The sequence below is a fragment of the Argiope bruennichi genome, chromosome 10 (genome assembly GCF_947563725.1).
Source record: "Argiope bruennichi chromosome 10, qqArgBrue1.1, whole genome shotgun sequence".
NCBI classification, from domain to species: Eukaryota; Metazoa; Arthropoda; class Arachnida; order Araneae; family Araneidae; genus Argiope; species Argiope bruennichi.
The window spans coordinates 93671847-93736281 of NC_079160.1; the positions used below are offsets into that span (position 1 = coordinate 93671847).

Sequence of the window (64435 nt, forward strand, 5' to 3'; positions counted from 1 at the left end):
CAAAAATTTATGATTAATTATATTTATTTCATTGTCACTTTACTGAACAATCGGTGTTGGAAGTAAACATATTATTATCGAAACACAAAATTAAAATATACTTTTTATTTTTTATGAAACTCTGTACAACCACCGAAAAATAATTTCAATCTAAGATGGACTTGCACCACTTTCAAAATAAACAGATTTTCAATACTGCTAAGAGCTAAAACTTCCATCTCCAAAATACTAGAATCTTTTTTTTACTCTAAATTGTTAACGTATAAAAAAGACCATAACAAGTTTTATCTATACTACCATTATATCCATTTTTTTCAAAAATGGGCTTGCCCCACTTTCAAAATAAACGGCGCATACGCTGAATCAGATTTACAAGGAATGCACAATACAAAATGTTCTACAAAACACCTGTTCTGTCTTAGACGCCTTTCCCCTATTCCAGCTGTAGTCATTAGGAAACCGGCGCATCCGCAGTTTCTGCTGAACTTTGATACGCTTCTTTTTTATTACTTTGTGATTCAGAATTTTGTACTGCATAATTAGAGATGTAACGTAGAACGATGTAGCTTTGTGTTCGTGTTCGTCAATAAATGTTATTCTGTGTTTTATGATATCTTCGATTCATTGAAAGCTAGAAATAGATTTTTGATGTAGATTTAATTTATTTAATTTAATTGAAACCACATAATAGAGTTAGAATGGCGCGATTACATTTAGATTTATTTGATGAAAGTTCTGGCGCCATATACATCAATCATTTTTTTTAAACACAGATATGTGTATATTTATATTTATATATATTATAAAAATATATATTATAAAATATATATATTTAAAACACACAAGGATGCACCATACAAAATGTTCTGCAAAACACCGATAGAACAAGATGCTGAATTTTAAATTATCGATTTGCCACCACAACGAGGAAGACCAAGTAATTTCAGAAATATAAAATTATTTTTTATGTATGAAAAAAAGGAGATATATTACATCTGAAAAATTCAAGGAAAAGATATATTTATTACCATATATAACTCTGGCTCATCATGGACATTTTAAAATGTTAAATCCTGAATAAAATTCAATTTAATTATACCAACGTATAAACTAAAAATGTATAATTTCATTGAAATTCTTTATTAAATTTAATTGTTTTTTGTTATGTAATATTTCTTACAATAATATTCTTTGTTTTGTTTTACTTTTTATCAAATGAATAAATAATTGTAAGCTTTTTAATAGTATTTTGTTTTTATTATTAAAAAAACAGACTGATGTAACTGAAATATTTACAAATTAAATGAACGTTTACAATATAATTCATTAATTTTGAAAGTGAGGCAAGTCCATTTAATTATAATATAACTCTTAATTTTCAGCACTGTAAAGATTATTCGGATTATAAACTTACATTATCTACTACCACAAAATACAAACAATATATCTATTAATACTTACAAATATTTTTAAACTTATTGAAAAATGCAAACCTTTAAATATCTCTCAATAACAAAAAATGGACTTGCCGCATTTTCAAAATAAACGGCTCATATAACTTGATCTAATTAGGTCTGCATCTAATTAGGCCCCCATCAGATCTACATCTAATTAGATCCATATCTAAATCTACATCAGGTTTGCATCTAATTAGGTCAGCATCAGTCCTACATCTATTTAAGCGCGCATGAGATTCACATCTAAATAGAACTGCTACTTATTAGGCCCGCATCTAATTATATCTCAATCAGGTCTGCATCTAATTAGGTCAGCATCAGTCTTACATCTATTTAAGTGCGCATGAGATCCACATCTAAATAGAACTGCTATTTATTAGGTCCACATCTAAATAGATCTGCATCTAATTATATCTGAATCAGGTCTGCATCTTATTAGGCACACATCAGAACTGCATCTTATTAGGCACACATCAGAACTGCATCTTATTAGGCACACATCAGAACTGCATCTTATTAGGCACACATCAGAACTGCATCTTATTACATCTGCATCCATTTAGAGCTGTGAATAACTAGATATATTCAAATCTGCATCTAAAAAGGCGCACATCGGATCTGCATCTAATTACATTTGAATAAGGTCTGCATCTTATTAGGCCCACATCAGAACTGCATCTTATTACATCTGCATCCATTTAGAGCTGTGAATAACTAGATATATTCAAATCTGCATCTAATAAGGCACACATCAGATTTGCATTTAATTAGATCCGCATCTAAATAGATATGCATCTAATTATATCTGAATCAGGTCTGCATCTTATTAGTCCATTATCTTATTAGTATAAAATTTATTATGATCTTTTTATGCGTAAACAATTTAAAGTAAAAAAAAAAAAAATCAAATTCTAGTATTTTGGAGATGGCAGTTTTAGCTCTTAACGGTATTGAAAATCTGTTTAATTTGAAAGTGGTGCAAGTCCATCTTAGATTGAAATTATATTTGATCGAATATATTACGGCAAAATTTAGCTCCGGTTGCTGTATGTAAGCAAATGTGGCCGTTTGATATCAAGTCTGAAATCTGGGGTATTTCTATCTATCTTTGATAATGAAAATCGGTGGTGTATAGATTTTCAAAAATAATAAAAAGTATATCTTAATTTTGTGTTTCAATAATAATAATATTATTATAACTATATTACAGTTAAACAATTCATGGTTTCTCCATCGCCATTCTTATTCTTTTTAAAACCGCTTTCTCCGGAGGTTTGGTTGAAAATAAATATCCGCGTTTCATTTCATGTATTAAGCGTTTATTATATTTTCAACAATTTCGTATTATTTTATAGCAATCCTGGGGAATATACTAGAAACTGGCTTTCCGGATTGCCAGTTCTACCACTCCAGAATCACGATCGTTCGGTAAATTGAATGTCCTGACAACAAAAACTTATGATCAATGATATTTATTTCATAGTCACTGGAATGAACAATCGGTGTTGGAACTAAACATATTATTATGAAAACACAAAATTAAGATATACTTTTTATTTTTTGTGAAACACTTTACAACCACCGATTTTCATTATCAAAGATAGATAGATGGAAACACCTTAGATCTCAGACATGATATCAAACTGCCACATTTGTTTCACAATACAGCAACTGGAACTAAAATTTGCCTTAATATATGTGGTAAATTAACTTCACGAGAGGGCGCTCTGCGTTCTTCCGGTGATAGCCAGCAGTCGGAGTGCAGAGTTCAGAGTTCACGAGACGAGGGGAGAGAACGGACGTCCGCCGAGAAGGGTGCGACCGGAAACCGAGAAGCCGTGATACTCTGCGAAAGGGCCGAAACTGGAATTCTTGCGTTGAAGAATTCCTCTGAAAATGCCAGTGCACCACGCGTAGGTGGGAAAGATCCTTTCAACGACATCAACTGTCCATCTTCATGTAATATAAATTCCTTCATCATTGAATTCTCATTTGTAAAGTTCATCAGAATCATCAATTGTTAATCAAGAATAAAAAGATTAAACTAATTCAAGTGGACTGATGCATTAAAACCCATCACACCCACAACCATGGGGGCTCGAAGCCGGTGAACAGCAAATTTTAAAAGGTACTGTGCTACTTCTGTTTTATATTTAGTCTTTCATATTTCTGAAAATGAGTATCTTAAATAATTTAAAGAAGTGTGATTTAAAAATACTTGCCGAAGAACTCGGTGAAACTGTGTCAGAAAATGCTAAAATTTTGGAACTTAAGAAATTAATTGAGAATTCCGATGTTTTTAAAACGGATCAAGAATTTGTCCGTGGCGTCATAAAATCGATCGTTGAGGATCGTACGGCTCAGGCAGTTACTGAACAATCCAAGTTAGAGATTGAAAGAATGAAATTGGCCCAACTCGAGAAGGAGATTGAGCTAGAAAAATTGAAAAAACAATCATTGCCTAATGAGCGATCAAACGTGCCTTTTAGTGTTGAAAATTTAATAAGTATTAAAACACTAACAATTTCTGTTCCTGATAAACCTGAGGCGTTGCATTTGTTTTTTACTTCCTTAGAAAAGGCATTTATTATTAAAGAAGTTCCTAAAGACTTCCAAGCTGAGATATTAATTAATTTGCTAGGGGTTAAAGCTAATAATGTTTTAACGTATGCAACTGAGCAGGATTTGTCGGATTATGAAAAATTAAAAGAGTTATTTTTAGCTGAATTTCAGCCGACACCACGAGAATGTCTTAGTAATTTTAAAAATGCTCAACGTTTACCAAGCGAATCGCATGTTCAATTTGCATCGCGATTAACTGCAACATTTGATTACTATTGTCAGGTAAGAGAAGTAAAAAGAGATTTTAAAAAATTATTTGATCTAATTGTTGCTAATAAATTGTTCGAAACTTTGGATTTCAAAACTAAAGAATACATAGCTATTCGCGAAGGACAAACATGGTTTCCGCCAACTCAGTTAGGTCGCGAATGTGATTTTTTTTTTTTTTCATCTCGGGGTAAATCGTTATCTGAAGTCAGTAATTCTAATGTACATAGTAGTGAAACGAAAGCATCAAGGTTTCAAAAACATGCAATGGAAAGTGAATCGTTTCGTCGAAACAAATATCAAAATATTAAATCGGAAAGGATTTGTTATGTATGCGGGGAAAAGGGGGAAAGCTTTCATTTCGCTCGTAACTGTCCAAAACGATTTGAAAAATCTACAAATGAAAATGAGACAGAAAACAAATTTGTTATATCGGGAATTGGAACTAAGCCAAAAAATATGCTAGAATATATTGATATTTTTGTGGATGGAAAAAAAGTAAAATTTCTAAAAGATTCAGGAAGTGAACTTATAATTGTGAACAAATCATTTTTTCCTATCAAAAAAACAACGGGAAATATACAAATTAAAACTTGTTTTGGAAATGAAGTTTCTGCTCAAACTGCAACCTTTTCATTTGCTTTTAATGAGGAATGTAAACCCGTTGAGATTGAGGCAGTTATAAGTGATCAATTAGTAATGGAGGGAATTTTCCCGCCAAAATGTCTGAGTCTTATTCAGAATAATGAATTGGTAAGCACCGAAAATAAACAGGTAGATGCATTGAGCAGAAATGCAGTGTGCATGGTCACCCGTTCCCAAAGCAAAATTACATCTAAGATCGCAACTGCACAAGAAGCTGACGAACGTATGCAATTGCTGAAAACTCTGGTCGAGAAAGAACTCAAAGATGATTACCATATAAAAGAAGATGTCTTGTACGTACAGGTGGATGGACGTGAACTCATCGTTGTACCGGAAACGATGGAACTAGAGGTCATTCGCGGGACAGGTGTGAAGATGCGAAACAAAACGGACCTAAGAATCAAAGAAATCCTAGATCAAGAATTCTTGCACTCCATGATTCAAGAAAAAGAAACAATTCGTGAGGAGGCCAAAGCAAATATCTTCAAAATTCAAGAAGAGAACCGACGGCAATATAACAAACATCGTAGAATTGCCCCACTCTATAAAATAAACGACTTGGTAGCAATTAAATGAACCCAGCTAGGAGAAGGTCTGAAGCTAAGACCTAAGTTCCTTGGACCTTACAAAGTGGTCAAGATAAAGCCACATGATCGTTACGACGTAGCAAAAGTAGGATCTCATGAAGGGCCCGAGACAACTTCCACTTCAGCTGATCACATGAAGCCCTGGACTGATGCAGTTGCAACTTGAGATCAATACATTTCTTTTTTTCATCATCACCCTTTTTTGTTTTTTTTTTTATTTCTATCCTTTGTCTTCAATATCCTCTCTTTTTTTCTCCTTCATTTGTGTGTTTCAGAGTTCGGAGGACCTCACATGTCGATGGCCGAGCGATGTGGTAAATTAACTTCACGAGAGGGCGCTCTGCGTTCTTCCGGTGATAGCCAGCAGTCGGAGTGCAGAGTTCAGAGTTCACGAGACGAGGGGAGAGAACGGACGTCCGCCGAGAAGGGTGCGATCGGAAACCGAGAAGCCGTCATACTCTGCGAAAGGGCCGAAACTGGAATTCTTGCGTTGAAGAATTCCTCTGAAAATGCCAGTGCACCACGCGTAAGTGGGAAAGATCCTTTGAACGACATCAACTGTCCATCTTCATGTAATATAAATTCCTTCATCATTGAATTCTCATTTGTAAAGTTCATCAGAATCATCAATTGTTAATCAAGAATAAAAAGATTAAACTAATTCAAGTGGACTGATGCATTAAAACCCATCACACCCACATATATTCGGTCAAAAATAATTTCAATCTAAGATGGACTTTCACCATATCCAAATTACTAGAATCTGATTTTTTTTTTTTTTTTTTTTTCCTACTTCAAATTGTTTACGCATAAACAGGTCATAACAAGTCTTATCTATAACTACCAATAACTAATTATTTTTTTTTTCAAAAACTTACTTTCCCCACTTTCAAAATGGACGGCTCATATGGATCTAATTAGATGCACTTATGATGCAGACCTAATTGGATGCAGCCTTGAGGCAGGCCTAATTAGAGGCTGTTCTATTTAGATACAGATCTGATGTGGGTTTTATTAGAGGTAATTTGAATATATCTAGTTATTTACAGCTGTAAATAGATGCAGATGTAATAAGATGCAGTTTTGATGCGGGCCTAATTCGATGCAGACCTGATTCAGATACAATTAGATGCATATCTATTTAGATGCGGGCCTAATAAGATGTAGACCCGATTCAAATATAATAAATAATATTAAGCTGAATTTAGTTGCGGGCATAGTAAGATGCAGTTCTATTCAGATGCGAATCTAACTAGATACAGATCTGCTATGGGCCTCATTAGATGCAGATTTGAATATTTCTAGTTATTTACACCTCTAAGTAGATTCAGAAGTAATAAAATGCAGACAGCCTTCAGATATAATTAGATGCAGTTCTATTTAGATGCCGATCTAATTCGATGCAGATCTGATGTGGGCCTCATTAGATGCAGAATTTAATATATTTAATGCTATAAGTAGATTCAGATGTAATAAGATGCATCCCGCATTCAGATATAATTAGATGCTGGCCTAATAAAATGCAGTTCTATTTAGGTGCTGATCGAATTAGATGCAGATTTTAATATATCTACTTATTTACAGCTCTAAGTAGATGCAGATGTAATAAGATGCAGGTCTGATGCGAGATTAATTAAATGCACACCTGATTGAGATATAATTAGATGCAGATCTATTTAGATGTTGGCGTAAGTGAACGCAGTTCTATTCTGCTGCATATGTTATGGGGGCCTAATTAAATGTACATCTGATCAGAGATGCACACATGATGCTCTATTTTTATCGAAACACAAAATTAAGATATACTTTTTATTATTTATTAAAAACTGTACAACCACCGATTTTCATTATCAAAGGCAGATAGATAGAAACACCCTAGATTTCAGAAATAATATCAAACGGCCACATTTATTTCACCATACAGCAAACGAATCTAAATTTTGTTGTAATATATTCGGCCAAAAATAATTTCAATCTAAGATGGACTTGCACCACTTTCAAAATAAACCGATTTTCAATACTGTTAAGAGCTAAAACTTCCATATCCAAAATACAAGAATTTGATTTTTTTTAAAATTTAAATTGTTGACGCATGAAAAAGATCATAACAAGTTTTATCTATAATACCATTATCTCCACTTTTTTTTTTTTTTTTTTTTTTTTCAAAAATGGACTTGCCCCACTTTCAAAATAAACGGCTGAGATGCTCATTTCTGTTCTCCGAATTTTTTGTCCCAGATTCGGTACGTGTAAATCAAAGAGTGCGCCTAACAAAATGCAAATGCAAGCGCAGATTCTCTCTGTCTCGCGTATACAAAATACTAATAATCCCTTTTTAATAGCCATTTTGTTGCCCGATGAACTTTCGCTCCAAATGAAAGTGCCAGTATCAAAACTGTATTAAAATCATCAACACATTATATCAAGAATTCAGAAGTCATCATCAAGATATTTTAGGATAAACACATGTTTTGATAATTCTTTCACAATGGCTGTAATGAATATACTCTCGATATCGTTCTCTAAGAAAAAGAAATACCAATTCTGAATAAGTTTATTGAAAATTTAAAGATCAATTTTAATGTAGCAGAAATGTGATTGTGTGAATTATCTGAATAAGAAAATATTAATTTAAAAAATAGCAAACAAACCTACTTCTTAGTACCTTTTAAAGAAACACTTGTAAAAGAATTGATTTCAAAATTCTTGAATTGATTTATTTCATTTGTTAAATTACAAACTGAGAGATGTGATATTGAAATGTACATAATAAACTGTTGACCATCTAGCTTGCAATTATAAATAAAGAGAAAAGTTTATTCACTGAGGTGAAAATTTATTCCAAGACAATTCGATCAACATAGTTAGAGCTTGGGCAGATTTGCTGTAAAATGTAAATCAATAACAGGTTATCATTCATCAATTCAAAATATAACACAATAATTAAAAATATTAAAACAATGAAAATGTATAACAATGAGCATGTGTAACCAAGAATCATGTAATTATTGTTGCACTTTACCTTTTTTATCCGAAAAAGAATTTCTTTTCTCTAGCTGGCAACGTATTAATCAAAAATAAATCAATTTCAACTCATAACAAAAAATCGTTTGGAACTGATTTCGTTTGTATTGTTTGTTTTAGAATATTATTTCAGTTTTATCTTCATTTCATATATTGTTCGGAAATGAATTATTATTGCAATTATTTAGAGTAAAACTTAAATGACATTCTGTAACGCGAAGATTTATTTATGTCAGCAGATAATATATGTAATAAATCAAGAAATGATGTATGTAATGCAAAACATTTTATTTTGCTAAATAATGTAGCAAATTATTTTTCTAAATTGCGCACATTTTTTTTTAATCATTTACTATGAAACGAACTAAATGTTTTCAATTTTCTATTTCAACGATGAATTAAAAAAAACCATAAAGAATACTTTTAGAAAACAAACAAAACTCAATTGAAGTATTAACCTCCCGATACAGAGGATTTTTCAATGCCTAATTAATAGGTAAATATTAAATATCTTTTTTAATCTCTTGAAATATAAAGAAAATATCGTAATTGTCAAAAAAGTTTCGAAATCAAGATTTTGAGGAATATTTGCATTTGAGAGCTTTACTAAAATTTTTAAGCAATTAATGACAAATTTTAATTTTTGCAATTATCATTAATTATTTCCAATTATCATTAATAATTTTGTAATTATTATTAATTTATTGTAAAACCATGAAAAGTCTATTATGGCTTGATAGAATTTATTTAATTATAAATTACAAGAAATTCTTCTGATGTTTATATTTGTAACGCTCAAAGATATGTGGGCTACATATGTAATTAGGGATTGCAATACCGGTATACCGGGATACCGAATACCGGTATTTTAAGCCATTTGTACAATTTTGTAATACCGGTATTCACAAGTTTAAATACCGGTTTTTCGGTATTTGCTGGAAATTTTTAAAATTGTCTCCATTATATGTTCAGGCATAGCGAACATAGCAAAATAGTATACGTTTTTGTTTTTATGTCTCCCTAACGGGAGAAATTAATTAGCTAATTAATTGCTTAAATCTAAATTAGCGAAACATGGATTATCCCTGAAAGAAAATATTGTATCCATAACAACTGATGGAGCAACAATTATGAAAAAAGTTGGAAAGTTGATTGGTGCAAATCAGCAGTTGTACTATGCACATGGAATTCACTTAGGAGTAATTAGGAGTATTATACCAACAAAATAAAGAACATCCAAATACTGTGGATATAGAAACTTCGGATTCCAACTTTGAAAAGAGAGTGAGAGTGATATTGACACTGAAGACTATGACAATGTAATTGTTGAAGAAGATATTCCTAATGAGGATGAAATATTAACCTATCAAGAATTGCTTCCTATAATTTATAAAGTTCGAAAAATTGTTAAGAAATTTAAACGTTCCCCTATAAAAAGGATATATTACTTAAATATATACTAATTGAAAATAAAACAGAATATATGTTAATATTAGATTCTAAAACACGTTGGAACAGTTTACGCCTAATGATGGAACGGTTTTTGAAACTGAGAAATCCAATCCAAAAAGCAATAATCGACTTAAACCTGTAAATTAATTTTTCAAATAGTGAATCCGATTTAATATCCAGAACTGTATGAGCTCTACTTCCAATAAAATTGACTATTGAGGCATTATGTGGGAGAGATTCTAATTTATTAGCAGCTAATGCAACAATAAATTTCATGTTGCAGTCACTGAAAGAACAGCACACATCACTATCTGAAGAATTATATATTACATTGAAAACTCGCACAGAAGAAAGGCATACCGAAATAGAAAATGTCTTATGGTATTTACATAATTATAGTGATTTTAAAAATGAAAATGAAAAAGAAGAAAAGAGCCAATTCAAATCTGATTATGTTTAGATTAAATTTTCTTAACATTTTTTAACCCACAAACCTATCCACATTCAGAAGAATTTGGTTCAATTATCGAAGATTATGATGTCACTACTGTCGATAGTGAAAAGGAATTGGCTCTTAAACAAAAATTAGAATTAGCGATAAATAAAATAAGTTATAAGTTAAGAATAAAATAAGTTATAAGTTTATAAGTAACAAATTATTTTTTGTGATATTTACACTCTCTAACATAACTGCCAGAAAAAAACAAAGAAAAAACAAAGAAACTCCTGTGTTTTCATTCTTTTTCTAAAATTTCTAATACCGGTATTAAGATTTCAAAAATACCGAATACCGGTATTGAAATTTTGGTCCGGTATTGCAATCCCTATATGTAATGGTATAAGTTATATGAAAAGAATACAAATTTATATGGCAACTTATTATTACTTTCACCTGAAAATTTGGAGCACTTCATATTACTTAATGTTGATTATTTTATTATCAACGAAATCTAATCAAGCAATTATAAGTTATATTTGCAACAAATTAGGATGTTATAATTTAAACATGTAAGGTAATTTTTATTAGCAGTCGACATACTTCCTGAATGCATAAAATATATCATTTAAATTTCAAATTTCTAGTGAAAGACTGTTTTATTTAATGATATAGAGACCATCACACTAATAGGAAAATTATATAGTAAACCCAAAATTTGTACTAGGAGAAAATATTTGTTTATTTTGCAGAAAAGTAATCAAATTTCCATTTAAGGGGAAAGTGGACTTAGAAATAAGCAAAAATCGATAGAAATATGAAATTTTATTTTTATCTTTCCCTTAAAAAATATATGTTTATATTCAACTAAAATAGTGTTATAAAATATATTGTTCGATAAAATGGATATTTCAAAGGCCAAAATGAAAAAATCGCATTTTAAGTACTTTCTTCAAAATGATATTGTAATTATATTCAAATATCTTTGAAACGTTTAATTTTTGATGAAATTAAATAAAAGTGATAATAAAGTTTTCGATTAAACATTAAAAGAAAATTAGGTATGCATTTTATATTTCGAGACTTTTTAGATAGTTAGAAGTTAATTTTAATTCCAAAAAACACAAAACTCTAATAAAAATTCAGCAAGTACGGATGAAAATATTTCTAAAAAATTAGCATTTAATTGGAATTACAAAATCATGCACAGTTTTGTTTAAAATAAAATTACATTGGGTAATTAGAAAAAATTAAAAATTCAATCACCTGAAATATTTTGAAATTTTTAGAAAAATTATGCATCTTTTTATTTTTTAAAAAAATAATATTTCCTTTCAAAGTTAGTCTCCAAAACAGAAATTTGACCTATTTATATTTTAATACATATACATAAAAATTTTCATAACTCTAAGTGAAAAAGTCGCAAAAATGCCTTGTGAAGTTCACTGTCCCCTTAAGCATAAATAAATAAAAAATTACCAAAAGAAAAATAAATTTAAAAATTCCAAATCAGAATGCAATATTCTCAATATAATAAAACTCATTATATTCTAATGAAACTAAAGTTTGTTTCAGTATAAGTATTTTTTGCATACTCACTGAATGAAAATGCTGTAATATATTTTGCCCCTTTTTGCTTGAAAGCTTAAAAAAAAAGACATGTTTAGGTATATAAAGAGCTATTTTTGAAATTATACCAAATTAAAAAAAAAACTTACGCTGATAATAAAGTTTTAAAAAATATTAATCAATCAGAATTTTATTTCAAGAAAAATATTTATTTAAATATAATAAGGCCATCCAAAAGGGCATAAATAATTTTAAATGTAGAGAATAAAATAAATTTATTAGCAAGAGTTACATACAAACCTGGTTACTTTTCAATATAATCTTCTTGAAGATTCAGTCTTTATTAGTGGACCAAGTTTCCAATTTCCTCTTCAAAAAACGTTTCCACAACTCTCCTCCCAATGGAACTTCGTAGAAAAAAGATCCATATAAATGATAATAAATAAATTTAAATAACTTTTAGTATAAAAAGTGGGAAACCTCAGTAAGAAAATTTATATAAAAAAATTTCACAGAGTTCTGTAGCGAAAATGGTATAGAATTCGTAATAAAAAACTGTTTTATCATGTGTTTAGGGCTACAACACTGATAAGAAAATTATATGTCACACCAACATTTATACTGCATATCAAAATTTAATGGAAAAAAGTTGTTCGACAACTTTTAAAGCTAAATAAAAAAAATCAATGAGTTTCTGATCCACAATAAAGCTCGTCTAAAGTTCAATATTCTTGAAAGCTTTATTTATAGATTCTGAAGTACTTAATATATTATTTATAAAGGAATGCGTGTCTAATGTGGATAGTTAATACATTTGAATAAAAATATTTCCTGTCTATGCAAGAATAGAACTTTTATTATTACTACTTTGTCTTAGTCTTTCAACTATTACTACTTTTGTAAAAAAATAAAAACCGTCAGTTTCACCAGCAAAAAATTTTTATAAAAGAAATGGGTTAATGTCTTCTTAATTTAAATCTCTTTCTTCCTAATTCAGGCATTGAGTATTTAAAACATTACAAACAGTAAACAAAATTAGAAATTTCAAATCAATCAATAAATAGAAAATAGCCTTGCTAAATTTTTGTTTGTTCTACTGCGAGACAAAATAATGTTTAAAAAAACGGCAGCAGGTTTCAAGAGAGAAAAAAAAAACGAAATTACAAAAACATGAAGCATCTGCTTGCACTAAACGAATAGATGTTTTCCAATTATTAATAATTTTTGATACACATCTATTAATGTAAAAAAAAGAATGGGAAGTCTAATTTCGCATTCATTGCTTTATTTTTTCTGCTTAAAGCCGCATTTAATTAAAAGCTGCTTTAACAATCGTGGCACCATCTAAAATCTAGATTGGGAAATATTAACTTTTAGATTCCCAAATATTTATTTTTATGAATTATGAAATATATTAACTACAATACTTACTATTCTATTAAAATATACAGAATATGTACTAATTAGAAAATGTATTCCTGGAAATTTGGAATATTAATAGAAAATTTTTCACGTTGAACTTTTATATGATTATTTAGAATATGGATGTTATCACAAACAGAATCGCCCGAATTTTGATTACGGTATGAGCTTGGCATTCGACTAGAATTATGGCCCGCTTGGTATGTTTTAATCTCAATTTTGGTCACAATAGTTATCGTTAAAGGTAAATAAAAACTGTAAAATAATAAATACAAAAAAAAACTTCATCAGAATATTTATTTTTTCTATTAAATGTCTGGAGAACAAAGCGAAATTCGAAAATCATAAAGCACAAAAAAAATGGAAGGATATAAATGAATAACATAGAAACAAAAAAATCCTAATAATTCATCTTATGAAAATAAGAAAATATTGTAGATATAATTCTAATTCTGATTTACTTAGATATTATGAAGTTTCGTTTTGTTCTCCAGATTTTGATGAGGGGAAGATTATTTTTTTTCTTTTTCTTATATACTAATAAAATACTAATGTCTTTTTAAAGATTTTATGTCCATTATTTCTTTTAAAATCCGTTAACCTTAAAACAAATTGCACGTGGTTTAAGAACGAACGTGTAATTGGTGATGTACATAAAAAAAGTATTAGATGTAGTACTTTCAAAACCAGAGATTTTATTTAGTTTAATCACATTAAAGTCCCGTTTTAAAGCAACACTTCAAAACCAGAGAATATGTTTCATCTCAGAATGAAAAAGATGTATGACGCAACTTACACTAATAGCACAAAATGCCTAAAAACTGTTAAGATATCTATCTATTCGATGTTCACCAGCATTCAGAATACCGCAACATGGTGGAAATATCGTGCAATGTCTTTTGCTACGAAAGTATTTTCATAAACTAATTTTTTTAACTTTCTCCTATACGAACTATTCTAATATTTAAGTATTGAATTGATAGAAAGTATTGTAATCTTTAAAAAATTGATTTCAAAGTTTCAAATTATCCTGAGATCGAAAACAAACATTTTTGAAATTATGTCTATCAGTCTGTTAGTGAAAACGATAATTTAAAAAAAATCTTAAAGCTAGACGAAGAAATTAGTTATGTGGTGTTAATACCAAATTTGTGGATTTCTTTCAAATTTGAACGAAACTCATCGGGAGCATGTTTGTCTTTCCAAGGATAAATTGACACAATGACCACAAAGAATTAACTCCTAGATAAATAAAATGTTAACAGTTTTAGCATCTAAAGTAAATGTAGTGTAAAGATTTTGGATCATTTTTATTAAAATGGTTGGCCGTCTATCGGTCTATACATCCATACGTATATAAACGCTATAGGGTAAAAAATGCAATAGCTTAGATAAATGAAGTCTAGTATGTGATCTAGTCATTAGAATTGCAATTCATTGTCAAATTTTAAAAGCAATCGATGCAAAAAAAGTTTTTTCATTCTTTCTTCGTTTTATCTAAATGTTGTTAATTCTGTTTTCTTCACTATACTTCGAAGCACAAAATGCTCATTTGGGGATATCTAAAAATAAGTGTTTGTCCACTCTTGTCGTTCATGGCCTTGGATAAGATTTGAAATTTTTATATGAGGAAAGCGATAAAACTTTTATTAGACAATATGCTAGAAAATTCGGGAAAGAGAATACCTGTTGATTAGGGATTGCAATACCGGACCAAAATTTCAATACCGGTATTCGGTATTTTTGAAATCTTAATACCGGTATTAGAAATTTTAGAAAAAGAATGAAAACACAGGAGTTTCTTTGTTTTTTCTTTGTTTTTTTCTGGCAGTTATGTTAGAGAGTGTAAATATCACAAAAAATAATTTGTTACTTATAAACTTATAACTTATTTTATTCTTAACTTATAACTTATTTTATTTATCGCTAATTCTAATTTTTGTTTAAGAGCCAATTCCTTTTCACTATCGACAGTAGTGACATCATAATCTTCGATAATTGAACCAAATTCTTCTGAATGTGGATAGGTTTGTGGGTTAAAAAATGTTAAGAAAATTTAATCTAAACATAATCAGATTTGAATTGGCTCTTTTCTTCTTTTTCATTTTCATTTTTAAAATCACTATAATTATGTAAATACCATAAGACATTTTCTATTTCGGTATGCCTTTCTTCTGTGCGAGTTTTCAATGTAATATATAATTCTTCAGATAGTGATGTGTGCTGTTCTTTCAGTGACTGCAACATGAAATTTATTGTTGCATTAGCTGTTAATAAATTAGAATCTCTCCCACATAATGCCTCAATAGTCAATTTTATTGGAAGTAGAGCTCATACAGTTCTGGATATTAAATCGGATTCACTATTTGAAAAATTAATTTACAGGTTTAAGTCGATTATTGCTTTTTGGATTGGATTTCTCAGTTTCAAAAACCGTTCCATCATTAGGCGTAAACTGTTCCAACGTGTTTTAGAATCTAATATTAACATATATTCTGTTTTATTTTCAATTAGTATATATTTAAGTAATATATCCTTTTTATAGGGGAACGTTTAAATTTCTTAACAATTTTTCGAACTTTATAAATTATAGGAAGCAATTCTTGATAGGTTAATATTTCATCCTCATTAGGAATATCTTCTTCAACAATTACATTGTCATAGTCTTCAGTGTCAATATCACTCTCACTCTCTTTTCAAAGTTGGAATCCGAAGTTTCTATATCCACAGTATTTGGATGTTCTTTATTTTGTTGGTATAATACTCCTAATTACTCCTAAGTGAATTCCATGTGCATAGTACAACTGCTGATTTGCACCAATCAACTTTCCAACTTTTTTCATAATTGTTGCTCCATCAGTTGTTATGGATACAATATTTTCTTTCAGGGATAATCCATGTTTCGCTAATTTAGATTTAAGCAATTAATTAGCTAATTAATTTCTCCCGTTAGGGAGACATAAAAACAAAAACGTATACTATTTTGCTATGTTCGCTATGCCTGAACATATAATGGAGACAATTTTAAAAATTTCCAGCAAATACCGAAAAACCGGTATTTAAACTTGTGAATACCGGTATTACAAAATTGTACAAATGGCTTAAAATACCGGTATTCGGTATCCCGGTATACCGGTATTGCAATCCCTACTGTTGATTTAAGTGATGATCCTTATTGAATTCCTTTTTTTTTATTTCAAGTTTTAATGTAAAAAAATAATTCCATTGCTTAAATAATTATTTCTGACATTAATTAGACAGTTATTCTCATATAAAATTATTTACCAAAAACAATAAAAATTATGTCAACAACAACCCAGCTTTACAATTTGGTCTGTCTATTGATGAGTAACTCTACTGTGCCAGAAAGTTGGTTTCCATCACATAATAATTTTCAACTCCAAGCACACTCGTATTGGAGCAGCTTGTTGAAATGTGGCTCTTGCACCAAAAAAACTCACATATAAAATCCAATCATATCCATTAGACAATCAAGCTTCAGATAATAATATATAAATAATTATATTAAAATAAAGTTGCCTACTTTGTGAAACCCTGTTTGATAGAGTGAAACCTCTCTAAATGGTTAAGTTCAAGTTTCCCAAACATGGAGTTTAGAATAAGCACCTAATATAATCTAAAAATAGCATAAACATCTATGTAATCTAAAAATGGAAAAAGCATCACTTAGAATACACATCATCGTAATCAAAATATAACATGGTGAATGTTAAAAATCAACACATTCGGTTTTATTTAATAAGAAGGAGCGAGTTTAAAATTTTTATTTCTAATGAATCTTAATATATATAAATTACGTGTCACGTTGTTTGTCCGCGATGGACTCCTAAACTACTTAACCGATTTTAATCAAATTTGCACACCGTGTGCAGTTTGATCTAACTTAAAAGATAGGATATCCCTTTTTTGAATTTTTAATTAGAATTTTAATTATTAATTAAAAACTAACTTTCCCGCCAAAAAAATCTTTTCATTTTCCCCACCGCCAAATGAGTACGGCTTCAGTTTTTTTCCCCAACAGTCATGAGGCTAGGCTTAAGATTTTTCGGCTGATTATTTGAAACGATTCTATTTATTTTCTTAATGTTTGATGCATTTAAAATTAAACATTGTTAATTAATCGATCTTTCAGATTCATTCTTAAGTACTTTTGAATTAAAATAAAACAGAATAAAGGAAATTAAAAATTTCTAATCTGCATAGCGTTACCCCAACTGGAGTAGAAAAACTCACGCATTTGCGTTACGTTTCGAATCCGAATGTTCGAATTATTTATGATCCTATCCGAAAACGTTTCTCTGGAATAAGATATCATTTTCCACAATTATTTTTTAATGCATACAATAAATTTGATACGTTGCAACGGATAAAGTATCACGATCTTATGTTTGAATTTTGTATTACTGTGCACGGTGGCAATTCTCTGAAATAAGATATTTTATTTGAAAATGATTAATTACAAACGTTTTAACGGATCACTGATTAATATAAAATACTAAAATTCTGCTTTTTTTTTAATTATAAAGAAGTTTGGAAAAATACTTGGAGGTGCACACGGATAATTATTACTTTTCGTTTTGAATGAATTCCGATTATTTATCTGACTGTTTACTAAGAAAAATGTTGTACGGCAATAACATTTGTTACTTTCATTAAATTTTCAATTAAATGATTTTATTTCTTTTGTTAAGGATATCGTAAAAAGGTAAGTGAACAAGCCAATAATAAGTTCCTCTAATCGGATAATAAAAAAATATTAACCCATTTGTATGATAAATGAAATTTTATCTTTTTTTATATAAATTATTGAAGATATGATAATAAAAAATGGTTACAATAATCTTTTCAGTTTTTCATTTCTTTACTAATTAACTGCATGTACGTATCAAGTTATGTCAGCTATCATCAACTCAGCTATCATTCACTTCAGCTACAATGCTTATCATTATTTAATAAATGTTTCTGAAACTGATTTCATTTTGTAAATGAATTTTGAATTACTTCAACAGACAAATGTATCAATGACGGAATAAATTTCATGGCAACTTCATGTGTGAAATATAGAACTTTTTTAAAAAAAAAAAATCTTTCCTTTAAGCTGAGGAAGCCAGAATCTGTATCACTGAAGTTATAGGATTTATTATACATCATAAAGGGTTTATACTAAGAAGGAAGGTATTAAGAAGGAACAAATTATTTGTTCATTATTGGACAGTCACAATTATCTGTTAGCTCCAAGCGATTCTAACAGATGGCGATATCTGTTGACTGGATTGAGTAAGTATTCTAACAGATGGCGCTGTGTTAAAAGTACCAACGTTTCACATAAGCTACAATTTAATGGCATAACTACCACGTGTTGCTGAGGCTAAAGTATAAGTTAAATTTATTTCGTAGTAAACGCAATACAATGAAATTCAATTGTTCTTACTTTTTCAATTTTTGGTAGTTCAGTTTCAATTTTTAGAGTTCAATCATAATTTGGGATGAGTGCACAATGGCTCACAAATATTCACTCGAAGCATTGCATAGAAGTATGCAAGATTTAAACGGCAATGATAAATTTTTCGGTGGTACTATCTTACTTTTGTCTGGTGATTTCAGTCAGACCTTACCGGTTATACCTCGCTCTACTTTCGCGGGTGTGGTTAATGCATGTTTAAATCAATCATTCTTATGGCGAAGTGTTGAAACACTTCGATTGGCCATAAACATGCGCTTATAATTGCAAAATGATCCATCAGCACAAATATTTTCTGAACAATTACTAAATATTGGGAACGGTAAAATAGAACTGCAACCAAATACGCAATGCATTAAACTGCCAGACAATTTCTGCTCTGTTCTTCAGGGAAAAAATGAATTGATTCAGAGTATTTTTCCGGATATACAGAGTAATTACTTGAATCATAACTGGCTCAGTGCTCGGGCTATTTTGGCAGCCAAAAATGTTGATGTTGACGAAATTAACTTCCAAATACAACAGTTGTTACCAGGCGATCTGATGTCTTTTAAATCAATCGATACTGTTGTTGATGAAAATGATAGTGTAAATTTTCCAATTGAATTTTTAAATTCACTAGATATACCTGGAATGCCACCACATAACCTTCGGTTAAAGATTGGTTCACCTATTATTCTCCTGCGTAATTTAAATCCACCTCGATTATGCAACGGTACGCGTTTGGTCATCAAAAAGATCACCGGAAATATACTTGAAGCTACCATTTTAACTGGAAAGTTTAAAGGAGAAGTGGTCCTGTTGCCACGTATTCCGATGATACCATCAGGATCTACGATACCCTTCAAAAGGTTACAGTTTCCAATTCGTTTAGCTTTTGCCATGTCTATAAATAAGTCTCAAGGCGAAACAATGTCCATTTGTGATTTAGATTTGGAAAATCCATGTTTTTTTCATGGGCAACTATATGTTGCATGTTCATGTGTAGGAAATCCGTCAAATCTATTTGTGTTAGCTAAAGACAGGTTAACCAAAAATATTGTGCACAGATTAGGGCTAAATTAAATTGAAATTAAAAGTATTTATAATTCAAAATAATAAACATTAAAATAGTTTTAAATCTTTTATTAATAAACATTAATAAAAGATTTAAAACTATCTGCCCTACCTACCTCATTTATAAGTTTAAGTGTTACGTGTTTTTTTACTAACACCTTTGTAATGTACTTATTTGTTACAAACTTAAATACAAAAAATAAAGAAATAAAAAAAAAATTTGTATTGATTTTTGCTCAATATCAACGGTAGTAGAAAATCAATCATGGAGGTCCCCATGTTTTTTTACAAATGGCATCTGTGTAAAAAAGCATGGTGGTCCCCATGACTGGTGTTCTCCTACCGTTTCCCTTGAATAGTTTACTACTATGTAATATAACAAAAACCTTAGCCACAGCAACGCGGGGCCGGGTCTACTAGTTACAATATGTATAGGAACATACACAATACATCACTGAGTAAAATGAAGTTCAAAGTCCTATTCCTTGGGTTTGAATAATCCTGGTAAAAAACGGTGCAGTTATTTCTTTGTTAAAAAAAATACTCTAGGATTTATCATTTTAGATGACGCTGTAATAAAACTGTGAATCGATTGTTGCAGTGCAAGGTGGATTTCATTGTAAGATCAAAAGAGCCCCTGGTAGTAAATAGATTTACAATGGGTACAAGAAAATCCTAGTAGATAGTTGCATATACAAAGGAAAAAAATCATTGGTCGTCCTCACAGATGAAAATGGTGATCTTATCCTAACTGTTTTCGAATGTTACCCTACGAAATCTGCAACCAAATAAAGCAGAGGATTTGGAATTTCTCAACCATTGGTGTAACGAATGCTTAAAGCTGATGTTACTCAAACTACTTGTTCGGTAAATAACATAATCCAAATCTGTTAATTGACATTCAGCAGACGATTCCTTTTCAGATATTTTATAACTGCTACTATTTTTATTTCTGCTGAAATATTATTAAAAGGTAACAGCAAACGATATTTTCTGTCATAAACATATTTTGTTAATATTATTTCGTTTATTTTTTGTATAATAGCTGATGATCAATTGTCAACCTTCTGGAATCTGGCAATGCTTTTAAGATATGCTGTTAAGTTGAAAGAATAAACAAGCCGATGGAATTCTAAAATGCTTGGAGTATTATTTTAGTTTTTAAGAATTTAAGATGCTCTGCAAGCTATAGTTTGAAGCTTTGGAAAACGGGTAGTTTTCTAGAAAGCATGCATACTTCTCAAGATCTGCAAGATCGATATGTTACAGAAATGAATTCAATAACCAAAGATCAATGGCTTTACATGGAGCAAGAAGTGGACTTCCGATTTGAGATTTATCGCATAACAAATGTAATTTGCTGAATACATAGAATGAACATTCTTATCCATATGTATTATGTATTACATGTGCCTCTATATATGTCCATGCATTAGAATTAAATGTTTTAAGTCGGATCTTTCTTTCTGAATATATTTCCTTACATCAGAATGGCAATAGTAAAATTCGAATAAACAAAAGAATGAATAATGGAAATTTTATTGTGGAAATCCTAAACTTTAATCTCCTGCCCCTTACAATGACCTGACCGAGTGAAATGGAAGTATCTTTATAAAACACTGCATGACTAAAGGCTCAGAAGATGACTGAATGACTAAAGGCTTCCCTATTAGAACATAATGCCCGACAGTATTGGTATGATATCTTCAAGATATTGGCCGGGATTCAGAATATTGAACAATATATTGGAGTTGCTTTGCAATATCTTGTGCTAATAGGGTATACCAAATTACTAATTGTCTCTCAGCTTGAAAAAAAAATCATCTAGATACAAATCTCCTTGGCTTCCCTTATAATATTCAGTGTTTTTTTTTTTTTTGTCTTCAAATAAAATTATCGCAAAATTCTGATATTTCCATCTTTTTTGAATATCTGCATCATGTATAGGTTTGATCTTTTGTACTGGGTCACCCAATTTTACGTTCTTTCTAGCATAGAAATTTGGAGAATGAAATATATACACACTTTTTTAAGTATGTGTGTGTGAATGTGTGCGCGTGAGTGTGCGTGCGTGTGTGTGTGTGTGTGTGTGTGTGTGTGTGTGTGTGTGTGTGTGTGTGTGTGTGTGTGTGTGTGTGTGTGTGTGTGTGTGTGTGTGTGTGTGTGTGTGTTTAAATATATTTTTAGCAGATGCTTGACCGGGAGGAAGAGACTTTTAACTTCGTTTTATTTCATCCTGGGAGCATAATTTGTACCAGAAACAAAGGATGATAAAAGATATTTTCTCTCATCGTGACACAAAACCAAAAGAGATAGAAATTTTCCCTTCAGGGATTTTACTAAAAGATTTTGATACGGATTCCTTTGATTTTGTAGACTTAGGAAAGGGAATCTTCGTTATCTTTAAAAGAATGTTGCAAGCATTAGGAATTTTTATCGCTTTACTCGAAGCGTATGAAAATGCTGAAATCATCAGTTTTTTAGAGCGCGTGTAGAATTAATTACATAAAAAGTGAAAATTGGATCAGGGAATAAGAGAACATTTTAAAATGAAGTTAACATGGGGTAAATTAAAATAATATTTAGGAATTAATTACGATTTCATTTAGATTCAAAAATGTCATTTCATATATATATATGTGTTACCCTTATTGTCAGAGTACGGTGTTATGAAATTACAAAATCAAATGAAATTTTCAAAATTTGAAATTTTAGAGATAGAAGTAGAACATGGTAGCAATGATGGTGGAACATATGTAAATGATTTCATGAAACTAACTGGAGAACATTTTTATACAGCAAAGGACAAGATTTCAATAGTAGAATTGGATTTGTTCATCATCTTCACCATATAACAATAAAACAAAGTTGCTAACCTCATCTCAAACAGTATTGTAATGTAGTTCTCAAATTATAAGGTCAATAAAACAAATGAAAATTGCTCACCATGAAAGTTTGCTTTATATTTAGATGATAACTTCTGCGACCGTCACCTAATATTTCGGAGGACAAAAAAAAAAAAAAAAAAAAAAAAAAAAATATCGAAAAATGAATTATACATAGATTATAGAATCCTCTATTCGAGGTATTTTTCAATAAAAAAAATTAAACGAAATCCTTGTAAAATTTATTAATATGAGGATTTCTATAATCATTGTCATGGGATTCCAATACAAATTTATATGTATAAGTTATTCAAATTTTTATTTCAATAATGTTTATGAAGTTGAATGAAGCAATATCTGCAGCTGCCTGTTAGAAAAAAAATTCTTCATAGATATAAGATTTTTTTAAAAAACTTCTCTCGGCAAGCTGGAAGGCAAAGGTTTATTCCTTTAGATCTAAGTTATTATCTGGAAAAATAAATTGTTGATGTTAGAAAAAACAGTCAAAATTAGAGCTTGAAAATCACTTTTCACCTTTTAACTGAACTATATTTCCTGAACTTTAAAATATTGCGCTAATTTAGCTAATTGGATTTATTTTTCTATCTTCAATATTAAGAAAGTTACAGTGAAATGAAAATTTCGACCCCCACCATTTCAACCCCTTCTGAACTAGATTTCCCATTTACGATATCATTCGAGAATTTCACATTCCTTGCAGCTTATTCCAATTTCATTAAAATCCAAACAAAAATACTCTAGTTATTTTGTTCACAACATGGGAAATCTTCGAATTTGAAGCGTAATCAAATAAATTTAATGTGTTTATCGTGAAATTTCATATAAACGTTTGAAAGAGAGAAAACTAATAAATATTTCACAGGAGGAAAAATAAAGTGAAAATCTGAAAAAAAGAATATACCTATAAGATTGAATCCTATATTTTACTCACGTTCAACAAAAAGGAGAGTCTTTTCAGGGTCAGGTCTGTTCTTATCTACAGATCATACGTGCTCCCCCGCAAAATAATCGCGATTCTTCAAAATTGGTCAGAAAAGGTCAAACAAACAAAATTGAATGGCTTGTCATGGAATTATAGTTTAAATTTCGAAGGAGCAGTTTTAGCAAATATTATCCTTTTAGTAAATATGCAAAAAATTGAAGAAGAAAAAAGAAAATTTAATTATACATTCACTATTGTGTCTTATAAATTATGTATTTCGATCAGAACAGAAAAGGCAGTTAGGCAAGATTTTTACTAATGACCTGTTTAGCATAATTATCGCTTTTCGGTAATTCCTTTATCAAAATAATCTTGAATTATTCACTGAATTTATAATTAATAAAAGATAAAAAAAATTAAACGTTTGGCAGCTGATTATAGAATTTTTTTCTTATCTGATAAATGAAATTATAATTAAATTAAATGACATCGCATTAAAATAAGGAAAATGCTATAAATTAAAATTCACAACTCATTTCATGGTCTCTATAAAAACTAGGCGATTACTTCCCAACTTCACTGCAATCTGCAGCTCTTCGAACTACGAAGTAAGTTTTAATTTTAAAAATATATTTAAACTTAAATTTATGGATTTATATTTCTTTTGATTTCATGTTCATGTCGCCTTTTTTTTTGCATCAAGGAGAAAATTTTTTTTTTAATTATTTCCTTTGAAAAGAAAATCGTGGTTTGTTTTTCGTTTGACTTTCGCAAAACCTTTAAAATTTAAAACTTCAGAAATTGTCAAATTCAAAAGAAAATGAATAAAAAGAAAGAAGTATAATGGGTCTTTCAAATAATTCTATTTAAAATTAATAATTAACAAAAAAAATTCAAAAATTCTCTTTCTCTTTTCATGCTTATCAATAATCAGGTATTTATATAATGTCATTGGGACTTGAATTTAATTAGGAAAAATATTGAAAAGATTTTCTCTATTTTTTTTATTACTGAAATGATTGAAATCTTTATAATATCATACCGCATTAATAAATAATATTTAATAATAAATTAATATTTTTATTCGAATTTTAATGTCTTGTTGTACAATGTCTTTCACAATGACCAATTATAATATTAATCTCTTTTATAAACTCTTACTGAAATTTCTTTTTGTATTTGAGATCTTTGTTACTTTAATTTCTTATCTGTGATATATATAGTCTCAAATATTTATCTAAAGCATTTATGCCTTCTAGGGCTTGAATAATGGAATATTCCAGGAATATAATGGAATTTGCAATAAATTAATTATAAGTCACATTTCCATTCTAAATTGTCATCGAAAATCACGATCTTTAAATCGTATTTAATGAAACTCGTATTAAAAAGCTTCGCATATGAAAATTATTAACAAATTGTATTGAAATAAAAAGTAACGCTTACTTTGTTTTGAAATGTTATGCATTGTAACTGAGTAGGAGCTTTTCTACAGCTTTCCTTTCGCATTTAGCAATTACCATTTTATTTATTAAAATTATTTTTACGAAATCACAAGTCATTCCTGTTTTCATATGAAAGGTTAAACATTGCAACCTTTCTTGCAAAAGGTTAAACATTGCAAAAAGTATATCTAGAGTAGGATGTTTCTTATTTAGAAAGGGGACATTTCAGTAGCGCTAGTTAATATATATTTTCAGAAACCAACTCAGATACCTGGAAGTTTTCTCCGCCGATAAAACAAATTAAAAATCACCATTTCATGAATAAAATCTTTTAACCTTTTCAGAACGGGCGTGTCGTATATGCATCATCTACGTACGTCTCTTACTGCCGTACGTATCACCCGTGTATCGCTGGAAGTTGAGCTCAGAGGACAGGTCAGGCGAATGTGCAGTTTAGGCTGGAACGATTTTTTAATGGTTTCTTGCGTCCATTACTTTTGAAATGAACATATTTTTAGTATTCTGACCTCCAGTTAGCTCGTATTCTGCCTCACTTTGATAATTTATTCATCAGCTCTTGCGGGAGAGGTTGAGGGTAAGAGTAATGTAAATAAACAGAGCTGGGTTCTTCAACTTTCAACATGATAGAAACATTCTCGCGTTTCTGGTCTTACTACAAATTTTACTTATTATTATTTTTGCTTCTATGAAGGATCTGTTTGGGATTTACCGTCATTTCTGTTGCGTTTAGCATAGCGTTCAAATAAGTTACGCTTATCTCTTCTTTTTTTATTTTTTTCGTAGCGCCTTAAATTTGATTTATTATAGTTAAAAACGATATTTATCAGCGGAAGAAAATCTCGCATTATGAATATGGAAATTAATGGCACAGATGAGAGTGGTGATTTATGGTCTAAAGAATTAGAAACCGAGATTTTGAGTGATTCTGATACGGATATTTTATTAAAATCTGAGCTTAGTGAGTGCCTGCTTTCTACTTATTTTAAAATTACACTCATTTACTACTTATTACACCTCATTTTAAAATTTATTAATGTATTTTGCATATTAAAACTTCAGCATAGTTTGAATATGACTTCTGAAAATTAGTCCACAACGTAAATGATTTTTTAATGTAAATTAAACGAAAACAATTACTAAATGCTAATTTTAACGATAATGACAGCTGAACTAATAATCTAAATAGATACTAAAAATTACTTAAAATTTATTTTTTGTGATATTTAATTGTGATTTTTGTAAAATTTATTATTTGTTGTACGCTTCATCGCCAGTGAACGTCTAAAACAGAGACATCCCGTCTCGAAAAGATTAAAAAAATTAAAATAATTAAACTATGATTGTTTTATTTCCAACATTACTTCAAATTCGGATGTTCATACTCAAGAATCCGGAAGTGACTCTCTATCCTCTGTGGGCCGATCTTGATACTTTTTTAAACGATTAATATCTGAAATTATCTAAGTAATAATAAGCAATTTTGTCAAGATTCCTTTTATAGATAGTATTGTTTAAGACATTCAGTTTTCTTATGTTTATTTAATTATTTCTTTAATGCTGTATATAACAGGTCTAAAATAATCCATGAAAAGATGAAGATCGGGGTGGCACTAGTATCCTTGATGGCAATATTTTGGCTTGCAACTGGAACATTATTGAAACCACCAATGGTAAAGACCCCTTTGGGTGTTATAGAAGGAACTTATAGTAAAGGTGAACTTATACCAGTAAAACAATTCCTTGGGGTACCGTACGCCACACCTCCTCTTGGAAAACTGAGATTTCTAAGACCAGAACCTGTGAAACCCTGGAGCGGTACCTATAAAGCCAACAAACAGCCTCATGCTTGCATGCAATATACAGAACAGCCATTTCCATGGTATGATAACATGACTGGTAAAAGCGAAGACTGTCTTTATTTAAATATATATACGCCTCTCCGTGCCACTAAATTCAGTAAGTTCCCAGTATTCTTTTGGATATTTGGTGGAGGGTTGACTCTTGGATCGAATCGTCTCGATGTGTATGATGGAACAACTTTAGCGAAGAAGGAAGATTTGATTGTGGTAACTATAAACTATCGTTTGGGATTATTTGGTTTTTTTACTTCGAACTCCAGCGACGCACCTGGAAATGTAGGTAAGTAGGATATTTTTAATAATATTTGTTAGATCTTAAATTAGGAACAATTGCCATAAAAATATATCAAAATTCGTCTACCATGGGAATTGAGATTTGGTATAATGTCTATAATCAACTCAAAACATACTGTATATTTGAATTTTTATTTGCAATACCTGTTTTTACATTTTGCACGAACACTTTTTTGTAATGTAAATTGGGCCTTATTTTCAAGGTAATATTTCTTTATTCTTAAACCATCCTATGCATTTCTTTTGAAAATAATTTATTATGCTCTTATCAAATCCAAATTCAGCTGAGCAATCAGTTGATGGTTTCCTATTCTTCCTTTCTAAATTCTAAATTAGTTGTATTTCTCTCAATGTGGAGCCGTTTTGTTAAGCCCGTTTGCTCTTTATATTCACATGTTGGAAGAGCATGCGAAAACTGTTCGAAAAATAGATTCTGTTACTGCGTAAGAGAAAGAGGGAGACAAAGATACTTAATTAATAATGAATTGCAATCATTACTCTATTTTTCAATCTACTTCAAACTATACTTTTTAACCTATTTGCAATCATTATTCCACTTTTCGTCATCCAGCACATTAAAGTGTTTATCATATAGAGTAACAAGGATTTATATGCCAATATTATTGAAAGTTGTCTCATAAAGGATTAGCCAGTAATATACAACATGTTTCACTCCTCCTTGTCATCAAAACGCTAGCCATTCAAGAATCAATTTAAGTGCAAGAATACATAAAAGTGATTGGTCACCTCGCCAGGATTAAACAGTGGATTATTCATTTATTCGAAATCAAATAATTCGATGAGTTTCTGAGTCACGCGAGCTAAATGTAATCTATCAATGTCATAAAATAAAATGGCACTGCCATTAATTGAGTCAAGTCTTTTGTTCTAGTTTCTCTAAGTTATATCACAAGCAGTGGCACTGACGGCTTTATATATGGAATTGTCCTGGCTAACCTCGAGGGCAGTCACCATCCATGATGTTGGCATACAAACTTTGTTTCCCGATACGAAAATACCTTAATGTGCTGGGTAACTATGTGGAAAAGTAGTGCAGTGTTTCAAATCGGTCTTGGATCTTAGTCCACAACTGTCTCCATTTTTTTACACAGTAGAAGAATTTATTTTCTGAACAACCCTCGTGTATTACCTTGGTTATGTAAGTCATATCACTAACTCTCCGACACGCCCGAAGGCACACAAATAAAGAAAACTGAATGACCGGACCGCCGCAACAGCAACATTGGCCGGAACTGTGGTTGAGTCCTAAGGGCCTTTACCGGTCACGGTACAACCCTTCCCGAAGGAAGTATGTCCCGTCATCGATGGAACGAGCCAGATCCTCCACCTATTTCTGTACCCTCTAGGGTGGAGAGATACAACCACCATACCGGAAGCATCTCCTCCTCTTTTCGAGGTGTCCCCCGGGGGGGGAGGGTACCTTGGTTAGGTTATAAGACTTTTGAAATTATTCTTGCACCATGGCATGTTTGGGTAAGTAATACATTTTTGATATTGCCTTCCATATATATAATATCACACAATGTTCAAATAGTGAAAATGAGATGCATCAAAAATCTGAATTCAGGTTTGTAATTATCTCTATCAGTGACTTGCACTGAATGATTAAGAAAAATTGCTCCTTGACTGATTTATGAGTTAATGTTTAGTGTTTCAGTCAGAGGATTTAAGGTAAGAATTTTCAACTTTTCGATGACAGAACCAATGCTATTGATAAAAATTCCTTCATCTGATATATTTATTGCAATAATCAAATAATATAAAATTCTTCTTTGTGCATCTGGTCTTTTGTTTACAATGGTTATTTCTTTTTCTCCATAAACTTTTCTCTTCTATATTGGTAAAATGATCTTGAAAGACTTTACATTCTAACAAGGATCGTTCAATTATTTGTGAACTTTAACCGAATTCTCATTGGAATTCAGAAATCATTGGAAAAGTATTTGTTTCCTCTTTACAATAACGTTTGAATCATCTTTGTACAATAGTCATTTCGAAAAATATTGGCAAAGAAAGGGTAAAAAAGTGTAATATGGCTTAATTTTAGCATACAATAAAATACCTGGAGGACTAATTCATTTAAAAAGACAAAAACAGTAATATTATTCTAGAAATGGACTCAAAATGGAACGTGCAATTCTCATATCTCTACTTTTTAGAATTTTGGAGAATTTTTGCAACAGATAAACAGACGGGAAATGTATATATTTTCTACTTTATATAAATATATGATGTCATTTATGACACGGCTTTTTTTAAATTTTAAATACTCTAGGATTATATTTGACATTTTTCAATAAAAATTACTGCCAAATAGTAATTCCATTTATTGCCTTCCGAAACTGTCTCTTATATTATTGGATCAAAGATTTTTATTAAATCATTTTTTAAAGATATTCGGTTTGGATAATTTTTTAAAGAAAATAATAAAATTGCAGCGTATTATAGCAAGAGATTATCTCAATATCTGTGTACAGGGAAAAGAATGTGTAACTCCTTATTTATAAATATGTGTAGATGATTACATATTTCAAAGCTAGGTCCCCAGTAATATTCACCATCAGCATATAATTTAGAACAATCCACTTGAATTTCCTGAAAGGAAATATGAATTAATTCAGAAATAGGTTTCAAAACAAATAATTAATATTTTGTTATTATGATCTTTGACGCCATACAAAAGACGGTCTCTGATAGCAGCTTTCAAGTGGAAAACTGACAACTCTATTATGAAAAGTACGACAGAGAGTTCTTGGAGAGATTTGCAATGCAGACAGAGTGTTCAAAAGAGTTTTCCGATACTATCCATACAAGATCTTCGCATCTAACAATAATAAGACGGAACATGGCAACGGATAAGAGTTTTGACCAAAAAGTTCTAAAACTGATCGTCTGTTGATATTCATTCTAAAATTTTTGTCAAGATAGATGTCAATGGCATTTTTTTTAAATCAAAATAGATATCAATGATGCGCCCTTCACTGAATTTTTTAATAGATGGGCTGCCTTTTAATACTAGCAACAGCATTATTTAGTCATCTAAATAGCCCCATGTGGATTAGGTAATTTTATTATACCATTAGCGGATTGTCATGGCAAAATCCAATAGAACAATATATATATTTTTGGGAGAATGAAGAACCGCAATGTAAGTAACCTGAAAGATTTAGACGGGATTGTATCATAGTAAGCCAATTATTTTAATTGATTTATTACTAGAGAAAAATCATATGATCCCAAGTTGAGTTCAATTCCCATTTACGAACAATAAACGTTTGAAAATCTTATTTTCTAAATCTAAACTGGAAAGATGTTACTTTTAGTTCTTATAATATTGATTTTGTGGATTATGTTCATCTACTACTAAACAATATCATCGCAGTTGATTCGTTTACGAAGTTTTTGTTGTTTCACCTATTTAAATGTATGTCCTGCCAAGATGCTTTCTAAAATCACGACAGCAACATTCAATCTTTGGAATTCCCACAAAGATAACTACTGATCATGGACTGACACGGAATGAATTAAAAGAACACTGGTAAGAGAGAAGTATTAGAATTCATTCCAATAACAACAGTTTTTCTCTGGAATAATGTTGAACAGGAAAAATATAACTAACTAGAATCTGTGGTCCACCAAAACTGTCCTTTGATGAGTTAAATAAGTGATTTTTCTTTAATTTAACAGGAGAAAGAAATAATGGAAAGTACAACAAGATTATAGAGAAACTTCATTTGAATTTTTGTCTCGTGTTTGTATTTAAAAGCAAATCAAATTCTTAAATCTTTAAAAAGAGAGAACAAAACTTGATTCAAATTAAAACGTGAAAAGAAAAGTAAATAAGCTTCATATGGTATAAATAATCTTCTAAGATAGTAAAGGGGTAAAAAAGCAAAAGTGAACAAAGAATCGTAGGCATTGTAGCCTCGGTGGCCTAGTGTTAAGATCTCAGCTCCGACGTTGGAGGTTTCTAACAGCAACATCCGATTCCATCAAATAACCATCGTGTAATAAAATCCACAGCACTTCAAATCAGTCTAGGTAAAATAACGAGTGGTGTAAAGCGTAAGTTTGAAAAGGGAGACATCCTTGTTAATTGACCACGGTTCAAAATTATTCTGTTCGTCTCAAAACCGCCTTCCTATTTCTTTGACACATGATGCAAATATTCTGAAACAAATGTAGACAATTTAATATTTAAAATCAAGTAATTTAATATTTAAAACAACTAAAACTGCAAAATCATCCGTTTAAATAAAATAACTGTTTGTATCTCGGAATACATGTAAACCCTAATGTCACTTCTTGATTAAAAATACTGATGAAATTATGATCTACTTCGAGAATTCTATCTGCAACTCACTCTTACGTTTTTTGCTTTCATTTTCCAATTTTTCTGTAAAAAGATGGTTTTATATTTTATTTTGATTTGATGGAGTTATATTTGATCTACTAATAAAAAGTTGCTTTGAATATTTTTTGCTTCAATTATTATTGGCTCGTTTTTGAACTGTAAAGCTTCTTATTTATTTCAGCTGCTTTTCCTTTCGATTCCTTCTTTCCTTCCATATTGGAAGATAATGCCCAATAACACTGTTTTGATATTTTTCATGATATCGACCGGTATTCAGGATATCGATCAACATCTTGGAGATATCTACAATATCCTGTTGCAATAGTGTTGTCTTTATAAGTGTTTCATCGACTGATGTCAGTTTAACTGCACTTCAGTAACGCAATACCCTAGATCCAAAATCTAATAAAACGTTTCAATCTAAATGATATCAATGAAATAACTGAAATCCAGTACATCAATAATACAATTACCTTTACTTCGGAAATCTTTACGAAATAAGTCGGTTTATCTATACTTTAATAGCACTAGACATCAATTCGGAAATATGATACTGCTGTATCTCTGGATAATCTCAATTAATCTCTGTATAATGTCAACGTGATGAATTCAAATTCTATTTTAGTATATTGAATAATCAGATATATTATACAAATTATATGAATATCAAAGATAGCCAGACTTACCTGTTTTTCCTGGAAAATCAGCTTTTCATTATATTAATTAGTCAGGTCAAATAAAATTTAATAATCTATTAAAAAGTATGGAATCCTCGTATAATAATACTGAATGTTCTCTTTGTATTAGAAAAGATACTTTAAGCATCATCAAACATACAAAGTTATGATATGCATTATTAAGCTGTAAGTCGAGGAAGAATTTTATTTTAAAAAAATGCTTATTAGGACGTTTCAGCTTACATCTCAAGTTTCAATTCTGATTTGACATTATTGGCTTATATTGTCCTCTGGCTTGAGCAGCCTTGTTATAAAGAAATTATCATACGAAAAATTCTGTCTTTATTCAGTCAGTTTACTAACAGATATTTTATACTTTCGTAACTTAATACTCCATTTTTGGTTCTTATTTTCTATGCCTTTTTTTAGGCCTGTACGACATGGTGATGGCGCTCCAGTGGGTGAATGACAACATCCAGTATTTTGGAGGCGACAAGAAAAGAATCACTATTGCAGGAGAAAGTGCAGGCTCCATATCCGTCAGCATTTTGTGCGTCTCCCCACTGACCAAAGGCCTGTTCAGTCGAGCCATCTTGGAGAGTGGATCGGTGACTTTTTATAAATACAATGGGTTAGGTTACAATCTGAATCTTGGTGAGAAAGTTGCAGAAGCTGTTGGTTGTGCAACGAAGGATTTCACACTTTATGATCACCCAGAGAAGGTTGTCCAATGCCTGAGAAGTGAGCAGAAATTTAAAATTTGTTGTCTCATTTTAATTTTCTAGGATGCCGTGAGATAAAACCTTATATGTGCTTTTAAAATGAGAATGCTACACAAGGCAAAGGAAATATGCTTTTGAAATCATTAAAAAAATTACCATTTTTTTTTCTTTCTTTTTGACCGCGAAATAAATTGATTTTATTTACTTCATCTAAGAAAAACTTAATTAAGAAATCATGTCACAAATTACCAGCATTTTATTTTAGAACAGTAAGTGAACAAGAAATCAAGTAATTCAAGGAACAGGCCATTTCGCAATCAAGTATCCTGCTGTTGGATTATACATATAACACAGCATTCAATAAGCACAAATATTCTCTGAGAGAAGAAGATTTGATGAGGTAAATCAATCTTGCATGTTGCATTCCGTAGAAGACAGACATCTATTTTTTTTTATCTCTAAAGAAAGCATTGCAATGGCTGAAGCGAAATTATTTTAGAACAGTAAGTGGATAAGAAACCTTCCAATTGAATAAATAGGCCATTTTGCAATCTAGTACCTTCTGTTGGATTATATATAATCCAGCATTCAATAAGCACAAATATTCCTTGGGTGAAGCAGATTTTATGAGGTAGGCCAATCTTTCCTGAACTATATGATTCATTCCGTAGAAGAGTGACATCTACTTCTTTTTTTATCTATAAATAACTCAATGAAATGAATGACGCTAATTCTTATCGATAGGCAGAATAATCCTAGATGCTTAAAAACAAATAGTAGCTGCGCGATATACTCTTTGCTATGAGTATTTGCATTCTCATGCATTGTCATCACTATAGTGGACTTCAGCATTTGATGAAAATTACGAGATTCATTGTACTGTCCATCAATGAAAGTTGATGACTGCTTGCAGCTCCTTTTTCGTATATACTTTACAGATGTTGATTGAACATATTTTGCTAGTGCCATGTTTACGTTTCAACAAAGTTAGTCATATCACTGACTCTCTGACCCACCCGAAGGCACACGGATAAAGAAAACTGAATGACAGGACCGCCGCAACAACAACACTAGCAGGAACTTGGGTTGAGTCTTAAGGGCCATCAGTGGCCACGGTACAACCCTTCCCGAAGGAAGTACGTCCCATCATCGATGGGAGGAGCCAGACTCCCACCTTTTCTTTTACCTTCTAGAGTGGCGAGAACCAACCACCATGCAGGAAGCTTCTTAATCTCATTTCGAGGTGCCCCCCCCCCCGTAAGCGGGATCTTTCAAGAAAGTAAAAAAAAAAAAAAAAAAAAAAAAAAGGTCTTTATGACTGACAAGCCTCATTTATATGTTAAACCTCATTTTATTGCAAGCTGTAGGCAATACGAAAAATACCCAATCTTCTCTATAAAATTATTTTTCTGAATAATATGCTAATAGAAAGTCAATGATCTGCTTGTTGATTTTACCCACCCCATTTCAAAAGAGTAGGTACAAGACAGATGATTAAACACTGATAGCATACTGACTCAATTTTTTAAGAATCCGTATTTAGATGGAAAAGAAAGATATTTCAGTTTTTACCTTCAGAAAGTTTTAATTGCGAATGCATTTTAATAATAGGCTCATTGTATTCGAAAATATATCTGAAATTTTCTGAAGTTAATATTACTGGTCTTTTCTAGAGCCTTTGAAGAACAAGGATTACAATGAAGAAAAGAAAAAAAATTTAAGGGTTGTTTTTTTTAATGATTTTATGGATTAATGCGCTTAAAATTATGATTTATATAAATTGTGCAGCTCTGAAATGGATAATACATATAGGTAAATGAGAGAAACTATTAATCATTTATGGAATCTATAATGTAACATAATTAAATAATATATATATATATATATATATATATATATATATATATATATATATATATATATATATATATATATATATATATATATATATATATATATATATATATATATATATATATATATATATATATATTAGATCAACTGTAAATACCAAGACATGGTGCAGATAAACTTCTTAATGTTTTTTCAATTTCGATCTTAACTATTTTCTAACGAAATTTTTCAATTTCAATTTTAAATATTTTCTAACAAAATATTTCAATTAACTTTTAAAACTCACAAATTCATTTATAATATTGTTTGTAATTTAATGCGAAAAAATTTGTATATGAAAAAAAAAACATTTTTAAAATTTAATCGTAATTTTTATGTGAAAATATCATTATAAATAAAAACTAATGTCTAAATAATTAAAATAATTATATATGTTTTTAATAATTAATTGCTCTGATTCATAAAAATATTATGTCTTTTTTTAATGTCATATTCACCTAATAATTAAGCACAATGTAACTTTTCTAGGGCATTCCACTTTTAAGCACAAAGCTATAAGAAATGCAGTGCATGAACAGTAAGGAACAGTTAAGGAAACAATCCGAATAGAAAGCACATGAGATACAAAAAACAACAAAGAAAAATTATTGTATATAGACAAAAGAAAAATCTCATACAAACAAGCATGAGAAATTGTACTATATGTAAAATATGCAGAAATGTATTTGACTGACCAATTGAATTTTTAAAACTAATTTGAGAATTGTCGATTTTTTTTAGGTAAGAATGCAACATATTTGACGAAGACTCTTTGGTCATTCAATCCACTATCAACTTCATCTTTATTCCCTCAATACGGCGATTCTCTGCTTCCAAACAATGCCCTTGATGACCTCCGGAATGGGAATTTTAACAATGTTCCCATCCTCGCTGGTGACGTCAAAAATGAAGGATCTTTTCTGCTTACATCAGCATTCCCAGATGTATTTGGCTTCTTTGGCGAGAAGGACCCAAAAATCAACAAAACATATGGTAGAACCCTGATAGCAGGCGCCTTCGCCAATTTCACGAATCCACAAAAGTATATCGATTACTATCTGAATAGTGTACCTGATACAGACTATTACCAGATCAGAAAACAAGTCTACGAAGCATATGGAGACACCATTGTCGAGTGCCACACAGTCTATTTTGCTGAGTCCTATGCCAAGAGACAGAACAAAGTCTACTACTATGATTTCACCCATCGTCCATCCAATACACCTTGGGCACCTTGGATGGGTGTGGCTCATTTCGAAGAGGTACAGTTCGTTTTCGGTCGGCCTTTAAGGGTACCTAAGGATTACGATTCAAAGGACATTTGGGTTAGTAAAAAAGTTCTGAAAATATGGGGAGATTTTGCAAGAAATGGGTAAGTGACTTATTTCGTTGGTCTATGGTTTATCAATCTGGAATCGTAATTTTTATTTAATTATTTATTTACTTATTTTGAGCGAAAGCTTTTTGAATTCTTTGTAGCCTCACCGAGTCGGGGGATTACTAACTAAATGTTTAAAATTAAGAAGACATTAATAAAGATATCTTTTTTTTTTTTTTTTTTTTTTTTTTTGCTGTCGAAACTATCACAATGATATCTACAAACAATCAACTACTTAAGATGAATAATTTAACTTCTTTTTTCCGGTGGCTCTCAGATCACGTATAATATGCGTGTCAGAAATTCATCCAAATTAATTAACTCATGAATTTCAATGAAGAGAAAGATTAAAGCGAATATCTTTTTTGCTGAAAATCGTGACTTCATATATTTGAGAGATGACTATCAATTTAGTGATCACATTGAGATAATATAACAGATGTCTCCCAATTATTCATATTTCTTTCTTTAGCCGCACAGTGCATCGTGTAGTCATTTGGCTAAATGCTTTTATTTCCATTTATAAATCTTTCCATGCATTTAGTAATCACATTTAGAGTATATAACACGTCTTCCAATTTTCCGTTTTCCTTTCTTTAAATAGACTCGTGTGTTAACTCTACAATGCATTATGTTGCCATTCGTCTACACGTTTTTATTTCCATTTATAAGCTTCACTTGATTCTTCGAAAGGTCAACAATTAATATTTGGAAATCCTTCCTTAAATGTCTTTTGATAAAAATTTGTAGAAAAGATCTATATTTGACAATAGCCGCAATAGAATTAGATTTAAACAGGGAATTTGGAAAAATACAAAAAATGGCTGTTGTCTAAATAGTTCTATTATTAAAAACACTATCAAAGACTTTTTTTGCATTGAAAATAATATATTGATAAAAAGGTATTTTTATTTTTACTGCAAAATTGTTATTATGTGATTTGTGTAATGGGCCGTTGTTTGATTCACAATGAAGCCATTCGATATATTTTAATACATTCTTAAATTTCACAAAAAAAATAATTAAATTATTTTTAAAAATAAATTCTTAAATTATATGTAACTATTCAAAACGCATATATTTTTTGTAAAAAAATAATTAAAAAAAGTCCAGCGTTAAATATATTTAAATTCATTCACTCATAATTATAGTATTTAAACTCTCTCATCATATTGACATTATTATACTGATGTATCACAGTGTCATCATTTAACATGTATGAACAATATTGAAATACAAAAGTTTGAAAAAAAATATTAGAAATCTATAAAAAAAAAACTATGTCGAATTAATTACAACCTTAAGAGTAAATATAATTATAGCCATTTCTGTGTGAAATATTATGTAAAAACTCATTCACTCATATTTATATTTAAACTCGTCCATATCACAGTGACATCATTAAATTCATGCATCACAATGTCTTCATTAAAATTTTATATCACAGTGTCATCATTAAACTCATATATTACCAGTATTAAAATGTAAAAGTATGAAAAAAATTGTTGTAAATCTATAAGAAACCGTTGTATTAAATATACCCTTAAAGGTAATTATAATTATAGCCATTTCAGGTGAAATATAATAAATTTTCAAAACAAGTTTTCTAATATATTTTTATTTTCTTTCCTTTCAGACGTCCAAGTCTAATTCCGAAATGGCCATTATATTCCAAAAAAGATCACACCTACTTCACTATAGATAAAGATAACTATGGCAAACTTGGAACAGGACCTCACCTTAAAAACTGCGACTTCCTGCGAAGTTTCTATGGATTTTAGCAAATTCTGCGGGAGAAATATTGCCATCGCAGTATGCACGAAACAAAAGAAATCCATCGATTACTTTAAGAAATCGACAACTTTATATAACAAAAATTTGATGAAGATTACTATGATTTGGATCAATCTTTTTGGATTAAATGTTTGAGTGATAATTTTGGCTTTGAATTGTTGTTGTTTTTCTGCTTCTTTTTAGTTGTAATTATTTAATAAAATATGGAAATACTAAAATGAGTTTTAATTCAAATGTAGATCTGTCCACACAAATCTACACACACGAAATATTTTAACCCCAAACCCAGTGCTCTTTGGATAATTCCAAAAAAATTATCATAAGAGGTTTCAGCTCTTTCAACACTTAATATATTAAGGAAAAAATGTAATAATATTAAGCTTTGACGTCGCCATATTAATTATTTTCGTTAACAACACATTTTTTTTGGTCTTTTACAATACATAATGTATTTTGAGAAAATTATTGTAGTATCCAGCTCTTACATTCCCGTTTAAAGTGTCTTCCTGCCGTTTTCAACACTCTTTTTTTCAAAGCATAAAGTTATTGAAAATTACACGATAGTGTCTAGTTTTTACTTTCCCGTTTTCCTGCCGTTTTTGACATTTTTTTTTTTTTTTTGTCAAAGCAGAAATAATCTATTAAAATACAAAATAGTAACCAGCTTTTACTTTCCCGTTTTAAGTGTTTTCCTTCCATTTTCAGCAATTTTTTCAAAGCATCATCTATCTAGAGAAATACACAATAGTACACAGATTTTACATTATCCTTTTAAGAATTTTTCCTTCTTTGCAGCTCAGGTTTGGTCTCTTCCATCACATAATGCATCTGGAGAAAACGGCAACGTAAAACTTGGGTACCATTGCATACATCACAATAGCACCCAGAGTTAATGTTGCCTTTTCTTAACATTTTAACTTTTTTTATTGTCTCTTTTAGATACATAATCTATCAGGAAAAATATACAACAGTACCCAACTTTTAAGTTCCTGTTTCAAAATTTCCCCTATCATTAACAGCACTTTTTTGGTCCCAACAAGCTCATAATGCGCAGAGATATGCTCAATAAAACACATTTTTATGTTCGCATTTTAAACATTGTCCAGTCGCTCACAGAATGCTTTTTTTATTCCATAAGGTGAAGTTTCAGAAAAAATTAATATATTAACTTAATTACTGAATTTTAAGCTTAATTTAATTTAATGCTTTCAGCGAAAGATGCTTTCATCGAGATGTAATCACCATTTTTTCAGGTACTTTGAAAAGACCAAATGCTGCGTGATATCGTTTTGTAGATTTTACGGTGAAAGGCTGAAATTGGAAAAGTCTGTATTCTTCGCTGAAAGACGACATATATTAAATGCATTGTTAAAAGGCATAATGTTTTGTTATATTTTAATACATTCGGAATATTGCAGGTATATATCTACAAAAACAGATAGGCTCTGATAGAAATCCATACGGGAAGCCAAGAAAAACAGACATAACGGCAAAAAGAGAAGTCGTTAACAACTTCTCTTTTTGAAAATATATGGCTATGAGGTACCGTTAAAACAGAAGTACAAAAATAAACCCGACAAGTACTAAAAGCAAAAGAACCGATTAAATCCAAAATTTCACACAGTGCCTCAATTGTAATTAGAAACTTACACCTTCATATATTTAAGTCTTTGCGTTTTTTAGTGATCAAGTTACCATACTTGAGACAGTATAGACCGACAGACGACCAACCTCTTGACGGATTTGTTTCCGAACTTGACACATATCTATATTTTAGAAATTATATTTGAATACCAAATTTTATTCATCTAGCTCCTTTCGTTTACTTGTCACCGTATTAACTTATATACTGACAGATAAACAGACCGACTTCCTCTAAATGGATTTCATTCGAAATTTGATAGATATCTATAAGCTGAGTGTTAAGGCCATATAATTTTAGATTAGATTTCATGTACCAAATTTCATTCGTCTAGCTTAAAAGTTTTTTCAGTTATGCTTTCATAGATAACCATGCGTAATTCCAAAAATATTTTTTAAGACTCAGATGGAGATTCGTTAAAATAATAATTCGTAATAATAATTTTTTTAAATAAAATCTGAAAAACCAAATGTAAGATATTCTATTGTTGTTCATGAACTTTTCCTTACAGATAACAGGGATTATGTATGTTTGTTGGGTCTTTCTCTTTCAAGGTTCTAATTGGGAAAATTTGCTACAAAATAATCAAAAGGATATCAAAAATCAAATTCTAAACAAGAAATTAATGGTCAAATTCAAAAGGAGGTTGATAATTACATTCAAAAAAAGATATTAATTTATCAAAGCTCAAAATTAATATTGGATTCTATTTCATCTAAGATTTCAATAAATTCTGTTTATCTTTGACTATTATATCATACTGTCTGTGACAGCTGGATTTATTTTCACAAAATATGAGAAGAATAAGAAAAAAAATATGCAGGAATTCGCAAGCATCATAAATCTTATCTTTCTCTTTTTCTAACACATTTTTGGCACAAAATCGCATTACTTACGTTTAATTTCCCTTTTGTTTCTCCACTTTGTTTGCTTTATTTCGCTTCGTTTTGCGACCGTTGCCTGCTTCATATTATTAGAGTTATTATTTCATCGTGCTTATTTTCGTAGCTAGTGGTAGTATTTGCCACAATATTTTATTCTTTTTATTTGCTACTAAATTGGAAGATCGATTTTCGGCGAACACATCCAATTTTTTTATATTATATATTCTTCAGTTTTGCACAGTTTTTATTTTAATCAAATCATTTGGATTCTGTTTCTACTTTTATTCTTTGGTATGTTACATTCATTTTTATAGTTTCTTATATTGTTTTTTTATTTCTATTTTTTACCTTTAAATACCATAATACCATTTTCTAGAATTTTATGTTTTGGTAAAATTCTTTTATAAAAAAAGTTTATAAATTAAAATATAATGCATATTTTTATTCAAATTTAGTATGATATTTTTTATAGGTTTCCCAGTTTTTCAACTGCAGAATAAACAATCTGTTCGTTTAAATTTATTTTGCAATTATTGGATGCTTCATAGAGGGAAAAGAATTGAAAATTTCGTGTTATTTCGTGCCGAATTCCAATATTGAATCAACAGATTTATATAAAGGTTATTTTTTAGTTCAGAAAAAAATAATGTGTTTGCCATCTGCAAAATATTAAATAGATATTATTTGAAAAACTTCTAAACTAGAAGTTTACTATATTAGCCTCATCTTAGCCAATAAATAAATAATAAAAAATAAAATAAACTATTTATTACAATTTCCAATGCATTTTATTTAATACATTTTTGTTCCATAGAACTTTCTTCAAACTATTAGAAGTAAAAATTCTAAAATCTAAATATTTTATAATATTTTCAAAAGCATTATCATGAATGAAGTTACATACCTTAAATAGCACTTAAAACTCTAAAATACTTTAACAGTTATATCGACGATAGTAATTTAATGAAGTAAAGCATGTGAAATATATAAATCACATACACTAACACTCCATAAAATCAATCCAGAAACACACTAAATACTAAACTGCAATAAATACATAAATGAAATGAAATGAAATTGTCTCAAATTTACTGAGGAATAATGTCAAATTTCTAGAAAGAAAAGCATTTTTCATAACCAGAGCACCAGTAGAAAGTAGCAAAAAAAGGTGGAGGAGGGGTAGAGCAGATTAGAAGGAAATTTCTCAGTCTTTAAAGATTTATTTAAAACTTATTATTCAGTCTTTAAAGATTTATTTAAAACTTATTATTCAGTCTTTAAGATAAAAAAAAAAAAAAGAAAAAAAAAAACGTCATGAATGAAGTCACATACCTTAAGTAGCTCTTAAAGCTCTAAAATACTTATTAATGATAGTAATACAATAAAATAAAAGCACGTAAAATATATAAATCACATATACTAAAACGCCATAAAACAATCCAAAAACACATGAAGTAAAAGACTAAAAATAAATAAATAAATAAAATTAGCTCGAAGTCACAGAGGGATGACGACAAATTTCTAAAAAGAAAAGCATTTTTTAAAATTAAGGTACCACTAAAAAAATTACAAAAAAAGGAGAGCAAGCTAAAAAGAAATTTCTCAATCTTTAAAGACTTATTTAAGACTTATTCATTCTTAAAAATAAAAAAATAATCATGAATGTAGTTACATGCTTTAACTAGCATTTAAAGCTCTAAAATACTTTAACAGTTAGTAGCATAATAAAGTGAAGCACGTGAAATGTATAAATCACATATACTAACACTCCATAAAATCAATTCAAAGGCACACAAATTAATAAACTTATAAGAAATAAATATATAAAATAAAATTGGCTCAAAATTACTGGGCGATGGCGTCAAATTTCTGAAAAGAAAAGTATCTTTCGAAACAAAAGCACCAGTAAAAAGTTACAAAAAAAAAAAAAAAAAGGACTAGAGCGGGATAGAGAAAAAATTTTTAGACTTTAAACAAAAGTCCTTTCAGTCTTGAGATATCAAGTTAACTCTTTAACATCCAAGCACTTTTCAAGTGGCACTCCCTTTAACATCCAGACTTTTTCAGCGTGGCTCTGAAAGACATGGACTCTTCCTAGCTGAGGGGCAGTTACCCCCCGCACTCTGAAGTAATAAAACTGTCGACGCTCTACCTTGAATAATTGCCTTGCGGTTTTCGACAACGAGATTGATTTTCCATCCGCTTAAGAGTTTTATTCTAATGTATTTATATTTTTTAGTGTGAAGTGTTTCGCTCATCATCTTTGTGGGGTATTTTTTTTTTTACAAAAAATTTGAAATTTATTCTATAATTTAGAAAATAGTTTTTTTTTGTAGGTTTTATGTTAGGCTTACAAACCATTTAAATAAAAACTTGCTTTGCTAGCAATTTCAAAAACATTTTTATGTTTCATTTGATTCTCAATAGGCTTTTACATTTTTTTGTTGCCAAAATTAAATAATATGTCATATATTACCATGTAAAATTTTTTTGCATAGTAATGTAAAACATACATTATATATATATATCAATGCAATTAGTTCATTTTTTAACATAGTATAGATGTGAATGCTTTTCAGTGATAAACAAGATAATGTATTAAATCTTCATTTAATACCAAAATAAAAACAATCGTTGGATAAAAAAATGTTATTGCTCTTTTTGAAAGATGTTTCGAAAATAATATGTTCTTTCAACACTCAGCTAAGATTTTTTTTTATTGTCTTTAGCATTTTTTTTTCAATATAAACGATTATCTTTATTGAATTTTTAAATATCAAATATTATTTTGCATTTACGATAGTGATACTAAGTGAAAAGTTTTAGAAAAAATTTTAAAGAAGTTTTCACATTTTTTTCCCCAAAACCTTACGCATTCTTGCTTTTACATTAAATAATCGAAAAAGAATGTAGGGTAAATATAAATTCCAAAAATATATTTATTTTGCCACTCATTTTTACTAATCTTTTAAAATATAACTATTACAATTTTTTTCTAACCAAGGGAATTTTTTTCTAACCAAGGGAATGTATTACGTCAAATCTTATATATCTCATCTATCGAATTGTTTCGATAGATGAGTTAACATATTTTTAAAACTTCATTTAATAATGAAATACAAACATTTATGAAATAAAATTCGGGGGAAAAATTACTCAGCGAAATATATTTCGAAAATACATTCCTTCAGTTTTCAGCCTGAACATTTTACTAAAACATTACATTCTTCATAAACTAAATATGAAGATTTAACACATTTAAAATTACATTAATCATAAATATTACTTTTTTAGTATGAACTGTCATGTTGAATTTTTCAAGCTGAATTTCTGATTTTAAAATGTTATGTGAAGTTTTCTATAGTATTGTTAAGACAAGATAAATTTTTGAACGAAAGCTTCATGTTAAATTTCCACAAATTTACACACGAGGGAATCATTTGCAAATTTTTGATAATGTGTACATTATATAACATTTTTTGACTCCTCATCTCTCTCTCTCTCTCGTTCATCTGACCGACGTTAGTTTCATCTCCTGCTTCTTTGCTTAGAATAAACGAGAGCTCAGCTAAAGTATCATTTTTTGGCCAACCATCATCTGATCACTGAACCATCAAGATCACTGTCACTTTCATCAGAATCAAGTAAAATTGCTTTAATTTCTTCTTCAGTGTGTTCACGATTTCTTTTACTCATAATGAAGAAATAATAAGCGTTTCAATAGAAAAATTGCTCTGATAATCCAAACACCCGATTCACAGTACATAAAATAAAGAGTAGCAATTCACAACTGAAGAGAAATTTTCAGAATGGCATTCTAAAAAGGAACTCAGTATTTATATAACTTATCTCACTCTTTGAAGAGGGCGATAAAGAATACTTCCAATCTTTTTTTTTCTTTTTTCTTTTAATTCTATTTTAAAAGCGGTAGTTTGTACACGGCCTCAGAATTTCCGACAGTCCTTTGATGAAAGAATAATATGCTTGGAATGTAAAACGACTTCCTTCCATAGTAACAACTGTCGCTACCCATTTTGTGAGAAAACTGCGATGTGAATAGGCCGCAGTGTCAATGCAATGGTTTGTCTTTATATCATTACAATAGTCTTACTACTGAAAAAGGCTTCTGATGCTTGTCCGAAAAATAAACAACGTGTCGGTATCCTTATATATCATTCATCGTTACCAGAGAACTTCAGTGGAAAATTTCTTTTATAAATGGCCATAAAATCTTTCCAATTTTGAGCTAACAACACGTGAAAATAGAAACTAAAACCCTTTCAAAATACAAAATGTACGCCAACAACCTATTTAGTGAATCCCTCCTCAACCCCTACCGCCCTAAGGCACAGGGAAAACTACTGTGAAAAAGCCGCGATTGTCGAAGATAACGAGGACCTCCTGGAGTGTTCAGTAGAGGAGCCTCTTTTAATACCCATCTCCCCTAAAACGGCTAACAGCCGCCCCAAACCGACCCACGTGGATATTATAGGGTAAATTCTCAAACCGCCCCAAACCGCCCCGCTGGAATCGAGAGGGTTAAGTACTCAAGAATCTGACAACTCTGATAGCAGAAGACATTATCTATAAAAGAAACGATAATAGCAACGTAAACAAAACTGCAGTTTCTCCGCTAGCGTGTTAAAGATGAAAACTGTATTTTTTTTTTTTTTTTTACTTTTTTTTTTGGTGGTGAAGCGCTCAAACAAAGGTAGAAATTATCTCACGAAATTCAGTTATCACTATTTGAAATTCTCAGTTCATTTTGTTTACTTATAGTATGCTGGTTCTTTTATTCTAATCACATACCAGACTCCGGCATTCGACGGCAGCACTCTGCAGAGCGTTGGGCTTTACTTTAATACTTATAAAATAATTTGCATTTTCCAAAATCTTTTATGTTTCTTAAAATGTAGTTGTGAAATGATTAAAATAACAAATTAAAAAAGATTATTGTCTGCTACTTTCATCGCTTTATGGCTTCCAAAATTGGAGCTTCCTTGACTCACCCTCATACGACAGCTGGTAGGACTGCATTTTGGCTAATCTGTCTGTATTGCATAAGTAATAATATCGCTCCAAGTACGGTTCTCTATATTATAAGTAAAAACATCGCGGACCAAGAATCTCAGCGGCAAGTAGAAAGCTAGGTGTTACTCTTGTAGAAAATTGAAGAAAAATTCACACATTTTATAGGATGACCTGCAAGATTCTACACAAAACCACAGTTCTATTCAGCCGTTTTATCTATTTGGTCCACAATTTGCAATAATAGAACAAGAAATTCAAGAAAAACAGAAACAATTTGCTTGAATTTGAACTTTCGATCTTTTCATATCTCTGTAAGTACTTTTTATCTATCAAACAGAAAAAAATGATTTTTTTTAGTCAAATTTTCTCTTTTTTAAAAATTTATTTGCATGGCTGTATAAAAAACACACTTCTTACCTTTTGTTCTTTCTTTAAATAAATTATTGAAACACATATATTTTTTTTAAAAAAAGTTATTCTTCCTCCTGATATGTTGAACAGTAAACAATATATGAAAATTTTATCGGGAAATTTCATTACTTTAAAAAATAATTTATCAGTAAAGTACTTAAGAAATCCTAGAAGAAATAATTATATTAGTTTCATTTCCATTTTTAACTACCTTTCAGATCCAAATGCGTTTATTCAAAAATCTACACGTGGCAGTCAAAATGCTATTACTAGAAAACTATTTTATTTAGGATAGTTAATATATCTGTAATTACCTTTGTAGTAATGAAAAATGTGTAACTTTTGCTCATTTTAACCTATAAATGGAGACATGAATTTTCTCTCGCGGCCAGAGACATGGAGTCAAAAAGACTCCACGGTTATTTTCCTTTTTTTTCTTTGTATATAGCACTGGAATTTATTTTGGAAACACAATACATTCTGAAAATCATACAATTACCTAGAATATTAATATCAAAAATGTTAATAATATAAGATATCATAAGAAAAACCTTAACAATCTTTTAATAGGTATTTACTTCGTTTAGATATTGCGGAATTACACTAATGTTAGTAACTGTTAAAATTTTACAAACAAAACTGAATAATAAAATGGCTTAAAATATTATTTTAGAATATGTCTTTATTCTTTTTGCAACATTCGAATTAAAAGCAGTTTCAGAGACATGGAGCCAATGACTCACTAAATAACAACAAAAACTTTGAACGTGTCCATTCTTAGACTTTTGCCAACATACTGCTGAAAGAACAACATGAAGGTACTGAGGAGATTATTGTATTCAAGGACAGAGTGATAGCTAATGAGCAATGTGGAGTCCTTTTGATTGCCGTATCCAGTTACGGGTTAAATTAATTAGACATTATTACAGTTAAGAGTAATCAAATTGTGAAAATTTATTTTAAATACTTTTTTATGGTTTGATTTTTATTTGGTATCTAACAGGTTACTTAGCTTCTTATCAAGAAATGACCTTTGCAACACTAACCTATTTGATCACAGTATTATGGCACGCAATGGGTACATCAACAACAGTAGAGACCCCTCTAGGTAAAATCGAAGGAGTTATGTCCAAAGTGAATGGCGCACCCATAAAAATGTTCCTTGGTGTACCATTTGCTAAACTTCCCGTTGGAAGTCGGCGATTTTTAAAACCGGAATCTGTTGAAGCCTGGATTGGTACCCTTTAAGCGAATAAAACAGCCTCCTGCATGCATGCAGCATACAGAATTGCCATTCCCATGGTATGATAATATGACTGGTAAAAGCGAGGATTGTCTTTATTTGTATATATACACGCCTTTCTATGCTGCTAGAGGAAGTAAGCTTCCCGTGCTTTTCTGGATTCATGGTGGAGGATACACTCTGGGATCCAATCGCATGGACGTGTACGATGGAAGAGTTTTGGCACAGAGAGAAGGTGTGGTTGTGATAATAACCAATTATCGTGTGAGATTGTTCGGTTTTCTTACTTCAAACACAAGCGATGCACTAGGAAATGTAGGTAAGTAGAATAGTTACACTAACAAAATAACAATATGTTGAAATGAAATACATTTTATATAGTTCAGATTCATAACTGGTTATGTTATATAAAAACTGTAGTACCTGTTACTAACACAAAATTTACTGCATATCTTTCCACACATTTGAGTTATTTTTGCAATTCGAATATTTTAATTTTTGTTTGAATCGGCTTCGTTTCATGTCTTTTGCATTCTGTTTTAAATAATTAAACAAAATGTATATATTCATTAATGACAATAGTTGCCATTTAATATGATTACTTTGGGACTATGATAACGACAACCGATTAATAAAAATATTGAACTGGATAAAACTGCAGCACACTCCTGAGTAACGGGATCGTGACTCTCCGCTTTCCGTACTTTTCGGCCTAATTTTCTTTTATCGTGATTAAATGAGGAACGCAAGGCTTGCAATGGTGATATTGCCAAGGCATTGCAAGCTGGCTTCTTCTAACATCTTCCCATATCTCTTTTTTTCAAAATACAAGTTGTGACAGGAAAAGAACAGCATTCTGCTCGTTGTTTGATATACCGTCAGTGTGTAACGAATCTCAATTATTGCCGCTGTTCCTGATTGTAACTGTACAGAACGTAGAGTATTCCTAAATTCACATTCTACATGATTTGACATGAAATAGGGGCTTAGCACTCAATAAGAAGTGAAAAAATACGCATTATAACAGTGAGTTTCGGTATCAAAATTTTGTCGTCTCGTATTGGTGGGCAAAGAAATGAGTTCATAGAACTCCGGCATATCCAGCTTTTTTGTTATCCGGCCTGCCTTTCCGCCACATTGGGCAGGATACTCAGGAGTGTACTGTAGTTACATTTAATCACATCAACAGAAAAGAAGGAAAAAAATTGACTAACCTCAGTGTTATCCACAATTTGTATCAAAAATAATTCAGACCTTCCTTAATAGTTTTATATATTGTTCGCATTCTTATTTTTTTTTTTTTTTAATTTTGAATAATATAACATCTCGGGTTTCAAATTACCAAAGAGACATTTCAACGTTCTTTGTGGGTTTACTTCACCACAGCCCCATCGGCGTTATCAATGTTTATTACTTATTTTGATTAGAAAAAGATTACAATTTTTCAAAATTTTATGAAAAAAATACCTGTGAAATTTTCAACTGCGCCATAGAATTAAGATAACTCATTTTTGATCATTTTTTGTTAAGAATTACAATTTTGTCTTTAATATCCAGATAAAATTTATTTTCTTTTTTAATCTATTTTGCCTTCATAACTCAATCGAGAAAATGATGGTTTATGATTGTTCAGCACATTTCAAGCTATGCTTGTCCTTTCAACCAATCCAGACAAAAGAATGTGAACCCCATCTCATGTGGAAAATGCCTCCCAGATGATTCTTTACAAATGGAGCGAGAAATTCTATGAATATCAATCATTAATGCTGGTTGAATCCGCATCTTTTCACTTGCTTAAGAATTGTTGGTTATTACAATTTGATCAAATTAAAAATAATTCCATTTTAAAGTTTTCTTACAGCTTTTCACCGTATACCACAAAAGTTGCCAGTTGATAACAGTTTATCTAAAAATTTATAAAAAATTTTTTTAATTCACACCATATGTTTGGTGCAGCATAATCAAGAATAGTTTTCACGTCTCTGAACTTTGTTAAATCAATCAATCTGTTGTTTTGTTTTTTTTTGTGATAAAGTCAAAAAACCCACATAACATTCGTTTTGTCTTTTTCTTTTCAGGATTGTACGATGTAGTGATGGCGCTCCGGTGGGTTAAGGATAACATCGAATATTTTGGAGGCGACAAGGACCGGATCACTATTAGTGGGGAAAGTGATGGTTCCTCGATCGTCAGCGTGTTGTGTGTTCTCCTCTGATCAAAGGCCTGCTCACTCGAGCTGTCATGCAGAGCGCATCGATAGTCAAACATAAATATAACAAACTGGATTACAACTTGAATCTGACTCAGCATCTTGCAATAGCTGTCGACTGTGCAACTGACGATTTCACAATCTATGATCATCCAATCAAAGTCGCCCAGTGTCTGAGAAGTAAGAGAAAGTGCAATTACTGTATTCATATGTAGTAATTGGGGATTAAGTATTTGCAACAAGAGGACACACACACTAGATATAAATGTAGATACAAAAGACCAGTTTTTTTGCCTTCAAAATTCCATTTCACCTTTTCTTTCTATTATTTCCCTATCATAGACAGTGCATTAATTTGTGATTGGTTTTTGCATTAGATATTAGATACACATAGATAGAATATATGATATTTAGAAACCATAGAGATCGACTGAGATGATGAAGTAAAATTACAATAACTAGTTGATAAAATTGTTGCTTATGACGGGTCCGTATTTCAAGGTAAAAATATCTATTTTGCAGATGTCATCAACAGATAAAAATTTTAAAATCTATACAGTTCTTTGCATACAATTAGTTACTCTATCAGTTTTATGAAGAGCTGTTAAACAGCTTCTGTATAAATAACCATCCACATTTGTACGTTTCCAATTGAAATAGATTTTTCCTATTCCAATAAATTCGGTATTTGTTCCAGTCCCTTGTTTCAGCAGGTCATTTTGCTTAAGATAAATCAATTGATGTCTAATGGTAAAAAGCAAGAATAGTAATTTTGGTTGCCTAGGAAAGTGGAAGACCTTATTTCTAATTTTATTGAAAAAAAATATTTTTTAATCGTCGAAATCTTATTTGTAAAATTTGTATTAAATTTCAAACTTTTATAAAGTTTTGGGATTGGAAATGGGTGTATTAAATTCGAAAATGCTTTACCGTAGTATTATAAATGCCTTGCTGCTAAAATTGTGCTTTTGAAAAGAAAACTAGTTTTAAAGACAGGAAAAACTGATGTATTAAAATATTTCTAAATATTTTAAAGGCTCTTAATCATGAATGTAGTTTACAAAACATTAATATTGAATTATATGAAAATTAGAATTGCGATAACAATATGGGGTCACTATAGACTTCTGATTATTTCTTAGTTCTTGCTTACAAACGTTGTCATTTGAAAAATAGAATTTTCTGATAAATGGGCATTGGAGTAAAATGGCTCTTATTATATTATTCAGTGTTCAACCATCAATGAGAAAGAATCAAAATGAAAAATTTATGCTAAAGGTAATCTCACTTTTTTGGGACAGATATCACAATAAATCATAAGGTAACTGTTGGAAGAAAGAAATTTAGTTTCTCTTTTAGAATATATATATATATATATATATTATATACCTCATACCATACTATAGTTATATCATAGTTATATAAAATACTAACTATTTTATATAGATATACTATAACTTATTCACTTTCCATTATATACTACACAGGGTGATCAAAAACCTTGATGTACAATTTGTTTTTGGACGACCCGTACGGGTGCCGAAAGATTATAATAGAAAAGAAATTTGGTTAAGTAGCCAAGTGATGAAATTATGGGCAAACTTCGCAAAACATGGGTAAGTGATACATATTTTTGAAATTTTATCATTTTTAAATGATCGAACTCAGTTTCGTGATACTTTTGCTCGAAAACTGCACTTTATCTACCATCCTTGATGCCACTTAGAATAATAAAATAGGAGCAGAATTATTTAGTAACGATAAGGAATTGCCTTTCAGTATTTTTTTTTTGTTTGAATAATTATAACCTCATTCGTCCTCTCATTTCCAGTGAGGCACCTTTCGGGGCGCTTTGAGAATTTTGACTTTATGTCCAAGTGGGTCAGTTTCGGATGCTTGCCTTCTTTGGAGGAGAGGTGGGCGTTCAAAGCGGCTACTGTGTGAAGCACTCCAGGAGATCCGTGTTATCTCTCACGATCGTGGCTTTTTCACAGAAGATTCCTCTGTGCCTTAAGGCAGCAGGGTTGGGCAGAGATTCACTCAATATTTTGTTTGTGTATATTTTGTGTTTGGAAAGGGTTTTAGTTTCTATTTGCACGTGTGCTCAAAATTGGAAAGATTTTATGGCTATTTATAAAAGAAATTTTCGACTGAAATTCTCTGTTAACGAAGAATGATGTACAAGGACACCGAGTTTTGAAACATGGTCACCTTTCTCCAATCTAAAAATATATTATTGAAATAAAATACTTTCTATTGTTTTATCAAATTAATTTCTTTATCTACGATGATTAGACTCAAGTATCGTACGCATTTCTAGAATTTATATATTTTTTAAAAAACTAGTATATATTTGCAAAAATCCTATGTTGAATAAAAATACTTCTAGTTTTTTTCTTCATCCAAAGTCTTTTTTATCGACAGTCATTTTTAAAGAAACTTACTTTATTTCTTTTTATTTTAGGCATCCTGGTGTATTGTATCCCAAATGGCCAAAATATTCTAAAGAAAACCATACCTATATGACTATAGATGTGGATCATTTTGGCAGACTTGGCATGGGGCCTCACATGGAAAACTGTGACTTTCTGAGGAGTTATTTTGGATTTTAAAACTTTCGTTCAGAAAACGAATGTATTTAATAATAAACGAGCACAAAACAATGCATCCAACAGCTGTTTATTAAACACCGACTGTCTGAAATCAGAAATCGTTTGGAAAAAATATGTTTTTGAGATAAATTTCTTTTCATTATTATGTTGCATTTAATTTAAATAATCTTGCTTTAAATTCATGCTACGTTTGATTTATGTTCAAGCTAAGTTTGATTAAGTCATTTTGCGATAAATTTATCATTTAACTTATTTTTATTTAGAGCTTTCTAATAAAAGTTTAAAATACTCAAATGGATCTTTCCCAGAAAGGAAATGGTTGAATGAACGAGTTGAGATAAATAAGTTTGTTAATATAACCTCTCCCAAAGCAAGTACAGTTTGTAATCTCCTATCACGCTCAATAAGAACTTCATTCAGTTGGCGATGGATTTCGTATTGGAGACAAATGTTCTAAAATGTCTAAAAGAGCTTGGATGATTCTATTTTTATCACCCTATTAAGAAGTTTCTAGCTGCTTCATATGTATAATACTTATGCCATCGATCCATCGTTTCGGTTCATCTTGTAAATTAAAAAGCCTGCTTATTAATAACGGAAAGATTTAGATCAGCATCCACGGAAGATTGAAACTATTCCCACTAATCCCGCCAATGTTCTCCGCCGCCTTTGAATGGTTCCAGCTTCATTGTAGGCAATTTAATTGTATAAGATGGAGTAACAGGCGTTGTAATATAAGAGTTTCAATCCGTCGCCAGATTATTGTTATTAATAGTCGAAGCAGTAACATTATTAATAGTTGGCGCTCATTTATTTTGAATTATTTTTTGAGCTTTAAAAACTGCGAATTCTATATATATATATACAGGGCGTTGCCGAATTCGACCGAAAGTTTCAGAGGGGTGATAATAGGCATCAAGAGGATAAAGAATCACCATACAACATGGGATCCCAAATGACGTTTAGTAGGTGAAAATCTCAAAAATATAGGGAGTCGGAGAACTGTTGGAAACTGTAAAAAATTAATAGAAAAATAACAAATGGCGTTTCAACTATGATTTTTTTTCTAAGTGAAAACACATTCTCAAAGGGTACACATTCTCATGCTGGTAACATGCGGATTTGATGACCTAGGGGGTCATAAATTACTGAACACGAAAAAGTAGATTAGGACCCGTATTTGCAAAAAAATTAAAACTTGAAGAAAAATAAAAGCTCGAAAATGTAAAGAATTTTATATTCTATAATTTGATATAAGCGTGTAGTGTGAGAACTGTGAAGTTTTAAAGATAATCAAAAAGAAAAAAAAAAAAGCTAAAATGGGAACAAGAAAACATCGCTGCAACATCAGTACCGATGTTAACAAATTAGAAAGACAAATTCAGAGCAAGGATAATAGGTGTTAAGTAGATGAAAAATTACCAGAAAACATAGGGTCGCAGGTAACGTTTATTCAGCGAAAATCGCAAATTGGGTGGAATTCGCACGCTGGATGCTTGAAATAAGAAAGAATTGTCTTAGAATAAAAAATTGTCTGGAAATTCTACTTCGTTATTTGATCAGTCTAGATCAGGACATTACAAAGTATTTATAAGAGAAGGTTTATCTAACTTCTAACTTCCTCCAGTTTATTCACTTTGAATTTTAACTCAATAGCTGGCGCTTCAATTATTCCTTATGATGACGATACATTATGACCAAACATGGTAGGCGTATATAGCTTTAAACGGGGGGAAATTAAATTTAGTTTAACGAAGTGCAATTGCACTAAAAAGTTTACTTGCTTCACACTATCTTTTGGAGTTGCCTTTTCATTTGGTAAGTGTTTTGGTTTCATATTTTAATGACTTTGGTTCTATGTGTTATGATCTTGTGTTGTTTGGTTTTGCTGTGATCTTATCTGGATTTAAAAAATTTGGAAATGATTTTGCTTGTTATTTTAGTTTTGTGATACTAATTTTATCTTCAAAACCTCAATTTCATGGGATTTTTGGTTCACGAGGAGTTAATTTATTGGACGAAAGTCAGACTCCTCACAGAAAAAATTCCTGGTTTGAATTCCTGCCTGAGGGTGACCCTTGAGAAAGTCTTCAGGCCGGATTCATTATGTCTTTCTTTTGGGTTCTTTGGCTTTAAGCTTCATACTTATTTTAATTTAGTTAAATTCATTTGTGTTTTAGTTGTAGCAGCATTAGCGCTCTCTAAATACAATGTATGTTTTATTATATAGGTTCCATAAATGGTGAATTTCAGGTGATTGTAGGCGAATTTCATATTGATTGTTTTTGGATCGATAGTTTCTTATATATAATTTTTTAAACTTTCATTTTCAATTTTTTGTTTGTTTGATAAAGTTTTGGAGCTCGACCAATTTTGAAATGGAAAAAAAAAAAAAAAAAAAAAAAAAACATTGTTTCTCTAAATATTGACGCATGCTCTGATAGTCTGATTGTTTCAAATCGGTTTAAATTGGTCAATGACTTAAATTAATTATGACAATTCGTAAGAATTAAGAGAATGAATAATTTGGAAATCAAGTTGTAACTTTAGTTGGCGATAAATCGCCAAATGTGACAACCTTCTGAATTATTTTCTAATAAACCTAAAAGCGAAAAATTTATTCCTCAAAAGCGATAAATCACTAATTGCTAAGCGATAATCGTGCCTACGGATTTTGAGGCTTCAAAAACCTCAAACCAAAACAACATCATGTTCTCACATGATAACAAAAATATGGTTTCGAGATAAAGTGCACTCGAGCAATTTTGAGATGTGGGGGTAGGGAACCATTGTTTTCTAAATATCGACACATGCGTAATCTGATAGTCACATGATTGTTTAAAACCGGTTTAAGCTGGTTTTTCATTAAAAAAATTGTAGCATTGATAATAGTTTTACAACTCAATTGATTTTGAGATAGTTTTTCTAAATGTTTAGTGCTTGCGAATTATGAATCATGTGAGAACATGATGTTTTTCTGTCGGATTAATGCCAAGTGATTTTCAAAAAAAAAGTTTTTACACGATAACTTAACATTTGCAATAGCTGATTTCATTTTTTTACAGTCTTTTAGTTGAAATATAAATTGTCGGAAAAATTATTTAAAAAGAATGATAGTCATAATGAAATAAAAAAGCAGCGGATTTTCTCTAAATTGAGAAAGTTAATCTCAGAATGATATGTTTCCATGTATACAATTGAAAGAACAGCAGAATGAAGTCTCACAAGTTATGAAATCAATGCCATTCGTAATTCCATTGATTGATATTTTCAGAACAACTGAATTATAATTAAGACCATGTCGACTACTTTCATTAGTTTATAAATTTTTATAGTATGAATTAATTTGCTATTTCAAAGCATATCATTATTTCAAATGAATTGGAATTCAAAATATTAAGACAAATTTTGGATTCACTGTATAAGAAACAGAGAATCCAAAGTTAATCCAATATAAACTTTCTGCACTTACGCATGCGCAAACATGGGTAGAGTTTCCGAGTCCAAGAATGAACACATGCGCAAAAAAATACAGTTTAAAAAATAATCTTGCAATCAAGTAAGAATGGAAATATACAAAATAAGATTTAAAAATAAAACTTAATAGGCAGCAAATTAAAAAAGAAATTAAACATTATATCAAATACTTTCATGTAATATTAATGCGGTAAAATGCCGAATGTAAAATATTCATTATTTTCCAGAAATCATCTTAATAAATGTTAAATTATACCTTTCTACAATTATATAAAAACACTATCAAAAGTCACCAACACAATGAAAAACAAAACATATCAAAAACCTCGATCAAAAATTCAAATTTTTACAACTTTCAGAGCCCGTAACTCGCAAATCACTCGGAGTCAAACTCGTATCGTTACGAGCATTTCGGAAAGTACTATCCAACGATAGGAGAAAATGCAATGTAACTCGAATTTGTAAATTTCGAGAACTGATCTCGGACCCTATCGAGGCCAGAGTTTCGGTAAAAATGTGAGTCGACTCTATTCATCGAGACGAGTATATAGACGGGTCACAACTCCTCTCTACGTTGCATAGAAGCCGAGATATAACAACTTCCGTCTTCGACATCCCGAGGTCCTAGGAACTCTATGGTATCAATCCGACATTGATTTGACCAATATTAAGGAAAATCTGTACTGCAGATGCGCAATGGATCCAACATTTTGGGGGGTCTTAGAGGACCAGCGAGGATACTTATAAGTGAAAACCCCATGTCTCTAACATATGTAGTTTACGAGATATAACGAAAACCATTTGCGCATGCGCAGTAGATGATTCCATGGGGGAGGGGGAGGGAGAGGCTCGTAGGATACTATGGTGAAAACCCCATAGTATCAGGTGAAGATGAATATTGCCATTTATGCTTTATTCATTGAATACGCGATTTCGAGCTTCAATTATTCGTTGCCTTCAATTATTCAAAACCCCGTAACGAAAACAACATCATGTTCTCACAGGATTAAAAAAAATAATTAATAGGCTCTATATTAAGAAAATATATATATATTTTTAATCTTATATCTAATATTTTTATGTAATACTTCCGCGGTAAAATGCCGAGAGTAAAATATTCATTATTTTCCAGAAATCATCTTAAAGAACGTTAAATTAAACCTTTCTACAATTATATAATAACACTATCAAAAATCACCTACACAATGAAACACAAAACATATCATCGTCTAAATTTTAAACTTTATATTCGAAATGTAAGGAAAAATTTACAAAAACAATTCGATACAAAATGGTTTAATACAAGATGCAGATTTGAAGCAGGAAACCATGCTATATAAATTCAATAATTGAAACACATTCGTACAAAAATATACTTCTGCATATTAGATTTTATATTTCTTATAATAAATCGCAGCTCTGAAACTTTCAGGAGGTACAAAATGTTACAGAAGAAAAATTACACAAATTATAGTCACACACAATAGTAAAAGGGAAGTACATAAATTTATAAGACTTTTCAATAAAACACAAATTTTTATTGGAAACATTTTAACGCATATGTATAAAACATATTCACATTAAAATACACATCTCGGGTTAAAACAAATTGCAAGTGTTTATTAGCCCGCTATCAACTGATGTTTATAAACTTAAAACATGCATAGCAGCAGGCTTTCAAAGCATGATATTGGAGAAACTGAAAGGGTATGTGATGGGTTATCGTATCGTCTGGATAAGATTTTTGGAGGTGCTTCTATTGAATATTTATAATTGTACAGTTTAATTTTTCAACTGCTATTTGTAATTTCGGATCAGCAACCAGATTACACTTTGTTTTGTTTTCTTTAATAGTACAAACATGGAATATTCATTTAAGGATAAGAATTACCCTGTATAATAACAATGAATATGCATTATGTGCCGTGTCATACCAAATAGAATTCCTAGAAGAGATTATTTCAACATATTTTAGTAAAATAATAACCTTTTCGGTCCTTGTTTCATGAAACATTAACGTACTACAAAATCATTATATTAAGCCTTTCTCTTTAAGATGAGGCGAAGTTCTCTCACGAGCAAGCGCATTAATGAACATCGGAGGCGCATAATTCATGCATTTTCTATGATATGCTTTGACAAATGTCTCTTTAAAGAAAGAAAATGAGAATATCTTATACCACAGATATTGCATGCATACGGTTTCTCTTTCGTGTGCGATCTTAAATGTATTATTAAATTCCCTTTATATGAAAAGGATTTATTACAAAATTCACAGGCATGCGGTTTTTCCCCCGTATGCGTAAACAAATGCCTTTTCAAACTCGCATTATGAGAAAAAGCTATATAACAAACGTGGCATGTATACGATTTTTCTTTCGTATGCGTCCGTAAATGACTTTTCAAATTCCTCTTATCCGAAAAGGATTTATTACAAAGTTCACAGGCATGCGGTTTCTCCGCCGTATGCGTAAATAAATGCCTTTTCAAACTCGCATTATGAGAAAAAGCTGTATAACAAACGTCGCATGTATACGATTTTTCTTTCGTATGCGTCCGTAAATGACTTTTCAAATTCCTCTTATCCGAAAAGGGCTTCTTACAAAATTCACACGCATACGGTTTTTCCCCAGTATGCGTCCGTAAATGTCTTGTGAGATCACCCTTATATGCAAAGGGAATGTTACAAAATTCACATATATATTTTTTCTCACCCGTATGCGTCCGTAAATGTCTTTTGAAACTATTTTTGTCCGAAAAGGATTTATTACAAAATTCACACGCATATGGTTTCTCCCCCGTATGCGTCCGTAAATGCCTTTTCAAACTCGAATTTTGAGAAAACGCTGCACAACAAACATCGCATGTATACGATTTTTCTTTCGTATGCGTCCGTAAATGAATTTTCAAATTCTTCTTATTCGAAAAGGGTTTGTTACAAAATTCACACGCGTATGTTATCTCCCCTGCATGCGACCGTAAATGAATTTTCAAATTCCTCTTACCCGAAAAGTGTTTGTTACAAAATTCACACGCTTGCGGTTTCGTGTGCGTCCGTAAATGCCTTTTCAAAGTCCAATTACGAGAAAAAGCTGTATAACAAACGTCGCATGTATATGATTTTTCTTTCACATGCGTCTGTAAATGAATTTTAAAATTGGAAATCACAGAAAAGACTTTGTTGCAAAAGTTGCAAGTGTATGATTCCTTATTTGTAGGAGACATTAAATGAATTTTTTAAATGCGACCGTTGAAAAATTGCTCTACATCAAATTTCACATGTATGTGGTTTCTCTTTAGCATGCACCTGAAAACGCTTCTTTACATTCGGAAGCTGAAAGAATATCACAAAATTTGCAAGCATATAGTTTCTCCATTAAGTGGTCAATGAGAAAATTACGTTTTTAAAGCACTTTTTTCTGCATGTCACGAGCAAGAGATACCTCTTTCATTTCACTTTGCCAATAAGATTTTCGGGATGAATACAATTTAAAAGCCTATAACCATGCATGTTTTTTTTTTAAATAAGTGAATAAAAAGGGTAAACTAATAATAAAAATGATAGAGCGATTAAAAATTTCTAAACTGATGTATTGGGGAATTTATTATTTCTTGGTTCTCGATACCATCAAGATACGTTATATGTTGCAAGTTGAGGCTGTAGGTCTTTGAAAAGTCAAACCACTCTTATTGTTACCACTTTTATTCCGAAAGATGTGATGATTTATCAGCTTTTCCCATTAACATCTCTTTAGGTTCGTGACAACACAATCTTGGAATCTGAAAAAAAAAAAAAAAAAAAGTTATGCAGTGTTACGTACAAAGCTACTGACAACGGCAAAAAATAATGAAATATTTGATATTTATCAATTAACTAATCATTTGCTTAATTATAGAAAAAAAAATCTGTAAAAGCACATTCTTTTCGGTTTGATTCAGGAATATCAAAAGAAGTTTTCAGAAATGAATTACACTAAAACCTCGCCAAACGAGCGCAATACGTTCTCGAATCTTAATAGTAATGCGAAAAACCCGTTACGAATCTATATAAAATAGCACATTGCATTCCATTCTGGAAAAAAATCGATATTAATTTAATTTACTATTTATAATACATGTTTCTTTTTCACAAGAAAACTGTTTCTAGAAAAAAATTTTTCCCCTACTCTTCAAAATTTAGTAAAAATGAGGTATAGCATTATCATTAAATGAATGAGTGGCGCACTAAGCTGCGGACGTATTAGAATGATGCTTCTATTATGATGCTATAAATTTCCAATGCTTTCCACATTTCCCTAATTTCACTGGAAGGTTGTTGCCTTATTGAATCTATTATTTCCTCTTCTCCAAACCAAATCTCCTCTGAGTTTTTTTGCTGCAACACAGAATGCACTTCTGTAAGTGCGTCAATAATTTTGGCTATGTTCTTACACCAGCTCATAGATGTCATCGTTAACCGTCTCTAACTCCATACTCTTACCAGACACAAAATTTCATCAATTAAAGCTTCCCAAGCACGTGCTCGAACCTCTCGGAGTCACATTTGACAACACTATCTGGCCCAAACCACTACCATGTAAACATATATGTCCCCTTCAAACAAGCGATAAACACAAACTGATACTGACCACTCTAGTGTCTCCTCATCACTCAGGTATTTACATCGAATGAAAACACAGAGAGAGTTAAACTGATAAAATTTGGTACATAGATTTAACATCGACAGCGTAGACATCTATCAAATTTTGAGCCTAACCGAATTAAGAGTTTTGCTGTCAGTCTGTCTGCATTGTCAGAAACATGTAAACACAATAATTGAAAATGTAATGTGGTGTAATTTCCAGATTACAATTTTGTGTCAAATTTTTTGCTTTCATCGTTTGGGAAAAATATGTCTCATGCACAAATTTGATTTTCGGATACTATTAACGTCATGCCAGGCATTTATTGTCAAAACACCCTCTAGGAATGATATAAGTCTGCAAAAATGCTAAATTCATATCAAAGGTTAATATTTCATAACTATGCAAGGCTTTCTTTGGCATAACATTTTTATTGAAGAGTATGCAAAAAAAAAAAAAAAAAAAAAAAAAAAATTGGGTGATCACTGTTACCGGAAACTTGAAGGTAATGTATGCCTTATGCATAGAACGTTTGCATTTGGGAAGCAATAACTACACAGTAGTAAAAGTTTAATGTTTATTAAACACAGGCACATCAGAAAAAGAAACGACCATCTCTTCGGTCATAAAGCAAAAAAAAATTATCATCAACACAGAACGAGGTGTTTCTTCTGCTTACCATCCTGCTGCTGCTCCCCACTTCTTGGAAAGAAAAATACATTTTATACCTAACCGTCTTTGACGTCACGACAAATGAGCAACAAGCACGAGTTGCAGTGACGTCATACACAGTTAGCCGTTAACACAGATAAATCTGCATGATTAAATAACATTGCCAACAATAACATCGGCAGGTTGGTATTATCCATATAAAATTTTGACTTGTTCCGTTAATGGTGAGAAAATAAGTTTGAATTGAAAATAATAATAATAATCTAAAAGGTTTAACCAACAACGACTTAAGATCAGGTTTTTAAAAAAATCCATTACATTTTTCCATATCTATTTGGGACCATTTTTTAAAAAAGATTCTAACAACTTAGAACTAAGAAAAAATTGTTCTCCTAAATTATGTTATGCTAACCAGTCCACATGTTCTGCCTACTTCACCCAGTTTTTCTTTAAAAGAACTGAACCCTAATCATTCAAATAAGATTACACATCATTAAATTCCACAAATATAACTTAGCTAAAATGTTTTCAATTCTATTTTAATCCATCTACTCATTTCTCCTTAACCAAATGTGTAATAATTTTTTTTTTCAATTAATATCTTCCAGAAATTTCAGCAGATTATGGTTTTAGAATTATTGTAATTAGGGATTGCAATACCGGTATACCAAATACCAGTAATTTGAGCCATATGCACAATTTTGTAATACCGGTATTCACAAGTTTAAATACTGTTTTTTCGAAATTTACTAGAAATTTTTAAAATTGTCCCCACTATATGTTCAGGGATCGCCAACAAAGCAAAATAGTATACGTTTTTGTTTTTATGTCTCCTTAACGGGCGAAATTAACTAATTAATGGCTTAATTAAATACTTAAATCTAAATTAGCAAAATATGGATTATCCTTGAACAAGGATATTGTATCCATAACGACTGATGGAACAACAGTTATGAAAAAAGTTGGAAAATTGATTGGTGCAAATCAGCAATTGTGCTATGCTCATGGAATATTCAATTAGGAGTAATAGATATATTATACCAAAAGAATAAAGGGGAATCCAAATACTGTGGATATAGAAACTTCGGATTCCAACTTTGAAGAGAGTAAGAGTGTGAGTGATATTGACAATGAAGATAATGACAATGTAATTGTTGAAGAAGATATTGCTAATGAGGATGAAATATTAACCCATCAAGAATTGCTTCCTATAATTTATAAAGTTTGAAAAATTGTTAAGATATTTAAATGTTCCCCTATAAAAAATGACATATTACAAAAATATATACTAACTGAAAAAAAAATAGAATATATGTTAATATTAGATTCAAAAACACGTTGGAACAGTTTACTCCTAATGATGGAACGATTTTTGAATCTGACAAATCGAATCCAAAAAGCAATAATCGACTTAAGCCTGTAAATTAACTTTTCAGATAGTTAATTCAACTTGATATCCAAAACTGTATCAGCTCTCCTTCCAGTAAAACTGACTATTGAGGCATTATGTCAGAGAGATTCTAATTCTAACAGCAAATGCAACAATATATTTCATGTTGCAGTCACTGAAAGAACAGCACACACCACTATCTGAAGAACTATATATTACATTGAAAAATCGCACAGAAAAAAGTCATACCGAAATAGAAAATGTCTTATGGTATTTACATAACTATAATGATTTTAAAAATGAAATTGAAAAAGAAGAAACGAGATGAACCAATTCAAATCTGATCAAGTTTAAAGTAAATTTTCTTAAAATTTTTTACCCACAAACCTATCCACATTCAAAAGAATTCGGTTCAATTATCGAAGATAATGATGATACTAATGTCGATAGTGAAAAGAAAATGTCTCTTGAACAAAAATTTGAATTAACGATAAATAAAAAAAAATTTCAACGAACCAAAATACAATACAGAAATCAACTATATCCAAAACCATCCGATGAGAAATCGATTTATTTGAAGATGAGGGATTTAGAGGTAAATACTTGGAAAAAGCATATCGCGTATTGCTAACAGTACCATCAACTAGCGTAGATGCCGAAACAGCGTTTTCGACAGCTGGTCATTTTTGCACAAAATTACTTTCAGGCTTATTGACAATACAATAGATGCATTATGTTCTTTAAGATCACTTTTCAAAAATTTGTAATAGTACCATAGACTGAATAGTGATATTTACACCTTTTGTGATTTAAATAAATAAGATGTTCCTTTACTTTTTAGTGATTCTTTATATACTGTTATAATTTATAGGTTACAAATTATTTTTTGTGATATTTAAACTCTCTAATAAAACTGGCAAATAAAACATAGAAACACCTGTGCTTTCTTTCTTTTTCTAAAATTTCAAATACCGGTCTTAAGATCTAAATAATACCGAATAACGGTATTGAAATTTTGGTCCGATATTGCAATCCCTAATTGTAATTAATTTTAATGTATTTAATTGGAATTTGAAACATTGACTAAAATATGTATGGAATGATACCCTTTACGTTGTAAGATTAATCCTTTTTAGTCTGAATAAATATTTGAAATTTCAGAAAGAAAATCATAAAGAAAAGAAAAAAAAATGTATATATTATTTTGAAAGATGTTTTTGTATATAGCGTACAATTATTCAATTTTATAGAAACAGTACAAATTCAATCCCAATATTTAGTCAATTTCCAACTTTCAGATTTTTCCAAAAACGGAAAATTTTTTCAGAATGTTTAATTCTACCTGAACTGAATATCTCAAAAGTTCTGTATACAAGGTAGATAAAATTTAATATGTGGCATTGAAACATACTAAGTATTGATTTCAATCATACTTTGGCAAAACAGTTTTTTAGAAAAGTCTACCCATTTGCCCATGCTAATGATAACAAGACAATTCCAAAATGCAGAATTAAGTCGATAAAATTAAAAAATGGTTCCTTTTTTTCATTACAAATAAGATTTCAATTTTTCAGCAAGAATCGATAAATGGATTGACAGTCTGTCAACCTGTGTATTTTCATATATGAAAACTGTTTGTATCAAAAATTATATAGTAATAATAATAATAAAGCTGAAAATAATTCACATTTGATAAAGAATACAACTTACTCAAAAATGATATGGTGGTTACATCTTTCACATGAAGCTTTTAATTGTTAACTTTTTCGTAATGCATCAGTGGGTAACAGATCTGGAATAATAATAATAATAACATAAAAATTACCAAAAATGTGGCTCATTTAGTAAAAACCCAACAATGACATGATTTGTCAAATTCAGCAGCACTAAACTAATAAACAAGTATTAAAAGATATTTAAGGAGAAGAATACAGAACAAATATTTATACTTTATTTCCAAATAAATTTTATAAGTAGATTCAATCAAACATATCAAG

The 64435-nt window shown here is 30.5% G+C and overlaps 2 protein-coding genes, 1 long non-coding RNA gene and 1 pseudogene across 5 annotated transcripts in view; 2 read left to right on the plus strand and 2 right to left on the minus strand.

The window, feature by feature from the left end:
* Positions 1-12027: 12027 nt before the first annotated feature.
* LOC129987856 (uncharacterized) lies at positions 12028-23935 on the minus strand. The gene is made up of 3 exons (XR_008785604.1): positions 23797-23935; positions 12300-12406; positions 12028-12074 (listed from the first exon to the last, which is right to left on the minus strand). It is a non-coding gene; the product is annotated as an uncharacterized LOC129987856 (long non-coding RNA).
* Positions 23936-24351: 416 nt separating this feature from the next.
* Positions 24352-38448, plus strand: LOC129989120 (acetylcholinesterase-1-like). The gene is made up of 5 exons (XM_056097445.1): positions 24352-24395; positions 26824-27392; positions 32888-33199; positions 35815-36445; positions 38088-38448. Exons 2-5 carry the CDS (start codon positions 26846-26848, stop codon positions 38230-38232), a joined length of 1635 nt encoding a protein of 544 aa, XP_055953420.1. The 5' UTR covers positions 24352-24395; positions 26824-26845; the 3' UTR covers positions 38233-38448.
* A 7138-nt stretch (positions 38449-45586) lies between these two features.
* On the plus strand, positions 45587-52249 carry LOC129989118 (acetylcholinesterase-1-like; annotated as a pseudogene).
* A 4729-nt stretch (positions 52250-56978) lies between these two features.
* LOC129989053 (zinc finger protein 782-like) overlaps positions 56979-64435 on the minus strand; it is a 16112-nt gene continuing 8655 nt past the window's right edge. For all 3 annotated transcript variants that reach the window (XM_056097370.1, XM_056097368.1, XM_056097369.1), the window contains 2 exons: positions 64149-64230; positions 56979-59534 (listed from right to left, as the gene is read on the minus strand). In XM_056097370.1, coding sequence (XP_055953345.1) covers positions 57867-58979 — 1113 coding nt within the window. In that variant the 5' untranslated portion in view covers positions 58980-59534; positions 64149-64230 and the 3' untranslated portion in view covers positions 56979-57866. The remainder of the gene's footprint in view (positions 59535-64148; positions 64231-64435) is intronic.

Coding starts and splice junctions, on each gene's coding strand:
- LOC129989120 (XM_056097445.1), top strand. CDS start 26,846: ATGAAGATCGGGGTGGCACTAGTATCCTTGATGGCAATATTTTGGCTT. Junction 27,393..32,887: donor CGACGCACCTGGAAATGTAG/GTAAGTAGGATA, acceptor GCCTTTTTTTAG/GCCTGTACGACATGGTGATG. Junction 33,200..35,814: donor GGTTGTCCAATGCCTGAGAA/GTGAGCAGAAAT, acceptor GATTTTTTTTAG/GTAAGAATGCAACATATTTG.